Source organism: Panicum virgatum, chromosome 8N (genome assembly GCF_016808335.1).
Source record: "Panicum virgatum strain AP13 chromosome 8N, P.virgatum_v5, whole genome shotgun sequence".
NCBI lineage: Eukaryota > Viridiplantae > Streptophyta > Magnoliopsida > Poales > Poaceae > Panicum > Panicum virgatum.
Window position 1 is genome coordinate 34,587,455 of NC_053152.1, and position 70,025 is coordinate 34,657,479.

The 70,025-nt window shown below is 45.2% G+C and overlaps 6 protein-coding genes across 14 annotated transcripts in view; 2 read left to right on the forward strand and 4 right to left on the reverse strand.

The window, feature by feature from the left end:
* Window positions 1–544: 544 nt before the first annotated feature.
* Window positions 545–1,222, reverse strand: LOC120684975. The gene has a single exon (XM_039966827.1). It carries the CDS (start codon window positions 1,220–1,222, stop codon window positions 545–547), a length of 678 nt encoding a protein of 225 aa, XP_039822761.1.
* Window positions 1,223–10,777: 9,555 nt separating this feature from the next.
* LOC120686048 lies at window positions 10,778–16,504 on the reverse strand. 4 transcript variants are annotated; one of them, XM_039968207.1, is made up of 9 exons: window positions 16,244–16,504; window positions 15,940–16,140; window positions 14,507–14,573; window positions 13,963–14,330; window positions 13,361–13,497; window positions 13,148–13,268; window positions 12,279–12,595; window positions 12,017–12,168; window positions 10,778–11,139 (listed from the first exon to the last, which is right to left on the reverse strand). In XM_039968207.1, exons 3-7 carry the CDS (start codon window positions 14,552–14,554, stop codon window positions 12,472–12,474), a joined length of 798 nt encoding a protein of 265 aa, XP_039824141.1. In that variant the 5' UTR covers window positions 14,555–14,573; window positions 15,940–16,140; window positions 16,244–16,504; the 3' UTR covers window positions 10,778–11,139; window positions 12,017–12,168; window positions 12,279–12,471. The 4 variants fall into 4 exon arrangements, with proteins under 4 accessions (XP_039824141.1, XP_039824140.1, XP_039824139.1 ...); XM_039968206.1 differs by having other exon boundaries at window positions 15,524–16,140; XM_039968205.1 differs by lacking the exon at window positions 15,940–16,140 and having other exon boundaries at window positions 16,244–16,503.
* A 4,618-nt stretch (window positions 16,505–21,122) lies between these two features.
* On the reverse strand, window positions 21,123–25,444 carry LOC120684976. The gene is made up of 8 exons (XM_039966828.1): window positions 25,395–25,444; window positions 24,041–24,074; window positions 23,617–23,951; window positions 23,313–23,533; window positions 22,333–22,465; window positions 21,928–22,249; window positions 21,275–21,380; window positions 21,123–21,166 (listed from the first exon to the last, which is right to left on the reverse strand). The coding sequence occupies exons 1-8, from the start codon at window positions 25,442–25,444 to the stop codon at window positions 21,123–21,125; spliced, it is 1,245 nt and encodes a 414-aa protein (XP_039822762.1).
* Window positions 25,445–38,454: 13,010 nt separating this feature from the next.
* LOC120686773 (acetylajmalan esterase-like) lies at window positions 38,455–41,049 on the reverse strand. The gene is made up of 5 exons (XM_039968969.1): window positions 40,567–41,049; window positions 40,258–40,470; window positions 40,014–40,165; window positions 38,948–39,221; window positions 38,455–38,828 (listed from the first exon to the last, which is right to left on the reverse strand). Exons 1-5 carry the CDS (start codon window positions 40,838–40,840, stop codon window positions 38,593–38,595), a joined length of 1,149 nt encoding a protein of 382 aa, XP_039824903.1. The 5' UTR covers window positions 40,841–41,049; the 3' UTR covers window positions 38,455–38,592.
* A 2,882-nt stretch (window positions 41,050–43,931) lies between these two features.
* On the forward strand, window positions 43,932–67,146 carry LOC120686789 (disease resistance protein PIK6-NP-like). Of its 4 annotated transcripts, none has more exons than XM_039968993.1 (6): window positions 43,932–44,025; window positions 47,970–48,095; window positions 59,882–61,022; window positions 62,802–63,455; window positions 64,101–65,973; window positions 66,213–67,146. In XM_039968993.1, the coding sequence occupies exons 3-6, from the start codon at window positions 59,970–59,972 to the stop codon at window positions 66,275–66,277; spliced, it is 3,645 nt and encodes a 1,214-aa protein (XP_039824927.1). In that variant the 5' UTR covers window positions 43,932–44,025; window positions 47,970–48,095; window positions 59,882–59,969; the 3' UTR covers window positions 66,278–67,146. The 4 variants fall into 4 exon arrangements, with proteins under 4 accessions (XP_039824927.1, XP_039824925.1, XP_039824926.1 ...); XM_039968991.1 differs by lacking the exon at window positions 43,932–44,025 and adding an exon at window positions 45,406–45,717; XM_039968992.1 differs by lacking the exon at window positions 43,932–44,025 and adding an exon at window positions 45,406–45,708 and having other exon boundaries at window positions 47,901–48,095.
* A 272-nt stretch (window positions 67,147–67,418) lies between these two features.
* Window positions 67,419–70,025, forward strand: part of LOC120686791 (putative receptor-like protein kinase At4g00960) — a 2,714-nt gene continuing 107 nt past the window's right edge. Inside the window, exons 1-7 of one of the 3 annotated variants that reach the window (XM_039968996.1) lie at window positions 67,419–67,561; window positions 67,784–67,983; window positions 68,079–68,340; window positions 68,514–68,745; window positions 68,828–68,978; window positions 69,091–69,287; window positions 69,837–70,025. The exon at window positions 69,837–70,025 is cut by the window's right edge and continues 107 nt beyond it. In XM_039968996.1, coding sequence (XP_039824930.1) covers window positions 67,846–67,983; window positions 68,079–68,340; window positions 68,514–68,745; window positions 68,828–68,978; window positions 69,091–69,270 — 963 coding nt within the window. In that variant the 5' untranslated portion in view covers window positions 67,419–67,561; window positions 67,784–67,845 and the 3' untranslated portion in view covers window positions 69,271–69,287; window positions 69,837–70,025. The remainder of the gene's footprint in view (window positions 67,562–67,783; window positions 67,984–68,078; window positions 68,341–68,513; window positions 68,746–68,827; window positions 68,979–69,090; window positions 69,288–69,836) is intronic. The other 2 variants (XM_039968994.1, XM_039968995.1) reach the window with 2 other exon arrangements.

The window sequence follows — 70,025 nt, forward strand, 5'->3', positions numbered from 1 at the left end:
GACGTTATTAAGAGACAAGGACCCTGTAAGGGTAGTGGCGCCAGTAGCAGTGACCGGAAGTAAAGAACCATCACTGACAACAATGGAAGAAGGAAAAGTATATCGCGAAGAAGCTGGGTGTGAAAGAGTGCGAGTATCTGAGGTCATATGAGAGGTGGCACCTGTGTCGAAGTACCGGTTGTTAGACTGGGGCTGCTGGAGCGACATGGTGCTGAACGCTGATGCGAGCGACTGCTGGTCCCAAGTCGCTGGAAGCCCTGTCATGGGGTTGTAAAACCCAGGGGGGACTGATGCACCGAGGGAGGGGAGTTGGCCCCCCTGTAGCTGTGCGCCGTATTACGCCGTGGGAGGAGCATGCGGTAGGGGCTACTGCTAAGCCTGCTGCTGGGCCTGAAGGGCGAGCTGTTGGGCCAGCAAGGCCTGCTGCTGCTGGTGAGGCGCATGAGGGAACTGGGCCGCCGGGGGGAACTGGGCCGAGGGGCGAGGCCCGGGCTCAATGAGCCAGGGATTGTAGTAGGTGGGCCAAGGCCCGCCCGCCCGCCCCCTAGCCGCTGGAAGCCTGCGCGCTGAAGCCGCTGGCACTTGCGCCTATCTTGGAGCTGCCTCCCTTGGCGACGCAAGTCTTGCCGCCATTCCTGCCGCCTTTGCCGCGATTGCCGCGGCCGCCCTTGCTGGTGGAGCTGGACCGCCCCTTTTTCACCCCCGAAGCGGAGCCGGTGCGTCCAGAGGGTTGCTGGGAGGTTGGCGCAGAGGGGCGAGAAGACGGCCCGCCGCCTGTGCCGGCGACGAGGGTGGTGGACTGCGTCGGAGAGTTCCCCATGGTGAGTTCCTCGAGGGCGAGCTCGTCGCAGGCCTCCAGGAAGGAGGGGAAGGGGTGCCCGCGCCGAAGATGGCACCCGATGGAGGAGAACCGCTCGTTCAGTCCTCGGATCAGATTGAGGACGAGGGAGCGATTAGTGACGGGCTCGCCGAGATCGGCGAGGTCGTCCGCCGTCGTCTTGAGGCGCTTGCAGTAGTCCACAACGGAGAGGTCCCCTTGGACAAGGGTGCGCAGTTTGGTGTCGAGGATGAGAGCGCGCGCCTCCCTGTTGCCGAGAAACTGGCTCTCAATGGCAAGCCAGGTGGCGCGAGCAGTGACGCTGCTGTCGCCGCGGCGCATGACGATGTCGAGGAGGTCGCCGGAGAGGGTGCCATAGAGCCAGGGGCAGACAACGCAATCCATACGTTCCCAATCCGGCGAGTCGGGGGCACTGACGTCGCGGAGTACATGGCCCTGGAGGGAGTACTTACCCAAGGTGAGTAAGAACTATTCGCGCCACCGAGTGAAGTTGCCGGCGTTGACGTCGAGGATGACGGGGACCAGGCTGCGGATGTTCTGCACGGCAATAGCTTGGGCGTGCAGATTCAACATGGCAGTGGCTTCCTGGAACACCATGGCATCGTGGACAGAGGGGCGAATCTCTGCAGAGATGGAGGAATCTCCATCGGACCCGTCGGCGGCGTCGGCATCAGGATCAGCGGCGGCTCGCTCCTTGGCCGCCCGGGCCAGGGCTTCGCGGACACGGTTGGCAGCAGTGGCGGCGACCTCAGCTTCGGCCTGTTCGGCGCGGGAAAGGGCGGCGGTACGGGCCGCTGCCTTGGCGGCGCGCTCATCCTCCAGTCGCTTACGCTCAGCGTCATCGGCAGCAGCGACGGAGGGGTGGGCAGAGCCGGTCATGGTGGCTGCGGGCGCAGGGGATGCGCGCGCAGGGGGGCTTAGGGTTAGCGGTGCCTATGGCAACTCGCTAGGGCAGCGGAAGAAGGCCGGGAAGGTATTCCGGTCTCTTGATACCATGAAAGTGGATGTGGCGAATAGCTGATTGATTGATTAGGGGTGGAGTACATGGATTACATATATATATAGGCAAGATGCCTAACAAACACACGCACACCCCTCAACACCTAGGGCCGGCGCCTGTGCAGCTGATGCCCCTAGAACTGACGCAAGGCACAAGGCCCATGCAGCCAGCACAGCTAGAGCCCAAGTTACATAACCAACTTGCTAACACTTCAGCTTCCTCAATTACTCTCACTAAACTTCCAATAGTATGCTTATCAAGTATGCTGCATTTTAAGTTTGTAACCCACCTGGGTTGGTACTATAACCCTGAATCTGTAGGTTCTGATATTGTCCAATTATTTCGGTTGATTTAATGCTGATTTCGCATGATTATTTGCCGTCACTCTTTTGCAAATATCTGTTCACTAACTATCCTTGTTTCTATGTGGTTCACAAAACTAGAAGGCTAATTTGAAGCTGCCGCCTCAAGATTCACGACATAGGATAGAGGTAACTGTTGGAATTTTCTATGGTCAAATCGCCGAAAATACAGAACATTAGAAAACGGGAAAAGAAGGATAAAGAACTCCAAAAAGGGGCCATTTAGCGCCCTGGTCGGGGCCCAACCAGCCCATGGTTGTAACCCTAGGTTACCCAGCGCCACTTTAAAAGGGGGTCCCAGCACTTTTGCGGTGAGGTGAAAAAACTAGCAAAAGTAAACCCTAAACCCTTTTCTGCCATCCGATCTCTGGCGGCGCAGGTGTCACTTGAAGGTCACCACCAGCTCGCCGTCGCCGTTCCTAGGCTGTGTTGGTGGAAGCCAGAAGGGCGGTGCTACCCGCCACGTACAGCTACACCGACTCTAGTGAGAACAACTACTTCGCCTACATCGTCGACCAAGATGACCGGAGAATCAGCTACACCCCTGGCTCTGCTCATTTCTAGTTTAGATCTATACCTTACTTAAGTTTTAGTTGTGCTCATGATGTATTAGCTATTAGGTGCTAGATCCTGTATTAGTTAAGATCTAAGTGATGTTTAATTCCTACAGTAACATGTCATTCCAAACCATCCACCCCTACCAGCAACTAATTTGAATTACTTTGACTCAGCAAGTTGTGCTATTGGAAGGAAGAAGGTTAGCTTGTTGGCTTTTCTGCTCCTGGTGCTTGCCGGCAAGAAGAGGGAACATAGGAGAATTGAACTCCCATGTAATTCCCTCTCCCTTCTCTAATTCACTTTAAGGTTGCTTTCAATTATGTTTTAGACACGTTGCGCCTATAATAATTGTTGCAGAAATGATTCATTTTGATTAATTGGAGTCACGGTGACCTATAACATGTCTTTGGATAGCGCTGGGAGTAGTACCAGCACAACTTGAAGTACTTCAGCAAGAGTGCGTGGAACATGATAGGGATTGTCGTGTAACATTTGTAGATGGATGCCTCACATTAGACATGGAGTGCATGGAACCTTATAGCGATTGTCTGATGGATCTGAAGGTGGAAAGCAGGTAACGTTTCCTTTTCTTTTGGCGTGATCTAATCCCTTACGCCGATTGCTTTGGGGATTCCATTCACATCAACTATTTTTTGCGTTACAGTTAATCTCCAAGTTCGATCTTGTGGTACTTCTTTATTTTGTCCGTATAGAAAAAATGCACTATTTGTCATACTGAAAATTAACACTTTCTTTCCTCCGTGGTTTGGCTATAACAAAATCAGTTAGCCAGGTATGTTAATACACTGGAAAAAATTAGATCATCTCAACCCTTTTCAGGCCTTCCGGGACATACGGTTTTCTTTAATAATATTGCCTTTCCTGTAGGATGGATGGATCCAACAACATTTTCCCATACAAAGTAGAAATATAGATATAGTGAGGGTCTTTCTCGTCAATGGTGTGGATCGAGTAAGAAGATCCATGCAGTGTACGCTAGGCATCTAGGCAGACCCAGCTCACCTTGAGGAACAATTATGCCTTGTCGCCTAGGCGTCCGGGCACACCCAGCTTGCCTTGTCTCCTTTGAAACACTGGAACCAAGGTTTGCCCCTATTGTTTGGTATGTTTTTGTTAATGAGCAATATAAATAAAAAATTAGCCAGCAATGCAATAAATTTTGTATTCAATGTTCCATCAGTTACAGTTACACATATATTTATATAGGTCAGTTTACCTACCACTGGCAAATTACACTAGAAACCCCTCTAACGGCTATATTCAAAGAATATTCTTTTTAGGACACCTATTCAAAGAATATTCTAGGGGCATATGATAATTGTACACCAACACTCCGCATTACAACAAATCTGCCCCGGTCTTCGGAAAGGTGCTTCGCCATCGGTCTTTGGAATGTCGACTTCGCCTCCGTCCGGGGACGCTACTAACTTCCATCTTCGCATGCTTCATGCTTAGCTTCAGTGCGTCACGCTTGGCTTCGGCTGGTCGCCGAAGCCCCTGATGCCCAATTTTGGTTTATACTTTCAATATCATTCTGTTGACGCCTTTCAGGATCAACACACGAACGCACTCGAACGTGCGGCGCGAAGAGGCAGCTCGCTGCAGCGCCTCCTGCGTAGACCGGTCCCTTGGAGCGGTCAGACCGGTCGCCGCCGGCAGAACGGTGACGAAGCCTACGAACGTTAGCCCGGGAAGACCCGTCGGGGCAGGCGCACGTAGGGTTGTTCTAGGGTCGGCAGGCCACCTAGAACGCCCTCAATCGACGTAGAGGCGACGGAGGAACAGCAAATAGTAGATTGGAAAAGCTAGGGCAAGAGAAAAATAAAAAGATAAAAGTTGTATTGATTTGATCGATTGGATACCTAATCGGCCGTGACCCTTTATATTTATAGGGTGGGGTGGACTTATCCCGCAAGAAATCCTATTACAAGATCTAAATCTATTAAAATCTCTAGTTGTACTCGGATTCCACTTGGACCGGTCAGACCGGTCAACCCTACCGGTCAGACCGGTCGGCTGCTGCCGGACGGACTACAGCGTCTGACCGGTCAGACCGCTAGGGCGTACCGGTCAGACCGGTCGGTATTGTCGAATGCCAATTTTGGTTGTCAACATATGCCCCCCTGTTCTTTGGCAAAGCTTGCGTGCCAAAGAACACTCTTCTGAACCAAAATTGTCTAAGGGCGATAACAATTTATCGGCCGTATCTTACTTCTTCCTCAAGTTGATGATGAAACAACTTGCTTGGGCTTCCATACCTGCTTCATGGTCGCCGATCTTGTTGGTATAACCTCTGCTTGCTGTTCCATGGACTCTTTCTTGCGCATCCTTTGCAGCCTCCTCTTTTGGGTGTGAGACAAACCAGAAGGACACCACTTCGGCTGTAGATATTTTGAATCTTGTTTTATGTTCTTCTCACACTCCTTGCTGCAATCAATGTTCTTTTTGACCAGATTATCGCTAATCGGTCTTTGTGAAGCAAAGCTTGGATATATAGGAGGATAATGAATATAATATGACTACATGTGCATTCTACTATAATCCAAAGGCATATAACAAGGATACCAGCAATACCATGGAGCAATCGATCCATTAAATGAATTACCTTGGCTCAAACTCGATTGCTCGAGACGATGACGGATTTGTATCCTTGACTTTGTCCGGCCGTTACCTCTGCCTCTGGACGACTCATTTCTTCTCATATTTGGCCAAGAGTTCTTTAAAACTCGGCCTTTCTTTTTCTTTCTTGTTTCTGGAATTCTTTCCATTTTTTCCAGATCGACCGGTCAGACCGGTCTCCAGACCGGTCAAACCGGTCTGAGCAGACCTGGCGCCCTTCTTCTGTTCTTGCCCCCTGAGCATTGAATTCTTCAATGAATCTTCAGGGACCTTCTTTGCTGGAGCTTCCTGATGAGATTTCGAAGGCTCAGACCTTTCTTCACCAATGATTATATTTTTTCCCTTTGTTGATTCGGCTTGATTTGGCCGAATTAACACTTTAGGATTACTCAATTCAAGCACATCTGTGTGTGCAGGGAAAGGATTCTGATCCACCTTCATTTGTGGAACAATTATTCGGCCTTCATTAACAGCCGATTGAATCTGTCTCCGAAGCACATTACAATCATTAGTCGCATGAGAGAAAGTATTATGAAATTTGCAATAAGCTCGCCGCTTTAATTCTTCAAGCGGCGGTATGACATGCGACATCTTGATGTAACCATTCTTATTTAATTCATCAAATATCCCCTCACATTTGGATACATCAAAAGTAAATCTTTCTTGCCGATCTTTAGGAATCGGCTTAAGAGAACCGCAAGCGCAAGGTTTATCATTAGAGGACCAAACAAATTCAGCGGTATAAACATCTTTATCTTCATCGTCCGAACAATTGGAATCTCACCCGAGCACATAAACAGGACGATTAGGTTTTTCATTGGACTTTTGAGAATCTCTAGTTTCTTTAACTCGGCTTTCATTAGCCAGAGCCTTTTGTAAGACTTGACTAACATCTAGAAATTCTTGCCCCTCTAGCTTTGCTTTATGAAAATCAAGTAAACCAGCAAAAGCTAGATCAGCTAAATCTCTATCAGAAATTGTCAAACTATAACATCGGTTTCTAGTATCTCTAAATCTTCTAATATACTCAGAAACACCTTCATGTATCTTTTGCTTAACCGATGTGAGATGTGACAATTTCAATTCAGTTTCACCACTAAAGAAATAATCATGAAACTTCTGTTCTAAATCAGCAAAAGTGAAAACTGAATTGGGTGGCAATGAAATAAACCATGTAAATGCAGCACCCGATAGAGATAAAGGAAATAACCTCAATTTGTAAATATTATTAGTGCTAGCTTCGCCACATTGTATAATAAATTGACCTATATGCTCCAATGTAGTTCTACTATCATCACCAGTGAATTTAACAAATTCAGGAATTTTAAACCCTTGAGGATATGCAACATAATCATAATTCTCAGGGTATGGCCTTTGATAAGATCGGCATTTGGCTTTAGGCTCTATATCAAAAGTTTGCCGAAATATCTTAATCACCTCCTCTTTGATACTACCTGATCCAACATCATCGGCGTTAAGCCGATTTGTGATCGGTGTACTACCAAGTTGAGCAAAGTTCGGCGGTGTGGAATGTCGCAACGAACTTGCTGCCCTATATGGCACATTGGTATGAGGTGATGCATTATAATTAATTCGGCTTTGCTGATTAGCCGAATTAGTCACAATAGCATTATTAATTAGAATTGCCGAACCACGAATTGCCTTATCGGTATTAGATGTAGATGCATTATTACCGACAGACTTCATACCAAGATGTATTTCAATTCGGCTAAAGCGATCATCAAACATATCATGCATATTTTGACCAATAAATTCCAACTTATTATTCACATGAGAAGAAACAGCATCATCTATAGCATTAGCTATTTCAGAATTAAGAACGGGCTGTTCGCTCTCATCGAATTTTACCTCAAATTGTGAAGCATCGAAGCCGGCATCCGCCGTGACCTTCCCTTGTCGGTCGATGGAGAAGTGTGATATGTACTGCTTCATGGCTTCTTCCTCCAGCTTCTGGATCTCCTTCTCCTTCTCCTCTCTGATCTTCTTCTGGATGTCATCAAGAGGCTTCTGTTGTTCGGCCAAAAGTTGCTGAACAGTCGGCCTATGGATGTTGGCGGCATCAACATCACTAGGTTTAGGAATTTTACCGGCCATGGCAGCCGATTGATTCTTTTCCCCAGCGGAGTCGCCAAAAATATGTTGACGCCTTTCAGGATCAACATACGAACGCACTCGAACGTGCGGCGCGAAGAGGCAGCTCGCTGCAGCGCCTCCTGCGTAGACCGGTCAGACCGGTCCCTTGGAGCGGTCAGACCGGTCGCCGCCGGCAGAACGGTGACGAAGCCTACGAACGTTAGCCCGGGAAGACCCGTCGGAGCAGGCGCACGTAGGGTTGTTCTAGGGTCGGCAGGCCACCTAGAACGCCCTCAATCGACGTAGAGGCGACGGAGGAACAGCAAATAGTAGATTGGAAAAGCTAGGACAAGAGAAAAATAAAAAGATAAAAGTTGTATTGATTTGATCGATTGGATACCTAATCGGCCGTGACCCTTTATATTTATAGGGTGGGGTGGACTTATCCCGCAAGAAATCCTATTACAAGATCTAAATCTATTAAAATCCCTAGTTGTACTCGGATTCCACTTGGACCGGTCAGACCGGTCAACCCTACCGGTCAGACCGGTCGGCTGCTGCCGGACGGACTACAGCGTCTGACCGGTCAGACCGCTAGGGCGTACCGGTCAGACCGGTTGGTATTGTCGAATGCCAATTTTAGTTGTCAACACATTCCCTCCCTTTTCCATCCATTTGCTATTAACCAAGGTGCGCAAAGTTGGATTTACCCCTGACCCCACATATCTGCTCTCTCCTCCCCTCCACTCTCCCTCCCATGTGGACTCTACCAAGCTCCGGCGCTTCCACGCGGACTGTCCCCCAACCCTCGCACTGGGTGCCACATGTCCTCGCCCTCAGCTCCTGTCCTCAGTGTCCTCCTACTCATGCCGGCGTTGGCGCCGCTCCCCACCTCGGCCTTGGCTGCCGCCTTCTCGACCACGACCACCTGGGGCGCAGGTGAGGCCACGACGTCGACGTAGAGGCGGAGCCGCAGCGCGGCGACCTCAGCGAGCCGTCGACGTAGAGGCGAAGCCGCAGCGCGGCGACCTCAGCGAGCGGGGCCTCACACTCGGCGCGCTAGCGGGACTCCTCGTGCAACCACCGCTGCTCCTCGAGGAGCCACCACGCCTCCTCGTGCTCCTCCTAGGACGAGGAGGAGCCGGCTATGCGGGCTGGGAGGACGGCCACAACACAGCGCGGGCACGGACGGAGGCATGGGCGGTGGAAGGAGAAGACAAAGGGGAAGGTGGTTGCCGCGCCTGCGGCTGTGTTCATGGTCAGGGAGTAGGCGTTTGGGTCCGCGGATACGGAGTAACTGAGTGGGGAGAGAGTAATCGAGCGGGCCAGGGGTAATTTCATCTTTGCACACCTTAGTTAACAGCAGATGGATGGAAAAGGGGACATAATGACACTAAAGGTATAAATCAAAATTTCTATGGCACTCAAAGAAATTTCTAAATTTTTATGGCAGCGAAGAAATAGGCTAGAATTTTTATGGCACCGAGGGAATTAGCAAGATTGGTGGCAGAGGTCAAAGCTGGAGGAGCATTGAGGAGGATGACGACTTTGTCAAAAGCTAGGAGGGCGGTGTCGACTGTTGGAGCTTGGGATTAGAGTCATGATTTCATCAGCGTCGTTGGAAAATTGGGCGGGGAAGAGAGCGGAGACGAGCCGGCAGGGGTTGTAAGCGCACCTTAGGGAAGAGGAGTTGATTTCACAGAAGGCAATAATACTTCCAATCAAAACATACAAATACATGAGCAGGTTTAGCCAAACCAACCAACTAAAACTAGCCTTGTTCGGCTGGCGGATTCAGCCGGATTCAGCCAGCCACAACAGTATTTTTCTCTCACGCAAAATCAGCCCAGCCACCAGCCAGCCAACAGTATTTTCCTCTCACGCGAAATCAGCCAGCCATCCAGCCAGCCGAACAAGCCGTAGGCCTCTTCAGACTTGGACTGGCTCTACATGCTAGACAAGCTAGAATAAGCCCGTAAACCAAACCAAACCGAACCTTAGACTTGAGAGTTTAAAAATCTCTTGGGAATGGAAGTTTAGTGGAAAGAGAATGGAAGTTTTAGTGGAGAGGGACTGGGAACTTAGTGGGCAAATCATAATAAGTATTTTTAAGCTCCCACTCTTAGGTCTCCCCAAAAGCCAAAAGAGAATGGGACTAAAAATCAAACCCTATATGGCGGACTAAAAACCACCAAGTGTTTATTAGTAGTAGAGAAAGAGAGGTGTGTTGCACCTGATCACTACGAAGGCCAAAGCAAGATTTCATCAAGAAAAAAAAGGTCAAAGCAAGAGCCATACGATCACATACAAAAACCCGAACCGAAAACAGATGCACAGAACAACTATTGGATACGCAGGGTACCCTAGTCCTTATAACTCCAAATTTGAACTAAATCACAGAAATTCAAGGGCAACCCATTCTACCGAACGGGTGCAAAAGGAAAACACCATCAAGGTTTAGTCAAACAACTAGGTTATGAGCGACGGACAAAAGGAATAATAAAAAGTGAACCAAACCTAAAAAAATTGGGCGCACTAGTCTATACTATACTATATCTAAAAGCTCCAAGAATTGGAGCTCCCAAATGAATTGAGGCCCCACGTGGGACCCATGTGCTGTTTAGGTGGGCCCCATATGGGACCCGTGTGCTATTCATGTGGGACCCACATGGGACCCGCGCAATGTTAGGTGGGACCCACACACATCTAGTGGGACCCACACTTTGGAGGCCCACACCATTTGGGACCCATGCATATTTAGTGTGGCCCACTTAATGGACACACGGTACTATTAGGTGCCTCTATCATTTAAAAAAAATCATCGATGATGATTTCGTATAGAAAATATAAAATAAATTTATCTTTTCCTATATATAAAAATAATAACTTTGTACACCACGTTCATCTATGATACCTCTAATACTTTTTATAGTTTGTTTACCGTACATAAATTCAAAAAATAGAATCGAATTATTCTTTCATCACTAATTTTATACGTTAGTCTGTCGGCTATTTTTACTCACACACCTAAAAGTCAACGGATTTCTAAGAAAAAAAGTTATACTGTGCTTAGATGACCATTATGATAGCATAAAATATCTAAATTTAATATTGGATTGAATACAACAAAATATAAATTTATGTTTCATCATTTTTTTCAAGTTAATATCTTTCGAATAGACGCGCATCACGCGTCAACCTGCCTAGTTATCTACACACAACCTGCAAGAGAGGAAGCTGAGGACACCAAGCTAATCCCAAAAAAAAAAAAGGAGCGAACCAGGATACCACCCAAAAACCATAATCCATCAACAAAACATAAGATGTCCGTAAATCCCAGTGATTGTGCAATTTTACATGGCCTCTGCTGAATCACGAACAGATAGCAAGGGAAATGCCTCCTTTGATCACTTCTAAGAGCAGATACTAAAGGTTCAATAACCTATCCTATATATGATCAAAATATCAAAACACAATAAAGCTCGCAATGCTCTTACTTGTTTGCAAAAACAAAACAAAAGGTCTAACTTGAATAGAAAGCAACAAAAAAGATTAAAATCATGTTTCAATCACATCAGCTGCCGGCTTAGGGATCAGAGCCAAAAATCATCCTGTGAACCTCTTTCCTCCAGTTCTCCAACATAAGTCTGAGTCACAAACAACGCAAACATGTAGAAAATTAGCACAACACACGGCAATCTAAAACTGGGAACTTGTGATCCTGCTTCTATGTGTACTTCAACATTATTAGTCTTACACAATATATGATTAGAGTTCATTGGACATGGAAGATGGAACCCTTGCCCAATGTATTAGCATTATAATTGTAAAGAGCTTGTTTCGTCATTTTAAAATTGTCCAAAATAACAAGAAAGCCTTCACGAAGAAGTTTTGAGCTGGATCTAGAGCACTTCATTCCACGAAAAAGAATTATTCTCTTTTTGTTTCATTGGCCGACAAACTGCCCGTCACTTGAAGCCATCTTCCTTATAGAATTATATCCAGATTTCAACACTCACATGAACATGCAAACAGTAAGAAGACTGATTCCAAAGCATATCCCACCAAAAGCTCCTTCGGAAGAGACCCAACAAAATTCCCATCTAAATTCGTTTTCCTTTGTTGTGAATCCATCTAAACTTCTATTCCCTATCAAAATCCCAATGAACATAAGGAGGAAATGTCTCCTTTGCAGTTTTCTCCTGACTATGTATTAGATGTATATAGCTGTATTTGTCTTGTATAAGTCATGTAACTGCCTTGTAGATTGTTTACTCAGTGCATGCATGCAACAATTGGCAGACGAGAAGCTTTTCAACTATAGGTTCTATCACACTAGATTGTCCTAAGCATGAATCATGCACCCTGGGAATTCATCCTGTTTTCACACATCATCATATGTACTAAATTTGTTAATTTTGAGAGTCTCACTTATTTATGTTTACTCCGGAGCAGATAAAAATAGGTTTGACTCTTTACTGGTGACATACAACAGAGAATAAGACAAGATTGAAGATAGCTTACCTTGGCAATATTCAGTATTCTAGTTTCAATTCTGCCACAAGCTTCTGCACAGCTCGAAATATCTTTCCACAACATTCACCTTGAAGCTGATGCTCGAGATCCTGCTTTTTCTTGCCGTCCGATAGCTCTTTGAAAGTCAAACTGCGGGTCATCTATGAAATGACAACAAAATATCTAAGCATGTGGCAAAGCATAAACATTGTTACGTGCATAGAAAGAATTGAGCCAAGCTGTGGGGCTATGGTTATATTTCAAATAATACCTCCTCAGGAATATAAAAAATCTCATGCTCAATAAAAATCCTTATCTGATTTACAAATCCTCTTAATGTTTTTGTTGAAATTGGTACACCACGTCCTAGCCCTTGCGTCCATCCAGGCGTTGTCCAATGCAATCTCCTATCCAAATCATCCTCCAGATTAGCTGCACATAGCTTAGATACATTCAAGTCATTGTCATTCTTGTTGACTTTGATTTGGCTTTTTCTGACAATGTACAGATATATGGAGGTAGAAAGCGAGAACATTGTCAAACTTTTTCCTCACAGTCAATAATGCAGTCTCCTTCATAATGGATTTTCTGCAGAAAAGACCAAAAGAAAAATCATATGTAAAGAGAATAACAGATACACAAATCATTTTGAGAAATACCCCCCCCCCCCCCAAAAAGTACACCATATTTTGAAATGACCCCTGTCGTTTATACCTTCAATCTACCTACCAAATTAGATGACATGACACATTGACACTGCTCATGCTCACCAGGACCGAGTACTATTCCTGTATAGTATGCTGGCTTGATTGACACTTTAAAATCAATACAGTGGGGCAAATGAGCACCATTAGACCATGGGAACCATGGTTTCTGTCTAATTCAGTATATAGTGGCATCATATCTTCCAGTTTCATGATGTGGGAAGGCTTCAAACAATATACTTATAGGAGTTTTCTCACATAACATGAAAAAATTATAGGGAGGAACTCAAATGTCACTGTCAGATGACTTGAAGGTTAATTACAAGTTTCTTGATCAAATTTTACATTTTACCAGTAGACAAGTATCATGCATTTATATAACAATCAATGTAAATGGCGGGTAGCACAAACTATGTATACACCAACTTATACTTGCCCTTTTAGCCTGCCATTTCCTATCTTCCTCACAAGATTCAACACCTCCTTATTGGCTGATACTGAATTAATCAGTTGCCCAAGCCTCAACCAATCACCATTCTTTTGCTCCTCTTCCATTCCTTGTGCCAAAAAAATAATTACACAAAAGATCAATATTGGAACTAAAATTCAACTTTGGTCAACTCTTACCAACTCTGTAAATAATTTTTACCTGGATCGCATCTATCAAACTTCCATATTTTCGCACTTATCGAGCCAGACTGCCTAATAACCGCAACACAATTACATTTAAGATCTGGACAGTAGTATCCCAAACTGTGTAATTCTTCTAAACCATCGATGATATCACTAGCAAAAAAAAGTAAACATATTATTCAATGGTACTCTTTTTACATTAGTATATTTAAGCATGCAACTCGAGAAAGACCAAGATTAGCCCCTCATATATTGCTACCATTTGAATATAAAAGAAGTAGTCCATTATCATCGGAGTCTTTTGCCATCGAACTCAAAACCAGATATCTTTGACCATCAAACTATGAAAATCGGACAAACTTGCCTCTGCAGCTCGATGGTCAAAGGTATCTGGTTTTCAAGTTCGGTGGCCAAAATTGGACTCCAAAAGTTGTTCGATGGTCAAACCTAGACTTCTTCCAAATATAAATTTTAGGCTTGAGAGAGATAAATCAATTAAAACATGTATACCCTTCCTACTTTACTTTGATGACCAAACAAATCATCTATTAAAGTAGCTAATATCCCCGAAATAAAATGAACCAACTTTAAAAAGGTGACAGTAAAGAGAAACCATACTTGATCAAGGTAATGAAATCCTCGGTTAATCTTCCATTTTGATCAGCTCCAGTGTCTTTTTTAGTGTAAGCATCGAATGTTGTATTAAATGGAGTAAGTGCCAAATATGAACAGTTGATGTCCTCCTCAACTCTATTAGCAAATCCTAGAGCTTTTATCACACATGGATGATCAACTTGAGTAAGATTAGCATACAATTCAGGAGCATGCTCTTCTTCATTAAGTTTGAAAATGGTTGCATTGCAAGCCCTCAATTGATTATCCAAATTCCCCGATCTAACAGCTCCACGGTAGTAAAACAGTTTTGATGGCTCACTCATTGGCAAGGGTGTAGGATCAAAAATCATTATAGATCTTTGTCCAATTACCTAATCGAAAACATTTCAATCATAATTAATACATATATGACTTTTACTTAGTTACTAATTTGGAAGCATAAAATCAGATATTTACTATTATAATAGAAGTTACAGTAACTGCGTGATTAAATTAGTAAATAAGAATGATATCCACCAATAACCATGAAATTAAGATTAAACATCACCTCAAGTTGAGTTAATCCACCAACTGATAGAGCTTGAGAAGGATCCATTTATTAGCAGTACCAAATCCTGAACATAAGCAATAAATAAGTTACTGAAAAAGACATCATATCTTCAAAGTAATTGAAAAATACATCATATCTTCAAAGTAATTCGGTAACTATGTTATGGTCACAGGTTATATTAATGAAAGGAATAATAAGTTTTCAAACAGATCCTATGTCTAACTAAACCACTTGTAATAGTATGACACATTACAAAAAGAAAACGATTTTGCTATGTAGCTACCAAGAAATTGCACGAGCATATAGTGTTACTTAGAAGTTAGAACACAATCATCAACCGGGTGGTCACCCAAAGTGCAAGATGACAGTTTGCCCGTCCTACAGAAAAGGCAGGGGTTGGGCAACATCCCTTGGAATTGTACAGTGCCTCCTAATGCTGGAGCTGGGCCTCCTTGTCATCTCAAATATGAGTGTTCGTGTCCCCATGGCATATGGTGAGCTATAATGCTTGCTCACCCCTTGCTGTATGCAAGTTGAGCTAGCAGTAAGCCATGGGGCCGGCTTACTTGCCATCGGGCTTTATCTCAGTGGCACCCTCCTAGAATGCAAAGCTACGTTGCATTCCCCAGTTGTTCAATTTTTTTTCCATGATCTTTCATCCGCGCATCAATGCAAATCACATTCCAATCAAATTTATATGAAGGGATGTATTGGACAGACATGCATTCAATCTTCTGCTACCCCCACAGAAAGATAATGAATGCAATGAGACAAACAGGATTACTGATCAGAGATCTGGTAACCTCCGATATTTTTGACAACATGCTTCCTGCTAGCTCTATCAAAGTAACAGCAAACTGCTGCAGCATGTCGTTGACAATGCAGGGCAGGCAGCCTGTAAGGAGACCACAAGATCAACGGCATACACAAACAGAAGGCATGCACGCATGATTGAGAAATGGCAGAACATATAGACAAAAATGATGATTAGTAGACTAGTAGTTTATTACTTACCATCCTCATTGCCCCTGAATATAATGGTCAATGCAGATGCAACCTCAAACCAAATACAAAGGAGGAAAAAGAAGCTTCATTAATAATTCAGAGTTACACACTAACGATCCAAAGTTGTGAGATTAAATTGACAGCTCAGTGAATGAAGATCATCAGAGGCATATACAGCAGGCGTTGTTACAGAGGAGGGAGAGAAAATTGACTTCAACTAATTATCATTGCAGCAGCATCTTTCGTATTCATCTGCCTGACTGTAGTAGTGAATTAAAGAGGCTAGAAGTTCGTGAGCCTACCCAAACCACAAGCAGCAGCAGTAAAATAAGCTATGAAAAGGCTAATGGTGCGAGCAACCTGGCAGAAGAGCCTAGGCATGATGGATATGCACTGCATGAGTGAGAGAGAAAGGGCCAAAATACCAAAACCACATGCTAGTTGACATCCATGGCCTAATCAATCCTGTTGAAGAACTCATTTCATGGAGTAGGACCGTAGGAGCCTAGGCGCTGATGCAGCAGGAGGCAATCCATTCGGGGGTTACAATAATTAGCAACCCACTCTGCAGCCTCCACAGCTCGCAACCCCCCTGCCTCCATTATGTACCCACATCCACCCAGAAACTAGTATAAAGAAGATTCATGGTTGGTGGATACCAGTATAAAAAAAGCAATTTTTTTCACAGATTGAAAGAAAGATTGGGGGTCAAGTAGACAGAGAGCCCACCCGAAGCCAAGGAACGCTCCCGCGAGGTCGATCAACTAAAACCCTCGGCTCCTCCCGCCTTCCTCCAACGCAGCCCGACGAGCGCCGCACCCGTGGCCTCCAGCCGCAACCCCCTCCCTGCTGGTTGAGGACGACCGAGGCAGTCGGCGGCACCCGGTCGCGCCGCCCCCTCCCTGGCCCGCCCTGCCGCCCCCTCGAACTCAGGCCCGTGACCGGCGAGGAACACCCTGCCACATTGGCGCCGGCTGCGGGAGGCGGGGGTCACTGGCTGGAGCTCGACGGTACCCGCCGGTGGGCGGGCGGGCGGGCGGGCGGGCGGCGGTTTCTTGGCTCTCGCGTCCCTCCACTCCACCTCACCTTTTCCCTCTCTTCTCTTCGAAACAGGAAGCCGAAGCATCGAGGAGCGTTTGCGTTGCGCGGCCGCCTCGCCTCGTGGGAGTCGTCTCTCGCTCGTCTATGGCAGGTAGGGTCAGCCGTTGCGGGCCCCATATGTCAGTGTGAGAGGTGCGGAGTTTACGGGGTCGAGCCGGACCTGCGGTGCTTCTTCACGTGCCCCGCAGGCTTTTCCTCTCCCCCTCCCCCTGACACCGGGCCAGGCGCACTACCAACGAGGCAACGAGTTCATCCATGGCTGCGAGACGGGGTTTGCATAGGTTTATTTCAGAAAAAAAATGCATCAGCAGAAAACAAGGATTGGTATATCCGTAAAAAAAAATTCTACACCAAAAACTGCGTCCTCCATTCTAAATTATAGGTAATTTAAAATTTTATACATGCATATCTTTTGCAATACAACTAAATATCTAAATATACGATGAAATAAGTCCAATTTACCCCCTTGAATTTATCAAGAAGTCTAGAATACCCCCTCGAACTACAAAATCAGGCATCATACCCCCTTCAACTCTCGAAACCGGACAAATTAGCCCCCTTGGCTAGTTTTCATGGTGGTTTCACTGACGTGGCGGCGGGCTCCACATGTCACCCTGCGGGCCCCACGTATCAGTCTCTCCTCTTTCTCACTTCACTTCTCCTCCCCTACCTTCCACTTTCTTCCCGCAACACCGCCACCTCCCTCTCTACTTGCTGGCGGGGGCCGAAGCAGCTCTCTTTCCCTCCCCACAGTGCCGCCAACCACCTTCCTCCTCGGCGGCCTGGCGGCTCGCGCGATGCGGTGGATTGGCGGCCAGCGCGACAGCTCGTTGTGGTGCCCCGGCAGCTTGCTCGGCCGCGGGGCGTGGCACCCATGGGCGCCTCTGCTCCACTGCTCGCCTCACACCATGAGCACCGCAGCATGAGGGGGTGGCGAGCTTGATGGCCCTCTATTCCCTGCGCGCCCCTCCGCCGCGGTCCGGCTGCCGCATGTCGCGCCTCCGCTACGGCCCGACCGTCACACGTAGTGCCTCCACCCCGCCAGAGCTCGGAGCCCTCTGCCTCCCCTGTGCTCGCGCCTATGCCTCCCCTGCGCGCGCCTTCTACGCGTCCTGGCTGCCGCACGCCGCTCCTCTGCCACGCTGTGCCGCTGGAGGAGGGGCGGCAACAGCGGTGGTGGGCGGCGGCGGGGGCGGCAGGTGGAGGGGGTGGGTGGGGTTGATCTACTGCGGCCCTCCGCCAGCAAGCAGAGAGGGAGGCGGCGAAGTTGTGGGGAGAGAGAGAGGGAGGTAGGGGAGGAAAGGTGGAGAGAGAAAGAGGAGAGGATGATGTTGGGGATGCCACCTTCGGTCGTTGCCGAAGACGACCAACCAGAGGACGGGAGGAAGCTACAAGGCCTTCGGTACTAAGGCCGGCGAAGATAGAGTGGTCCGAAGGGGCCATGCCTTCGGACCGCGCGAAGCCCCGAGAACCCAAAGGCGCATGCCGTAAGGACAAGACGACGACAAAGCTCATATGAAGAGGTCTGAAGGGACAAAGCCTTCAGATGTGGCGAAGGCCGAACGATGAAGGCGAATGTCGCGGGATGCCAGACAACTCCCAACACGCCGATAAGCCAAGAAGCCGAACAGGGACTGCGGTGGTAGGCACGGAGAAGACCGTTCGGCGAAGCGGGTCCACAGGCAAAGCATTGTACAGAGGATTTTAGTCCAGCTGTAATCCACTACCGTTGTCATTGTTATAAGGTTATCAGGTTGCCCATGGAATATTCCTAGATTCTAGCAGTTAGGGGGCATTACAGAGATTCTAAGTCGACGGGTAGGTGAACTGTTGACTATAAATACCCATATATCTGTGGTTGATGGGACATTGAATGCAAGGACCAATTACGCATGCCTTAATATTCATGCCGCATTCATTGGCGCTGACTGTGAAGGAGGCTTCGACCTCCTGTCTCCGAGTTGTTGTGCTACCCCTTCGCTCCGAAGGGTAGCCCCCACCAACAGTTTTGGCACCCACCCGTGGTTTGTTCCGACACACCACATAGCAGTGAAGAAGAAGACCAATGCGAGCGCTTCGACGGAACCCCCGCTCCGACGGAGACCCTACTTCGGCGGCTAATGCCATCGTTCCAACCAACGCCGGCAACAACAATCACGAAGACAACAATGAAGACACCTTGGTCGATGACCTCGCTGACAGGGAATTTGAGGTCGAGCTCCTCGACATGGGCATCGCGACCGAAGACATCCAAGCCACGCAAAGAATCGACGCATTCCTCGCGGAGCGGTCGCGCAACGCCCGGCAAGCAGCAACCCAGGCCGACCCATCGACCGCAGCGATGACAACAAGAGCGAAGGGAAAGCAAAGGGCACTCACCACCGAAGAGTTGGAGGAGCAACTTAAGAAGCTCAAAGAGGAAGAGCTTCGCTGCAATGCATGCAATAGCAAATCCGCGAGCACATGGTGACGTTACAACAAGACCATGCCCCTCGCCCCTCGCTAGTACCCGTCGTACCGCTCGCCCACCAGCCCGTCAGGCTTCGCCCACGACCCATCATCATCGACGAAGACGTGTACTCTAATGAAGAAGGCGAGTACAGAATGATGCAGCAGCAACATCGGCGGAACCACGGAGGCCCCGGCACCTCTCTCTCCGTGGAATTCGAAGAGCTCCAGTGGCCACCGAGATTCATCCCAGCCATCCTCCCGTAGTACGACGGAGACTCCGACCCACGAGAATTCCTCCTCAGTACGAAGCCGCAGTCGAAGCAGCTGGAGGAGGCGTCGCCTGCAAGGTCAAAGCCCTCATTCTCTCCCTAAAGGGCCTCGCACAGCACTGGTACTCGAACCTTCCAAACGACCACATCCGTGCATGGAAACCATTATCTTGATAATAACTAGCCGAGCAATATGTATACTATCATTATATCTAGCAACATCAACATGGGAATTTGTGGTGCTAGCATAATGATAAAAAAAATATTGTGCATTTGTGTGTTGTACCTTAGTCGTGGTGTAGTAATATTGCTGTGGATCATATGAATAACCCGCGATGTATGCTCAATAATAGGTCTTGATGCTTCTGGTCTAGTGATCAATAATTCCAAATATTCATGATAATCCAAGCAATCAATGACCAACACTTTGCTTCTGTTTTGATCTTCGATGTGCAGCAACAAGCAATGTAGGATGCAATAGCCTGGTGCAATACCACAATTATAGATGCGGTCGGTCTGCACTATTGATGGCGAATCAAGATAGTAAATCAATTAACACAGGGCTAGGGCATAAAAATTCGGCTGCTTCAGTAACCAAAATTATTTTCCCAAGTGGAGTCACTAAAAAGTATGTTGATGCAAAATTCGGTCAACACGCCGAATGTACTAGAACGCACGGGTCGCAAATGAACTGAATCACCGTGGTGCTGTGCAGACCGGTTAGACCGGATCAACAACTCTGTCAGACCGAATTCTTAGGGTTTGGCCGATCGTTCGAGAGGGATAAATACCATGCTTATGTGATGGAGGACGACTAGATTTACGAGCAAACCAACAAAGAATAACCAACACGCTTATATTTATAGATGCATAATTGATTTGTTCGATTTGGTGTGACTCAAATATTTATAGATGCATAGTTGATTTGTTCGATTGGGTGTGTCTCAATCGGCCATAACCCTTTATATTTATAGGGTGGGAAGGTCCGTACCTATTAGAAGTAGAAACCCTTACATATCCCATATCAAAATACAACTTCTAACTTGGATTGGTATGTTTAGACCGGTCTGACCGGTCCACCAATCGGTATGACTGCCCCTGGACTGATCTGACCGGTCAGACTCAAGTGCAGATCTTTAAAGAGGCATAACTTCCTCATCCGTACTCCAAATTGGATGTTCCATATACGAATTTCGATCATCTTGATGATATCTACGCAATGGTGGAGTCCAATTGGCAATTTAATAATTTTATCCAGACCAGTCTGACCGGTTTATATGTCAGACCTGACCGGTTTGCCCAGATTGTCCAGCAAATTTGACCTGTGCGAAGTTTAGGTGTCAACAGCATGTCAACACTGCCGTGCATCTGTATTCTCAATTCTCTACCTCGCAAAAAAAAAAAGTATTCTCAATTCTCTGTTGCGTCATCATGATGTGCAGGAATAAAATACAACTGAATTAAGTCGCACTAATATAGGTAAAGAGTGAATTTGCAAGTCATCGAATAGTCTTAAAATAAATAACATTTCCAATTCATCAACAAATTCTCAAATTGAAGTCGTCGGGCTCAAATTTATGAGTAGCAACACAAAGCACGAGGATATAGTAACTCAAATGTCGTATGTTTGCTGTTAAAACACCAGCATCAAATAAAGCCTTGCAGAGTCTGGAATATTGTACACTACACTTCAGGTTATAGGGAAACAAATTAAAGATCGTGCGCGCTGACTGTCTCCATATCTGTGGAGGTTACATTCCTGCTGCTTTAAGGTTTTGGTTCTCCTGTTATATCTTCATCGTGTAGAAGCATGCCATGTAATCATTCTCACCTGCACGAAAACTAAAATTAGAGCAATACTTTTGAAGTGCTAGATCACTGCAGTTTTAACCAACATTTCTGTATCTGTCATACGGCAGTGCGGGACTGGAACACTTACCACGTGTAACCGGAGATTTGGGTATCCACCCCAGTTCCCGTATTGTCCTAGCGAGAGTTATCATGTAGTCATCTTTTCTGCTTTGTATTATTGTATATACCTCTCCCTTGTGACTACAGAAGTTCCAATTTCATCCTACCAAAAGTAAATAATCAACGTTAACAAAAAATAAAAAATGAGCTTACGGTAGAATTCAAAACGGCAAGACAACTTTAATCTCATCTTTCTTCATATAAAATTAACACGATAACGAACTAACTACCAAGTAATTTTTTTATACTGTATTAGAAGCAGTAAAAAGTTATGTATCAATAAAGTAGAAAACAATATTTTTGCAACAATATTTTTCATGTATCAATAAAGTTATGTACAGTAAAAAACACGATAAAAATCAACGTGTCTGACTGCATACGGAACCCCTGTAACAATCTAGTGATGTTGTTTGACTTGTCAACTTAAATATTAAATAAAAGGATGTTATGGTGAAGTGTTCAGGAAAAGTTGGAAACTGTAGCAGTACTAAATTATTTCTTCTTGTTGTTCACATACCAGAACTAAATGTGACACCTTTGTTTTCTACTGGAGACATTGCATAAACCAACAGAAAAAAAAACTATGAACAATATAAGTAGGAACCACAAAGATATGCTTACCTTGGAGCCCTTAAAACGACGGTATTCATCATCAAAATGAGCTACAATTTTGTTCCTGAGAAAAATCACAGAGTCAAGCAAGTGATTTTCTTTAATTGGTTTTTCCTGACCGGTATTTTCGTTCATCGGAGGAGAAAATTCTTTCATGATAGGAAGGAGGCCAAGAGAATTCTTCTTCTTCAATACTTTTCCCCTTGGTGTACTTTCAAAAGGAGTTTTCTCGTTATCCCGTTCACTATCGAGAAGAAAATATATCTCTCTTACGAATTGCATTTTGGTGCGTGCATCCCATATACCTGGTTGCCAGAGTAGGCTATCATATCTGCACAATGAGAAAAGTAAGTGAGCAAAAATATAACTTGTAACAAGAGATTTGTTTCAATCTGCCAGTGGTGTTTGACTTACGTTACTTCTCCATCTGTCAAGAACGTAGCAAGTTCAGTCAACTCTCTACTGGCTTCATAAGTCTTGTAAAGTTCGGTGAGACAGTGTCCAACTTCCTTCCAGTGCACTTTTTCTATGTTATCCCTTGTAATTTCTATCTCCAGAAATGCATGCATAACAAAGACAATTAATAAAAAGTCAGAGGTTCCAAATGTGAAACACATTAGTTATAATTTCTGGAGTTTTTGTCTATGGTGGAGCTAGTTTTTACTGTTTCTAGTCAGCAGTAATAGGATACCATCATATTGATATTTGTACCATCTTTATTACTTCTAAAATATTTTTTCAAATATCCAGCATCCAAAGCCAAACCTTTTAATTTATATCTTGCTCCTGGCATACTGAAAATATTTGTACTGGTAACATCGAGACAAATATTGTTACTCACTGGATTTCTTATCCCAAGCATCTAAACTGTTTGATATATATTTTCAAAAAAGTTAGTTCTTATTTATTGCAGGGTGCAGATATACGGTGAAAAAAGCTAGATATTCTTCAGACATCATATATGTTGAGTCTTGATTAGTTCTTAATAAAACTTACTTAATAAAATTCAATCTCATTAGTGAGTTAAAAGAAGGAAAACAACAGGTCGACCATATAGTTTGTGGATACACAAAAATGTCCATACAATTTATTGTTCCTGTATCTCATGATGATGTTAAATAATTTGTTCTAAAAAGTTTGCATGCATGTAGAACATAATGTCGACTATAGCTGGGGTTTTTCTTGAGAAATTTTCATCAATTTGCACCATTTTAGATTATGCACCGGCTTGCTAGGTGCAATGAATAACTAATAATCTAAACAGTAGCTATAGTAGTCATTAGTTATTACAAGTTTTTACAAAAAAAACTCTTAAAAATTTTGCAAATAAAATAGTGATGGATGTATGCATATAGCTAGTGATGATATAATTTCAAAAGAATGGCTATTATTACCTCGGCGAGCGCCCCTGCTGCTTCTTGAAACATACACATCTGATAACTTTGTTTTAAAATTACCCAGCATAACTCGAGCCTTGCCATTTGCCATCTTCACAAATATGTTCCTGGGTTCTAGCATCATCGGAAACAATTGAATAGGGGGAGTGTTGTTGTCACTGGATGTAGCGCCTCCCTCATATCTACTATTGACATACTGTATTGCCGTGAAAATGTCCCTGAAAAACATGTGTTAGATTCCAGAAAAGAGTAATGGTGACCAGTAATAGTTCTGAAGTGTAATGACAGTTCATTTGCACACTTAAACATCCTGAACCCAAGTGCAGAAAATCCACGGCAAATTCGCCCCTCGATGCAAAACAACTGTTCCTTTGCAAGGTTGTTAAGTGCATTGTCAACTGATGCGACCGCAATGTATGCTTTCCTGTTGTCGCTAGGGTCTGTCCAAACACCAATTGGTTTGAGTATGTTCGGGTGATCACACATGACCAATGTGTTGTGCATGTTGCAAGCATCTTGTATCGTCCTGCTCAGAGCAACATAGCGTGTCCCCTCACACGTAGCTGGCTGCAATGGTGTCCCTGGAATCTTGTTGCTTTCAATGATCAGCGTGCAGCCTTGTTCGCTTATCACGATCTTCAAAGGAAATCAATTAACATTTGTTAAAGTAAGCATGTGTATAGATGATACATGTATAAATTTGCCAACTTTGAACAATGACTTACAGGATGGTTTTCTGGGTTGCCAACAACTGGACCCCTGCAATGTACAATCAAAATATCATCAAACACATATTTACATGCAATGTGTTATGGTGCCAGCATCATTAAACATACTAGAGATATTCTACGAGACAACAACAATCACTCTACTGAACTGAAGAAATTAGATCAGGCCTTAAACAAGAGTTTTTTTTCCTTATGCTTATATATGCAATGAATGGTGCATATTTGGGGTGAAAATTCACTACTTCCTGGTAAAGCGTGAAGATAGCCATAGTAGTTTTACAAAATTCATTAAAAAATGATAAATAGGTAAATAGAATTTTCTATGTATCCATAGAATTTCAAGAGCAAACTTAACATTGCTATGAGTTATATATAACAAAAATGGTAGAAACCTAGTAAATAGGGAAAGAAAGTTTATCATTATCTATTCTGTTTTACTTCTCGATCAAAGATTAAAAAGTATTACTTCTCTATCTCCAATAACATTAAGAGATTTTTTGGACACTTTTGGGGCCATTTTGTGAGCAATAAGTAGACAATATATGTTTCTACCTCTGTTATACGTAAGCATTATTATATCATGCATGGCAACTTGCTAATGACATTTTCACGCTAGGTAATTTAGTTGTAAGGCTGAAACTCGAGTCATGTCATGTTTGTTCCCTAACAAGTGAAGTCTAACCATCTGTAGCTCAAATAGCTGTTGGTTAGCTTCAAATCAATTGTCATGTTTTTCAGTTTTTTTTTTGTGAATTACGAACTCTGATCAGGAAGAATAAGATCATATGACCCAATAAAAAGTATGCACAAGGAGTGTATGATCATACTACACCATATGTGATGGTATATATGTTGGGTACATTAGCATATATAGGGTATGTGGACATACTTATTTTTATATACTAGTATCAAGGTAAAATCTAATATATTTAAAAAATAGGGGATTCATGTATGTGACCAAAATATGAACTTATCAAACCTTTTTTTTAAGTCAGAGAGACCAAATCAACATGAAAAAGGAGCCCCAGAAAGTTGAGTAGGTACTTTTTAGCTTAGAAAGCAATACTGTCAATTTAACTTCAGAGTCAATTTGTATGGTGAGAAATGAAGAAAAGGTGCATGAAAACAATTCAGCAAAATTGATCAAAGACTGACTGAATCACTCTGAACTACTATCCCCAACTCAGTTTCTTCGAAAAATTAATTATCAAGTGAATGCCAATACCCATGCAAATATACATGTTAATTATATCAACGGTTCTTCAGAACCTGATAGGTTCAGTTCAGGCACAGCGATAAAAAACGAACAAGAGACAGAGAAGGTCAGCCAGGACCGTAGAAATCAACTGACCCTGAAGGTTCGCCAGCTGGCTCCTTCCCTGGCCTGCGACGGCCCGCCATGGCCGCAGAGCTTCTGCTGCGAGCTACACAAACCAGACAAGAGCAGAGTGTTTCGTTGGTTCCTTCAGGGAAACAGAGGTTGGTTGATGGTGCCCAAACCTTCAACAGTTGTGCCCCGGCCACCATTATATGCGTCACGGCAGATGGAATTTTCATTTGGACAGCCATCCAAACGACACGTGCCCAGGATCCATCCGCCAAACAAATTTTACTCAACGCAGCATTTCTGCATGAGGTATTGAGCCTTTTCAGATATTTGGAATATGGACGACTGGAATCCTCTAGACAACTGCTTTTAAGCATACAAACACAAATATCATGGAATGGGCTCCTTTTCGCTAAGAAAGTGTTAATCCAATTCTTGGAAATAGGCACACATGCCAATAATATTTGTACACACTTGACCGTGTGCCCTTTATGAGTATACTGCACATGACTGATCGAGCAGAGTTGTGTAGGATTTTCCCATTGTACTCATTTTACACACAACACTTTCCTATTCTAGAGGCGTCGTCTGAGCACATGTTATTGAATCATTTGAAACAATTTTTTTGAAGAAATATTTGAAACAATTCAAATGTCTGTTCAAGCGGGGCATGGAATTGCTGGTCACAGCCTTGCAGTCAAAGCATTCTGACCGGGATAATATATGGGCACAGTGTGACTCCTAGGCAGTTACTCCAACCCAAGCACAAAGTTAAAAACTACTGGCTCGGGCTCCGTTCCAAATTGTATGGCCAGTTTACAAGATGATGTTAAGACAACTGTAATATCATGCAAAAAAAAATCCAAGATTTATTTTTTGTTTGAATTGTGTGAGCCATGAAATTTATTTGCAATTTAAGGTTAAATGCTCGTTTCTAGTATTCCTTGTAAATAAAAATGGGCGCATAAAAATTCTTTAACCATGGGCTTGCACTTGTGAGCTGGATTTCATTTGGTTTTATTTTGGAGTTTATTGTGTGTGTGGTTTTGTAGTCGAATCCTAATTCCAAATACAGTCCAAATCTTTTTTGAGAAATCGGGTTGATATTTCATTCATAATTTTTGGTGATTACACCCCTACAAAGACACCATTGAAATAAAGAAACAATACACCTGTCTTTATAAGCTCCCGTCAGTCTGCAAAGGGGCCGGATCGAGTCGCTCCTGAAGATGACCCTGTGAACCGTTTGCTCCGAATCAGGTTCGAGGGGCGACCCGCTCCTCGCTAGTTTGCTGGCGCCAATGCCCCGCGGGGCTCCGCGGATCGAACCTCGTGTACGTATGTATGTCCGACAAGGCATGCTAGATCTCTAGCATTCTGAAGCTGTACACGCCTGTGCATACTGAAACTTTGCATCGAGTGTGTATCCCGTATGAGGCCGATACAGATACAAGTATCGCTGTATTGGTATCCGTGTTTTCCACCAACAAGCGATTACGACTACAGTTGCATGCCTTCACTACATTACAGTTAAGGATTGAAAGGAGCAAGAAACAGACATCAGCAAGTTATCTCCAATTTCATTCATGCGCTGCAGTGTCAAATGATCGGCATGGATGGACAGATTCAACATTTCATACAGCTCGCTACAATTGAACTATAAGTCTGACCTAAGAAGGAAAACTTGTACTTCACAACTAAAAAGTATAATAATTTAAAGCCACAAATAACAGGGTTTCGGAAGTTTCAGAGCGCAATCCTCAGAGAAGGCAGTCAATAATGATGAGGACCTTTCACAGTAACAAGAGCTCCATCAAAGACTTATATCATGAAAGACTAGGAAGGTCAGCAGTCAATAATGATTGTGAAGAACGAATATACTTTACACTTTCACGAATGTTTTCAACAACAGATTCCACAACTTTGAGCCCATCCTTGACAATGAGATTGATGACATGCCCCGCACACCGGTGGTGAAGCAACTTCCCTTCTGCTGGTATCAATTTCTTGTCCACCAGATTATGCTTCAACAAGTCCATCATTGTACCATTTGCTGCAGCATTGTCAAGTGTTATTGCAAATAATTTATCTTCTATTGACCAATCTTGAATGCAGTTTTGAATATTGTTCAAAAGCTCATTTCCAGTGTGGGGTGTTTTCACATCGATAAACTTGATTATCCTTTTTTGCAACCTCCAGTCCATATCAATGAAGTGACAAGTTACAACAATGTACCCAAGTGTTTGGTTGCTTGTCCACATATCCGTAGTCAACGAGAACCTACATCCTGCATTCTTCAATGTTTCTTTGAGTGCAACCTTCTTCTCATGAAAGGCTTTAATGCAACCATTCCTAACTGTAGTTCTGCATGGCACTTTGAACAATGGGTTGAGACTTGCCACAAAGCTTCTAAATCTATCATATTCTGTAAAGAGGAAGGGAATCTCATGTAATGATATCATCTGCATAAGCAAACTCCGTGATACATCTGGGTCATAGCTCCAATCCTTCAAACTAGTGCCACAAGGAGACCTCAATGTAGAACTCAAGTCCTGCACTATTCTGAGAGCCCTGCTCCGTTTCTTACATCTTCTCAAGTGGGTTAGAAGAGAACTTGTGCCTGCACCACGTTTGGCAGCCATCAGAGTATCACAATGTTTGCACCTGCCTTGCACAACCACCCCATCTTCAATTATTGGTTCAAATTCTTTCCAGCAAGCGGATCTGAAATTTTTGGTTGCCCTATCAATTGCTGCTTGGATTGATGGATTGATCCCCTCAGACTGGCCATGGCTATTGTCAGCCTCAACATCACACATGTCAATATGTTCATCGAAACCTATCAATAAAAGACACAACATGTTCATGTCTATCACAAATTCACAAGCCCGTTGTGCAAGCAGTTTATATTTAAGCACATAGTACTCACCATCATTAGTGCTTGTGCCAGTTGGGCTTCTGTCGACCACACGATATTCGGTCGCAAGAGTAGGGATTTCGCTGTGGGATAGTAGCAATAAAACATCGTTAGTGCAATAAAAAAAGAGCAGCACAAAAAATGGGAAAACATCGTCAGAGTATCACAAAAAAGAGCAACAAGTACGCAAACAAAGCATGCAGGATCAGCACAAAGCCCAAACCAGTAGCTAATTCTGTGTGTTTAGAAGTTTGAACATATTAGAAGTTTGAAAATTAATTTATCCAAAGCCACATCTTGAATCAACTATTTAATAAGCTATATGCCCGTAACTAATCCTTCTTTTGTAGCATCAAGTGATCATGTGTTTTCTTTTTTGTGAAACATAAACACCCATCCACCTACTTCAAGATACAACTAAAAGCATTCCAGCACCCAAAATCCAGGCATTTAGTTGTTCACTAATGCATCAAAACCTACTCTGTAACACCCAGATGAAGCATGACTTGTATATGGCTCCCTCTGTAACCCCGTTCATTAATCAGGTACTACAGCTTGTGAAGTTCTTCTACGCCCAATCTTATAGCAAACAAAAACTAAGCAGAAAATCTGCATATGTACAAAGCTTGGAGGAAGCAAGGACGCAGTTGGCTACCTGACCAAGTTAATCCATACAAAGAGAAAGAAAAGTGTGGGACACTTTGGGGCTTTTTTTGTTCCGGTAATGCTTGGGTGAAGGCTGACGATGGGGTGTGCTCGTGAGGTGGAGATCAGCAAGACAAAATCCCCCAAAACATTGCTCCACGCGGATGGATTGAAATCTTAGCAGAAGTAGCCGCAAACCAAATCGAAACAACAGGCAAAAAAGAAACTGCAAAGTGGAACAAGATTTCTCACCAAAGATCAGCATAAGGAGGGAGAGGGGTGTGATCCGGGCCTCGATGGTGCTCATCGTGGTGGCGAAGTGAGGTATTTGGGGGTGAATGGGATGAAGGCAGGACCACCCCTTCCGAGGTCGACCTCCTTCGCTGCTCCACCTGCGCCACCAGCGGGAGCTCCGCCGACTCCTCCCCGACCGCCGCCGGCTCCGGCAACAACCTCACCTCCATCCGCGCCACCAAGGCCCTCCTCACCGGCTCCGCCGCCGCCGCTGCGCGGTGATAGCGCCGCGGCCGAGGAGGTCCGACCCTAGGGGCACGGGGCACCACGGAACGATAGGTTCGTGATCCTTTTGACCCTTTTCCTTTTAGGATCGACCCGCTTCGATCCATGGGCCAAATTGAGGAGCGGGCCGACTTCACTAAAGGGTCGACCCGAACCCCTTGCAGGGTGAAGCTCCCGGTCTATCCCGTAACATTAATACCAATCCTAATAATCTCGTTTGGACCGGACCTAGCGTCGACTTGCTCCAGCTAAACTAGACTTGAGCTAACCTAACATCCTTTTCCCTTTCACGTGGAACTAGCCCAGCCAACCCAGCTTTAGGCCTGTTTTGACCAGTAATTGAGGCCCAACTAGAAGCCTGGGCCTGGCCCATTCACCGCGCCTGCAGTGCATTGCATGGCTCTGTTGATGCACGGTAATCCTATTATATATATCTTCTTGAAGGTGGAAAAGCTATCTAACTTCCACTTAAAGATGATATGAAATTTTTTTTCCACTTTAAGATCTGTGTATGTACTTACATCAGGGGCGGATACAGGAGGGGGGCTAGGGGGCTCAAGCCCCCCTAAGCTCCCATAATTACACGTAAAATACTGTAGCAAGACCTCCAAATCACCATTAAATCTTCACACAAATCAACATCTCTATTGTTTCAGCCCCCTCTTGCCTCCAATCCTGCATCCGCCACTGCTTACATCCAACGGTAATGAATTGAGCAGGCTCCTGGCTGGGAATCTGGAAGAGAAAAGAGACAGACACGTCACGGCCCCAACCAGAGGACAGTAGCGCGCACCTGATTTGCATCGAGACTGTTGGGATTACTTTGTTAATCGGACATTCAAATGACCATAGCTTTCAAACTATATATCTAATTCAAATTCCGTTTGAACCTAGGTGTTGTTCATAATTAATATTACAAAATGAGATCCAACTGACATATATTATTTATAATATTAAACGTCCAACAAATTAGATGCTACCATTTCAACATTTTAGTTATACAATTTCAACACTATTACATAAAATGTTGCAGTAGTTTATTTGAAATGTTGAAGTAGTTTATTTGAAATATTAAACTTGACTTGTACAAATGTTGAATCTATTATTTTACATTGGATGCATGCTGTATGCACTATATTTAGCAAAAGTAACGAACTACTAACGTAGAGAAAAATAAAAAGGAACAACATACATACCTACGTACCGTGTGTCACGTGTTCTCATGTAAAAAATAGATGCAACTGCTAATACAATAATACTTGCTTGTGCTGGTTTTAGGCGACGGTGGAACAAGTGGGCCGTGGTGGGCTGTGGGACGTCTAGCTTACCCACCTTCCGGAATGCATAACGCCCCTCCCTGGCCAACATGACGGCCGGATGGCCACGGGTTACATCTAGCCGCGATCGCGGAACCCTATCTTCTGGAACAATTTTTCTTTCTTACCTTACAGTATCTTACAGGGGCGGGCCCAGAGTTTCAACAATAGGTATTCAAAATTTGGAACGACAAAAAAAATTTTCACAGCCAAGGATTTATGGCACACAAGTGACCATAACATAAAATTGTTCAAAATACATATGCACTAGCACCAACATACATATCCTTAGGCCTCGTTTAGTTGCACCGGTAAAGTTTTTGAAATAGAAGCTTTACATATTTGAACTATAAAATATAGACTAATTACAAAACTAATTACAAAATTTGTTTGTAAATTACGAGACGAATCTAATGAGTCTAATTAATTCATCATTAGAGTATGTGTACTGTAGCAATTACTATAGCAATTTAGTGCCTAATAATAACCTAATTAGGCTCATTAGATTCGTTTCGTAATTTACAAGAAAACTATATTCGTTTCTTATTTCGTCTAGATTTAATACTTCATGTATGTAAAATTCTCTTTTGATGTGATAGATTTGGAATTTTGAATTTTGCAACTAAACAAGGCCTAAATGATTAACATATCAAGTGGGTATAAAACAACAAAAGATAAGAAATCTTGCAATTTGTAGATCAACTTTTCGATTCTTGCTACTTTGGAAAGAAGAGATGATGTCCTTATTTTTTAACTTACAAGAATAATTCCCTTTCAATGAATGTAGCCAATCAATCATTCAAATATTTCTGTCCCATCTTGGTTCTCAACTTGTTTCTAATAAAATTCATTGCAGAACAGATCCTCTCAACCCGAGCTGTTGTAACAGGGAGGACTAGCCCCAATTTTAGCAGTTTGTAAACAATTGGATACCAAGAACACTTATCGGTTTTAACTAACATCATAGACAAATCTGCTAGACTTCTCAAATTGGTGAAGTTTTCAACATTCCTCACATCATTGATATAGTGATTCATCATTCCTCACAATCAGTCACACTCACCGAAAGAATCACTACTTTCTACTTCACTAGTCTCAATTCCGACACGAATCACTACTTTCTACTTCACTAGTCTCAATTCCGACACTAGAAATTTAGTTTCCGAATGAAATTGGAAACCTTGCATGTGCCTGTGCCCTCTGCTCACTTGACTTGAGTGTTGCTCAGTGCTCACCGTGGCCTCCGGTCTCTTGCCCAGTTGCCCACACCCGCATAGCAGTGGACTGGCCGTCACCCGTCGACCGACCGGCGCGCCGCCACTGCCCGCACCCTGCGGCCTGCCTCCGTGCCCCGTCGCGGCTCTCCTCGATTGACTGAATCCTTTGCGGGCCGCAGCCGCATGGGCACGACACACCGCGCACTCCTTGACGCGGCGACGGCACGATGCCGCCTGGCACTGGCTCACTGGGGCCAGCCGCTTGCCTGCTCATCGTTCGATAGGGTTAGAAAGGATTGGGGATTTGGGGGAATCAGGGATATGTGTTGCGCCGAGCGCCGAGCCGCCAATGCGGAGATGCCGCACGGCACAGCCTCATCACGTTCTCACAAAGGGACTGCGAGGCAGGCAATGGCGCGAATTTGGGCCGGATGGGCCGGTGGAGGCGCGTGAGGCCTAGATAGCCGCCATCGGTTATGGGGCCAAAGTTTCAACATTGTTGATGTATTCATTCTTTTTTCTTTTTCCAATACATATGCATGCTATACACTATATATACAAAATTTTTTGCTCCAAATAATGGGTATTCAACTGAATACCCTTGAATCAAAGTGGGCCCACCCCTGGTATCTTAGATTCATGCAATCAATCTTATCTGTTGGATCTCCCCAACCCTAACCTCCTCCCTCCTCCTTCAGCTGCCTCCTTCCTTACCATTCGCTGCCGCCGCCTCCTAAGCCCCATGCTCTGCCCGCCACCTCTGCCGCCACGTTCCGCGCCGCGCCCACACGACTGCTGCCGTGCCCTGCCTGCTCCACGCCGCACCTGCGCACAGCTAGAGAAACACTTATTAGTACCGAGTGAAATCCCCCGTTTAGTATCGGCTCCGCGTCAGGTACCGCCTGGTCTGTACTAAGTGCGTGTGCACTTAGTATAGTCAGCATTTTAACCTGCTACTATAGTCAGTCAGCACTCTCCATCCAATAGAAAATGCTGATTCTGAGGCCGCCATTGATGCAGGTACTACGAAAATATCACTGGCCATGCGTGCCAGTATTGGATAAGTGTAGGGATGGAAATAGTAAGGAAACAGGAAAATGGATATCCGAGATATCCGAATCCGTTTCCATGCGTATCCGATCCATTTCCATCATAGGGGGTGGAAACTGGAAGAAAACAGGAAAACAGATATCCAAGATATCCGAATCCGTTTCTACGCGTATCTGATCTGTTTCCATCCTTAGATAAGTGGTTGAGTATATTTTCTAGTATTGCAAGATATCAAGATCAGATCCTAGATTGATTGTTTCTCCTAAGTATTTGTCTAACTCATTTGTTGGTCTTCTTTTTCTGTGCATTTTAATGTTGCCCCCAATCTGTCCATGGGTTGCTATCATCAATATTGACCATATGTGCCCTCTCAACAACTAGGACATTGATGATGTCAAAAAAAAAACAACTAGGACATTGATTTATGAGGAATATTCAACAAAGAGTTTTCTAAATGTCTTCTCTACTTTAGAAATGTATATGTATGCTTCATCCTCAAACCATTAGCTCAAGCGGAAATCAAGAAAGCAAATTTTAAACCTAGGATCAAGAATCACCGGAATGCAGATTTTTCAAATAGGAGAGATCCCAGTATTTGTTCAACTTTGCCCTCATCCCATGCACCATAGTTGCAATTATCAAGTCAGCATTTTAGGATTACCTGTCTAGCTCCTTCTTCACCTCCCAAAAGCATATGGAAGTAGCAATCTGAAGTAGGATATTTTGAGCCGGAGACTACATTAGTGGCATCGCAGAATGGTTCTAACATGTTACTTAGCTTTTTTACCACCTTCCAGTCCCTGATTGAAGATTCATATGAGTATTGTGGATCATCTTGGTTTAAAGCTTCGTATGCTCGCCAATACTTCAATGTTGTCATGATCATAAGGGAAGTAGAATTCCGCCTAGTCACAATGTCAAGAGGAGGATGTTTCCCAGCAGGTATACCTACTTGCTCCACCATTGCCTCGAACTGTTGCTTCCGAGCTTGTGAACTCTACATACTTAACACTCTCTCTAATGTTTTTGTTCACACCACTAATAGCCTTGAAACCCTCTCGAACAATTAGATTAAGGACATGAGCACACAATGATAATGAAATAATTTTCCTTTACGAATGAATTAACCCTTAGCAACAAGATTATCTTGCAAAGTTGCAACAAAGTTGTGATTTACCAATGCATTGTCCAATGTAATTTTAGAAACCTTGCTTTCTAGGTTCCAATCTTGAAGTGTTTCCAACAAGGCATTGAACATAGTTCAATCACTACCAGAATTGGCCGCTTTGCCGAGCGCCAACCAGGGGCACTCGGCAAAGGCCCAAATACATTCGGCAAAGCCTTTACCGACTGCCACCCATGGCAAAGAGCACTCGGCTTCCATTTAGACGGCAAAGAGTATTTGGCCAATAGTTCTTTGTTGGGCACTCGGCAAAATCTTTGCCAACTGCCAAAAGACCCTCAGTAAAAAATAATACTCGTCAAAATTTGAATCGAAAAAACACAAAAATAAAAATTTAGTAGGGGGAGGGCCCCACCGGAAAGTCGCGGCATTTTTGCGCGCTACGCGGCCGGTGGGATTCGAACCGGCGACCTCCCCCTCACATGTACCCCGTCTACCACTGCACCACTCTGACTTGTGGCTCGATTCCATTTTTGTTCCCACATATTATACTAAACCGAGTGTAAATTGCTTGTTTGAGGCCCTGAATGAATTCAAATCAAAAAGTTGTCCGCTAATAAGTTTCATAGCTTTTCAAGATCTATAACTTTCATTTTGGTTGTTTCCCCATCTGAGGTCATTTACAAACTTTGAATTTCAAATTTGAGAAAATTCAAACGTAGTTTTCTTTGACAAGATGATTTCAAATCAAAAAGTTATCAGCTACAAAGTTTCATAACTTTTCGAGATCTACAACTTTCATTTTGATTATTTCCCCATCCGACGTACTTTAAAAAAAATCAAATTTCAAATTTGAGAAATTCAAGCGTAGTATTCGTTAGCAAAACTAATTCAAATTTAAAAGTGTTCAATTACAAAGTTGTCCAACTTCTGAAGTTCTACAACTTTTATTTTTTCCATTTGTTCATCTGACATAGTGGTAGTAACGTTGTTTACAATTTTATATATCTCTCTTCTAGTTTCATGAAACTATATGAGAGAGATGTACATTTTGTGAACAACATTACTACTGCTTTGTCAAATGAAGAAATAATCAAAATAAAAATTGTTTATTTGAATTGATTTACTACTTCAAAATATGCTTTGAAGTTATCATTTGCTGAGTGCTTTTTGTCCAGCACTTGGCAAAGTTCTTTTTGCCAAGTGTCTTTTTTCCCAGCACTCGGCAAAGAGCTTGTTTGCCGAGTGTTAAATTTTAGGCACTCGGTGTCAAACCTGGGGCAGCGGGACTGCTTATAGGCATAAAATATTCTAGAGTAAGGGATAGCTCATAGATGTACCTTACCTCTCTTGTAACTACCCGACTAGGCGTAGAACTAGCTGCAGTACAAAGAAAATTACCCGACTGTGTTGTAGTAGGACTCCAACTGTACTTGGCTAGGATTTTCCGTGTAACCCTGTCCCCCCGGATATATAAGGGTGAGCAGGGACCCCCTCAAAACATCAATACCTAAGGCAATACAAACAACAACACATGACGTATGGTATTACGCAACTCGCGGCCCGAACCTGTCTAAATCTTTGTGTTCCTTGCACCATCGAGTTCCAGAGCAGTCGATCCCTACCTACAAACCTTACTGCTAAGGGTATCCCTGAGCAGACTTGGTGGTAAACACCGACAGCTGGCGTGCCAGGTAGGGGATTCGGCGAGTTCATCGGCGAATTCGATGGCCGGATCAAGCAATGCCGACGACGTGCCTGAGGGCACAACCCTTGTTTTCGGTTCCTGGGCTTGCACGGCTGACGGATCGGGCGGTTTCTCCAGCCACCTCGTCACGCCCAACTCGCCTAAACCGAAAATTACCCTCCAACCCACCGACATCTGCGAGATCGCAGATCTTAACAGAAAAAGCGCTCTACTCGAGCTCAGTTCGGACAATGCAGAAAACATATAGACTCCAACTCGAATTCTCGGGTCAGTCGAGTTCGATACAAATTCTGACTCCGAAAAACCTCACTTTTCCGAAACTCTCGAAAAATACGTGACTTATCTCAAGTCAATCAAACGCCCAAAGATCAACGACTCAAAACTACTCGATGGAGTAGATCGAGTTTCACGATCAATAGAGGGATGCATCAAGCTTGCAGAATCCGCCCTTGGCTCATCTAAATCACAGCAGAACCCAGAAGCATTGAACCCACCATAGGAACGCTTGGGAGATATACTCTCAGGGATCGATCGAGTAGATTCCAAACTCGCCGACTGCATTAAGATGGCTGAAGGCACTCTGCAAAACATGAAGCAGAAATCAGGAGGAGGAATCTGCGGGGGATCTAGAAAGACAAACCCCCAGCTTGTTTGGATGGGACCGTCTTCCTCCAGGAAACCTCAGAACCCTTCACCGAAACCTGCTCACAGTCGGATTCCTGAACTGACTGATACCTCTGAGTCCTTGTTTGACCAAGACTTTGATCAATCCATGAACAGCCTCGACAACTTTGAACCTTTTGATGATCTCGAAGACTGGTCAGATAATGTCGACTTGTTTATGGATGCCATGGCCCATCCACCCCATTATGCTGACGTCCTCTGGAAACTGGCCAAGCTCAAAAAGGGAAAAGCCAAAGCTCCAGAACAATCCAGCAAGTCGATCTTCGACAAACCCTGGATTAAGGAGCCCGAAGGATTGACTCCCACTCAATCATGGCTACATTGGATGAACGAGAACGCCCTCCGTATAGAGATGGGCATCCCACTTCTTGCTCACCCAAAGCACACATATTCCAAAATCGGTGGACTAACCGATTCCGACTCCGAGTACTCCTCTAACTCGGAGGACGAGCTGGATGACCTAATCCAGTACAGCAAACAAGTCGAGTCCAACTCGACTAAGAATTCCAAGTCCGATCAGGACTCCCTCCCAAACTTGGTCATATATGCAACGCCGCAAGGACGGATAGTGCACCGGAAGGAGACACTCGGCAATGTATATTTTGCTGAGTGTAAAAGAGAAAACACTCGGCAAAGACCTTGTTTGCGAGTGATGTTATTTTGCCGAGTGTTTTTTTGGTAGCACTCAGTATAGAGGCTGTTTGGCGAGTGTCCCGTAGTTTGCTGCCGGATTCCGGTAGTGAATCATCATGGGGTGACTCTACTTGAGTGTACTTTATGATATCTTTATGAAGTTTCCACTGATCATCAATGAAGTTAGAAAGTCACACACAAGTAGACCAAAGTCTGGTTTGAGGTCCACGTATAAGTAGTGAGAGAAATCCTTGATTTTGAGAAGCTCAGTATCTTCCTTAGCTATGCTTTTCCTTTCTTATATGAGTTAATGTAGTCAGATTAACTGGTTGTTCTAGACACTTCTTTGGACCATGGGTTTAAGGCAGCCACAAAATAATCTAAACTTTGGATATTCAACTAGTAGGCTAAATGACAATTCATGCATAACAATCAATTTAACTAGTTCTTGGCGAGCAACTTCTTGATTAAACCTCCAATCTTTCAAAGATTCATTAGGCAGGGACACACCAGAACTCAATTGAGGGTTGTGATAATTTTTCACACATTGAAAGTAGAGGCCCAATGAAACTCCAGGAGGTACTATCCCTATGCCTCATGATAAGGCGGTAAAATTAGGTGAAGGTGAAAAGATGAAGACAGATGATGTAAATGCTAAGCCACATGACCAAGATAACAGCAAACTGATAAATTCATGACTTGAATTCTATGACAAGGGATGTTTCTCACACTTGCTTTTATCATGAACAATACAAATATATGTAGATGGTTTTTCTGCGCGATGGCACATTAAACACATAAAGTCTAACACAAATTCCAGACTCCGCCATCTAGGAGCTCTTCCCTTACACTGGGAACACGCCATCGGGGGTCAGGCGTCTGGCCGAGCTCCCATCTCGTACTCTGGTAGAAGCTTGGATGGAATACAAGGCAAGGCGTCAGGGCTCCAACCAGGCGCAAGGGTGGTAAAGGGCCTTAATTTTTTGTCTAGATAATCTAAGAGCCGGGTCCTAAAAGGATCGGGCTCTAATCTTATTCAATTTTGAGTTAAAAAAATTAAGGGCCAAGTAGGATTGTGAAGAGAGCATTAGAGCCATGGCCCATTACCACCCCTGGACGCAACATGTCGTCGAGATTGTTAGGCAGCAAGGTGACCTCTAGATTCGGTTGTCTCATGCCTGCTGTAACGGCGCTTAGGCGTGTTGTGTTGGCGCTCACACATGCTGTAACGGCGCTTATGCGCATTGGGTACGACCTCTCTTTCTACCTTAATGAAAAGATACACAATCCTTTTGCGTATTCGATAAAACAAACACAAATTCCAGACTCAGAGAAAACATTCACATATCAAAAGTACAAGCAGCCTGAATGGAACTCTAGGAGGTACAAGCACGGATGGCACGCTCTCTGTTAGCAACTCCAAATCTCTTGCACGGCATCAGCCGGTTGGGCGAACCCTTCCATGAGGAGGGAAAGCGCGATGGCCCTGTATGCTTGCTGGGTGAGGTGGATGCCATCCCAGCTCACGCGGCGCGCTGGGTTCGCGCACACGCTCGTGCCCGGCGCGCCGCACATCAAGTTCATGTTAAAGTTGTACCCCCCTCCAGCTCCGCAGCATGCCTGGAGAAGTGAGTCTTGCTCGAACCCTGCGACCAAGGACCAAGACGTGTTACCAACTCTGATTAGGCATCTGTGGCCGCTTTGAGATCCGGGCACAGGATATCAGAGCCATGAATTCGTGGTGGATTGCTGGTTGTCTACCTACCTAGGATGGAAGCATGATCAAGCAGGTGCATGAAGGCGCCGTAGTAGTCGGCGTAGATGATGGTGACATCGGTGTTGGCCTTCCTCAGGTCATCGATGGCCGTCTGGAGTTGCTCGTTGTGGTGCTGGGCGAAGGCGTTGTAGCTCTTGAGGCACCCCCTGTCGTCGAGGTCGCCGGTGCCGGACACGGAGAAGAGGGATAGGTAGCTCGGAGAGCACCCGATGGGGAAGTTCCCCGGGATGATGATCTGGGTCGCTCCTAACTCAATCACCTCCTGCAGGTTCATTAAACAACAAAGGATTAATGGACAGGTTCATTAATTAGTCTCAAGATGGTGAGTCTGCTCAACGAACTTTGGTGAAAGTGGTCCGGAAACAACGACTAATCCCTGTTAGATTTGAAGGAACAACTAATCCCTGAACGCAAATCTAATCCGCCACCTACCAAACCTACTACTACAAGCATACCTAGCTAGTGACAGACAGAGAAGAAACTCTGATCGAGTGTTTCGAAAATTCCAGCAGTCCCCTAAGTCTCAGACACTGGAGTATATTAACTATGGAGAGCCCATACCTTGACGCCTAGCTAGTGAGTAGTGACTGGTAATAACTGGCCCAAAAATATTTGAAGTATTTCAAACACTTTTTCGGTGAATTAGTGTGAACTAGATATATTGAAAGACAGTCGAAACTGCGAGAAACTAAACCTGCTCCTCTTTGTAAAGTTCTGCGGTGAAGGTTATTAGTGTATAGAAACGCATTTAGATGAGCTCCAAGCCTCCAACGGTCTAACGGACGAATGGTGGTCGTTGGACAAATTTCAAGAGACATGACTAACCAAAAATTATCTGAGGGTTCCTTAATTATGAAATACTTACCTCCATTCTTTAATGCTTTATAGTACATTGGTTAGTTCAAAAATATTAGTGGATGGATGGAGTGCTAAAGGTTTCTGGACAAGATAAACTACACGAACTCTATTGTTCCAATAAACAAGAAGACTAAGTGTGTCGCAGAGGTCGGAACAATTTTTTTTCTTACAAACAATAAACAAGAAGATGACTTGCCTTGGTGACGTCCATTATGGTCTTGATGACCTGAGGCACGTAGGTCTTCATGGCCTCGATGGACCTTGTCCCCTGGAAGAAGCCGTAGTTGTAGTCGTTTCCCCCAATCTCCCCCACCAAGAACAGCGCTCCGGCGAGCTTCTTCGCGCAATCTGATCGTGCTCAATAAATTAGCAGATACACTTCAATTGAGCAAGAATTTTAACAAAAGAAATCTCAAGAATTTTGCAGATCCACAACTTACCTTCTTCTGAGGCGCAGGTGGCGTTGAGGTGCGACCTGAACCAGTCGAGCTGGGTGCTGAGCGGCACGCTCGCCGGCGGCATCATGACGCCGCCCTGGAGCAGGACGGCCCGGCCGAGCGCCGTGGCGCCGGCCACCGCGAAGTTGACGCCGCTGGCGAAGTCGGCGTCCTTGTCCATGTACGGGCTCACCAGAGACAAATTCAGCGCCATCGCTGCAAATAAAACAAAAAAATTTCAAGTCATCGCCTGAGTAACTAGTTGCAACTCAAGCTCATCGTTGACGCCGCCGGAAATGGGCGCATACGCACCGAAGTAGTCGATGATGAGGAGGCCGTCGGAGCACCGGCCGGTGGGCTTCCGGATGGTCTGGCCGTACGGGTAGCTGCCGATGGAGGCGAAGAACCCCACGGGGCCCTCGCGCAGCAGGTTGCCCGTGTCCGCGATCGAGTCGCCGAAGCTGTAGATCGCGTCCACGGAGCACGTGGCGGCCGCCGGCTCCACGACGAGCACCCGGAGCAGCAGGAGCAAGCTCAAAAGTGTCGGGCACGAGAGCTTGGCGTGGCAAGCTGCAGCCGCCGCCATGGAAGAAGTGGTCCCGAGCTAGGTCGTAGCTACCAATCGAGAAGAAGCTAGCTAGCACACGGTCGCATGCAACGATTTACTGGGCGCAGTTATACTCTCGGGAGGATGCACGGATCGATGGGCAATCCATTTGGTTGGGAAAATTTTGCAGTACCTCTGGTTGTGGATGTAGTCTGTTCGCAGGCCGCTTGAATTTCAGAAAATGGTTTGTGTCTTTGAGATGAGCTTGGATTGGTTGGGTGGATTACCTGGCCTGGCCGGTGGGACCTGAACAAGCTTGTTGGTGAGCATTTGGTCAACCTAACGAACTACCCACTGATGACGAGAAAAGTGTTGGGCCCTTTTCCAAGCTCAACATATATACTCAGGGCCCAAATATATATACATATAGAGGAAGACTAAGTATACACAAACCCCTCGTACAACGAGTAGATATAGTATGTAAAATAAATATAACATTATTTTTACATGGAGAATAATTGTATCCACAACACAAACAAATTAGCCTAACACACGAACAAATAATTCTTAAAATTAGCAAAAATAATGTGCAAAATATTTATGAAAAATAAATAACAATGAGTTTTTTCTACACTCGCGTGTAGCTACTCTTATCATCAGTATACCACCGTGTGTATGTCCGCATACTTATTTATCACTTTGAGTATGTTCATATACTAATTCTAAGATGCTTCAAAGGAATATATATATATATATATAAATTTTCAAAAGTATCCCTAGTTTTTAAATATATTATGTTTATACCTTAGTATTAATATGTAAAAAAGTATGTCCATATATATACTCTATGTATGGTCATATACCATACGTGTATATCATCATAGATGTTCTAGTATGATCACATACTCCATGTACATACTCTTTATTAGGTCACGAACATCATATATCATGAGATGCCCATGTAAGAGTAGCTACAAGCAAGTATAGAAAGGAAATCAAAATAAAATAAAGCAGGTAGTATACAAAAGAAAATAAAAAGAAAAAAGGGAGGAAAATTAGTATCACCAAAAAGAGGGAAAATAAAATAAAATAAAAATAGAGGAAATTCAGCATTTACTTAAAATATAAAATGAAGAAAAGATAAGAAAAGAAAAAGGTACAAAATTGTTATAAGAAAGAAAGGAAAAATAAATGTAAAATGATCAAATGAATATATAGATGAAATATTGAAATTATCAAAATCAGTTTTGTGAAAAGGAAAATAAAATGAAATGGAAAAAATAAAATGAAACAAGAAAAGTAAAAGAGAAAAGTTTTAAAAAAGAAGATACAAATATAATAGTAAATTAAAAAGGAATGAAAAGGTAATGTACAAGGTAAGAGAAAAATATATACAAATGGGCTGCAATCAAGCTGCATCAATATCTGGGCCGAAAGTTAACGGGCCACATTACTTTTCAGGTGACTGCGAGGGACGTGATATATAGCTCTCCCACGCCGGCCCACGCAGTCACACATCCTGAAAAATCGGGAAATTCTAACGGGCTACTAGCCGCGCGGATGATGGAGTGCGCGACCTGCGTGCAAGCGCGGCCTGGCCCGCCTAGCGTGTTTGGCCCGCCTAGCGTGTTTTGTTTTTTTACATGTGTTGGACCATGCCACATGGGTTGCTTTTGCTAATGCATGCCTTGGCCCATGGGCCGTAACCTAAGCAGATCAAGTTTTGGTACAACACGATCACATGTATTGAATATTTGGGCCGAGAGAGAGTCTGCTTAAAAAATATGGACAACATGTGAGGCTTTTTATTTAAAATAATAATATTATAGGAATATATTGTATATTCTAGCATATAAGAGTACTACTTTACTAATTCATATACTAATATTCTTGCGATAAATACAATAAAATAAGCTCCAAATACACGTGTTTGAACGTTACTTTTTTTTAAAAAAATATATAACTTGGTATGGAAGTCTTTAAATATGTTGGTACATAGGATATAAAGCATAAATTGATATATGGTCTCTATAAAAGTCAAGGCATGATATCTACGTAAATTGTGACTTGATATATACATAAGTAGACACGTAGCTTGTACATAAATTGCCCAAATACTATTACATATAAGTTAAGACGACGTAAGTTCTGACTTGACATATACATAAGTTGACACACAACTTGTCATAAATTGCCCAAATACTATTACATATAAGTTAAGACAACTACTATTTTGTGAGCTGACTCTTTAAAAAGTAATACACCTAACCTAGTTGTACGGTGCAAAAACACATAAGTTTGTACACTGTCTCTGCACAAGTTGATACACATAATTTGACATCTAACATATACATAAATTGTTACATGATCTATATAAGTTGTTACAAATATAATGCACAACTTGATAGTACAAATAAAATAGCCTCAAAATATATGTAAATTGGATCTTGTTTTGTAGACCTCGCTCTAAGAAACACAACAATGCAATTAGAATAAAATTTGAACCCCGTATGCGAGAGATATCATCATTTAAAAAGAATAGAAAAGCAAGTATAAATAATTAAGGAGTGTTGATGTCACCCACATGTTTTCCACTTCTCATCACGTGAGCGTCCTTAAGACTGCATCGTTTTACTGATTGGTTTGCTTATTATGCATTGCGCTTATGTAGGATTGCGAGACGGAACGGATCGCGCCGATCTGATATAGCGCGACGGGTGGCGCCTTAACCCAATCCTGAAAAATCCGTACAAAGAACATGTTTGGGGCCGTTGAGAATGCACCGTCGGGGTGGGCTCCTCACGGCGCCGTTGGCGACCACCCTTCGGCAGGGTACGTCAGCCTCTCTCTCCACGCCACGTGGATCAATACAAATCATCCACGAACCAATCAACCAACCAAGCCAATCCAATTCTTCTTCTATCTATTTTCTCTGCTTTACAGAGCGACACAGCACAGGTCAATCACATCACCACTAATGTCCTGCGATGACGATCGAGATTGCTTCGTTAGTGGTGGAGCATGGCAGCTTGACTCGATCCGTGGTAATTATCCCAGTCTCAATGGAAATATCATAAAATGTCATGAGCATTAATTTTACTGATATAATAGAGTTATTAAAAAGAGAGGATGGGAAGTATCATGTAAGGGCTGCTGCGATTTTTCTCATCACCATGTCTGCACTCCCCCTCGATCCTTCCCCTTGGGTCGAATTCTCTAACAAGGTACGATTCCTCTACGGCTCTCCTGTGATTTTCCACACTCTTGATGATGCGCGTTGTTTCTGGCTCTTTGCTTCCTTTGCTCGCTCCAAATTTAAGTTGGATGAAACAAATGTTGGTGTCATCCTGCAATATGCTCGTGGGGGTGTGGTATCGGATTTCGCTGTGGTGGAAGTAAAAAATTGGATTTTAAGTTCTCTGTCTTTTCAAGTGAGGTGGAACCTCTTATCTACAACTTAAAGCATCATCTCTGATGCTTCTTTCAAAGTGGCATTTCACCTCCGGAACGAAAGAGGCCTTTCACTTGCTGAATCTTTAATTTCAGCTTCTCTTGGCACGCAATTTCGTTGAATTAAAGTTCGTTCTAGAAAAGAAAAGCGCTCCTATACTGAGGCGGTCTCTGATTCACCACCCCTTCCTAGTGCCAATCGAATCCTTATTATCGTTAGATTATCAGATTTTTTCCCGCTGCATAAGAATTCTAATAAATTCTTTTATGTCTAAACTTTAAAAGTACTTTGTCAAGTTTCGTACTCGGTCTGTAATAATAATTTAGTATCAGACTTTGTGATGTAAAATTTATAGAATATTGTAAACTTTGGACTCGCCTTTGTGCGAATTTTATGTATGCTTTAGGTTCGATCGAAATTGGGATATTACCCAATAGACTGTCAGCTTACTCCATTTGAGGTGCGAGTTAGTCCTGATTGCCCTCATGGCAATAGTTATCGCACTTAAGCCGAATTAATTTAGATGGTTCTACCACATGGGTCCGCTGGGGACCCTGAGTCTCTGGACCTGTCAAGTGGATATGCCATTTTTTGCTTGCCATGTTGCTTGATAGATGCTTATGTTTGTTTTGTTACATTTACCACTCAACTCATGAACTCAAAATAATTAGAATTGCCAAACATCTGACTTATCCAAACAGACGATTCGGTTTATACTAGAATCTTGCTTTTCAAAAAAAAAGCAAGGTTCACAAAAGCGGAATCAAACATGCCTTAGTATATATATATATATATATAAATAGATATAGAAAATGTAAAACAGAAATTATTTTCAAGTTCCCTGGCCTTGTTTGGATAGTTCCTAGAAGTCTCTAGAATGGACTTTGACCGCTAATTAGAGGTGTCAAACAAAAGCAGTTTACAAAATCAACTCCAGAATTCTGAAGAATCTAATGAGGTCTTTGGCCGCACGATTAGAGGATAGTTACTGTAACATCACTGTAACTAATCATCAATTAATTACTGTCATTAAATTCGTCGCGAAAATTACATCCATTACTAAAAAGATTTTATAAATAAATTTTATTTAGTATTTCATGTATACAAGATATTTTTCTCGACTTTGTTCTAGGAAACTATAATGGGAACCAAACATGGCCCCTCAGTCCCGTTGACCCGAGTTCGTCGATCCACCACGGACCAATCCAGCTCCATCGCCCACCCACGATGTCCAGCGCTTGACCCGCAGATTCCTTCCCCTTCCGCAACTCCACGAGACCCCCAACGTCGCCGCGCCCACAATAACCCATGGCACGGCAACCCCTATCCACCCCGTTGACCTCAAACCGGTAGCAGACTAGCAGCTTCAATTTGAAGGGGAAGGGCATCCAAGTCTTGGTCTCGACGGCTGCGCATCGATCTGCCTATTACCCCCAATACGTCGTTCTGGCACAAGGTACCTTAGGTACTTGAGATTCTTTTTAGAGACATGGGATTTGTTGATTGAAAGTTGTTTCTCTGTTTCATGGTTCATAGATGAGAGGGTGTTGTTGATTTGAGATCTTGTTTAGCTGTGATGCTTAACTTTCATCCTTGCTTCTCTGAATCACATGGATTGCAATTTCCTGATTAGCTGTTCGCGTGTTGGTAAATAATTGAGCTAAAATGCCTAAATAGCTTGCTGAATCATTGATTTTCTGGATCTCAGAAGCTGAGCATATGAGGTTAGAGTATTCTCCAGTTGACCTAGTTACAGATCCACATCCATGACTCTTTGTTCATATGCATAACAATCTAGGCTCTTAGATTTTATTCATTATACTTCTCGCATTTAGGATGATGCAAGAAGTATCTCTGTCCATTCTATCCGTGGCATTTTGGGTAAGTAAGGGCTAGTTCCGGCTCTTTATGTAATAGCTCTAGCATGTTTCTGCAGCCCTCTCTTTGGTCCAAGGAGAGGAACTGGACCCTGTAATTTGGACCAACCCCTTTTTTTTTTCATCTTAATACAAAGATACGCAGCTCTCCTGCGTGTTCGAGAAAAAAAAGGGGCTAGTTCCGGCTCTATCTACCTTTCTCTAAGCTCTGTCCCTGCTTTTCGGTTAAAGTAACTATCACTACGAGAATATCAGAAAAACTCCACTCTATACCCGCGTTACTGATTTCCACTACGGTGAGTTCTGAGGGACTTGGATATGGATTGTGTGCTGAGTGAGGGTAATAGCTCATAAATGGCAGCTACTCCTGACAAAAATGGTGATGAAACTATCATCTCCTATAAGAATATGCACTACATCGGCATAAATCAACCTAGCTTCATGTTTTATTCTTATGATAGGGGGGCCCGTTTGTGATAGTAAAAGGTAGATCATTGTGCAGTGTGTACGTATTAGAAATACTGATTCATGAACAGTTTATTTTTTGGTAGTTTCACAATTTCACTAGTTTGTATCATCACCTTTGATTGTGCCAATTTGCTGTATGTATTTTTGGTCTGACTTATTGTACATTGAGCACAGCTCACTTCCTTCGGTGGTGAATAGTTCCAAATTCCAACATCTTTTAGTTAGTAATATTTGGATTCTTTGTCCAGTGTGATGATGCAGGTCGGTGGTAGGTCCCAACATCTTTAGTTAGTGAATCTATGAGCATTTATTTGCTATCACGCAACTCTTTGGGAAAAGGTAGCATCTGAAGTTCTGAACAATGAAACAAGCTCTTGTAACAAAATCACACAAGCAATGCAGGGCGCCAGCTAGTGCATAATGTACAAGACCATAGAGTGCTACACTTGTAAAATATATAAATTGTTATCTCCCATCTCATCTCTCTAGTTTTCCCAGCCTCTGAGGTGCCTTTTTATCGACTTTCCTACTATTTTCTATTTTGCATTTTCGACATATGGCCTGGTCTAAAACATACAGCAGCAATGTTCCCACGTTTGGGTGACATGTGGGACCCAACTGTTTTCCTTTTATGGTTGAATTTTGTTTCAGTGTGTTTTGTTTTTTTTTGGAAAAAAACATAAATCTTTTATTTCAACTTGGGTAGGTGTCCAGGCAGCAGAGACAGTAAGAGCCATGTTTAATCGGACATATGCACAGTTTGATTCGATGGTATAAATCTGTGCGATCTTTTGGGAAAAACAACATTTGTTAGATTAATTATATCCGGATATTAAATTTATATCAGCATATCCTCAGTAGATAGTGGTATAAGTATAACTGAGCATGTCGGTGCAGATCATTCACCTGTTGCAACAATTCCATCAGCCATTCTGTATAGAAACTTTACTGGTGCAAAACCTGTCTGTATTACCCCTATAATGTATTTCTTTACTAGTTAGTGGAATATAGTGACTATAGTTACCTCAAAACAAATGTTAGTTAGCATAAGATTTTGCAAAAGGATTAAACTGCAATGGTGGCTCCTGCCTAGGCTTGGTGTTTGCCATCTCAATCAAAGCTGGCCGATAGCAAACTAATCATATTAATGACTTCTTAATTAGTATGATACACTTTCACTTTGTTTAAGAACTGTGGTGTGCAATCAACTACTCTGAGTTGTGCTTCTTTTATAATGTATTCTATAATATATTACCGAACTAATTTAGGCAACCGATTGGGTTGTTTTTGAACAATCATTTAGGTTCCATTTGACAATCTGTGCAATCATTCCATCCCACTCCATTGACCTCAATACGTCCTTCTGGCGCAGCTTGAGCTTGAAGAGGAAGGGTTTCCAGTTCTTTGTCTAGATGGCCGTACATTGCATCTACCTGTCGCCCCAATATGTCGTTCTGGTGCAAGGAACATGGGATTTTCTGTAAGCAAACATGGGAAGGTACGTGAGATGGGGTCTCTGGGTTGAAAGTTTTTCCTCTGTTTTATGCTTCAGATTTGAGATGTTGTTTAGTTGTTTATGCTTAAGTTTTCATTTTGCATCTCTGAATCGCATGGATTGCAATTTCCTGATTAGCTGTTCACACCTTGGGGTATCATTCAACTAAAATGCTAAATAGCTTGCCGAATCATAGATTTTCTGCATGAGGTTAGAGTGTCCTCCAGTTGACCCAAAAGATCTACACTCATGCCTTTTTGCGCATATGTATAACAATCTATTCTAGGATTACCTTAGACTTATTCAGTATACATCTTTGTATTGCGTGATCCAAGTTGTATCTCTATCCATTGTGGCAATGAAAAGTAGATCATTGTGCAGTGTATAGGCCTTGGAAATTCGGATTTTTTAGAGTATATTAGGCATCTGTGGATATGGTTAGTTTAGGATTGATTGTAATCTCAGAATAACCTTCCTTATTTTTAGAAGAGGCTACTTGCCCTCCAAGCCATGTACTCCTATATATTCACCCTAGAGGCTCAATGCAATACATTCCACACATTCCACATAATCTTTCATGGTATCTCGAGTCTAGTTCAAACCCTAGGCATCTGGCTTCCGTTGCCCTCGCGCCGCCTCTGGGGAAATCGATCTCTCCCGGGGCCAGCGCCCTCGTAGGATGCGCGCGGATCCCTCTAATCCGCCGCGCCGTTGTGGTCATGCAGCAGCAGAGGGACATACCTCTACCCGTGGCCAATCCATGGCAGTGCCGCTCGTCGTCATCATCAGGCACCACATCGCCATGGGGCCGCCGAGGGGCCTGCCATGCCTTCGCGTTGTCGCTCCCTCCGGCACCGCATCTGGATCCGTGCTCCTTCTGCGCAACAGGCCAGACGCCCCCCCTCATACCAGCGTCGCTGCACCGCTGCCATGAACGCGAGTGCGTGGCTGTGGAAGAAGATCGTGGGGTCGCCAGGCCACCGCGCTGTTGGGGCTGTCGGGCCACCGCACTGCTAATTGACAACTAGGCCGTAGTGCCGTGGGGCTCCGCCCCTTCCCCGCTCCCCCTTCCTACCAGCGCCACTGCACTGCTGCCTTGAGCGCGAGTAGCTGCGGAGGAAGTACCCGAAGGTTCGTCTTGTTGCTGCTGTTTTCTTTTTCATTCCGATCAGAGATCGGATTGCGACGCGATGCCGTTCATCGCCGCATCGTCGTTGACACTACCGAGGATGAGGTTGTTGCCGTGCCTTCCCAGGCTGCAGCGCCGACGCTCGTGATCAAGCCAACCACTGTTGGTGTCGAGCCTTCTTCAGGAGGTGGAGCCACCCATGCTGCCGGTCCTCGTCACTCTGAGTCCGCGCCTATTGCTGCAAGCTTGCGAACACCGCCGCCGATCTTGCTGAAGGAAAACGAGACGTGCTTTTTAGCTGCACCATCTTCCATCGCCATCTGCGGCTCATCATCCTTCGTTGACGCTTCGGACCCGCGCCCTCCTCCACAGCTTTGACCATGTCCACCTCGACCTCGGCTACTTCGGCACTAACGGCTATCATCTGCATGAGCTACTCCAGTCGAAGCATTCACATCAGCATTCCGACTGCGCGGGGATATCTCCATTGTTCTCCAGTCTGTGCGTTCGTGTTGCTACCGCTACGACTGCGCGGGGGATGTTAGTATATTAGGCAACTCTGGATATGGTTCGTCTAGGATTGAGATAACTTTTCTTATCTCTAGGAGAGGCTACTTGCCCTCCAAACCATGTACTCCTATATATTCACCCACGCATTCCACAATGCTATAGGATTCTTGTCAGTTTTTCTGGTAGCTTCACAAATTCACTAGTTTTTATCATCAGTCATCGCATTTAGATTATGCCAGTCTGATGCGTGTATTTTGGGTCTGAGTTATAGTACATTCAGGACAGCTCGCATCGCTGGTGGATAGGCTCTAATCCTCTTAACATCTTTAGTGAGTTATTTGCTACCACAGAACTCTTTGGGAAAAGGGGGCATCTGAACAATGGAACTAGTTCTTGACTTGCTGCAACAAAATCACACAATCAATGCAGGGCGCCAGCTAATGCATACTGTACAGGACCATAGAGTGGTGAATAAAATATATAAATTGTTATCTCCTATTTCATCTCCCTAGTATTCCCTGTCTCTGGAGCCGCTCTTAATTTTTGTTGACTTTCATACTATTTTCTACTTTCGACATATGGTCTAAAACATACAGCTATATTGTTCCCACATTTAAATGACATGTGGGCCCAATAGTTTTGCTGACATGCACACAGACTCCTTGTATGCACGTTGAGTGCAGGGTAGGATTTTCTATCAATGTGTTTTTTTTTGTGGAAAGAACTTAAATCCATTGTTTCTACTTGGGTAGGTGTCCAGGCAACAGAGAAAGTAAGAGCTGTGTTTAGTCAGACAGATGCACTGCTTGATTCAAAAGTGTAAAATTAGTGTGATGTTTGGGACAAAAAAAGTTTGTTAGCAGCCCCGTCGATGGCCAGGAGCGGGGTGAGCAACCGCTCCGGGGCCCAAAAACGAAGGGCCCCAAAATTTTAATGGCCCAAAGTCCAATCTCCATCTATCATCGCTCGTCTGTTAAATCTTGCAGCGAGCCTTTTTCCCGTACCTGCATCGTGTGTCACGTCCCTTCCACTCTCGTTGCCCAGACGGTCGTCCGTGAACTGGCTGCGTCGGCGATCCCATCAACTGTCACAGCTGCCACCGCTGAGCTGCCTCAGCCTGGTCCCTGTCCATGTCCTGAGGCAGCAATGGCCTTGGCGTCTCACAATCGAAGAACTCTAGCACACCAGTAGCACTCGCAATGGCCTATGTCTCGACGCAGCACTCCAGCAGGACTACAGGAGTGCGATGTCATCTCGCCAATCGTGGAATCGCCATCTCGGCCAAGCCGGTAAGCCGCCAAGACCCAACTGCCAACGTGAGATGAGCCTTTTTCCTGAATTGAATATTGTTATTTTGACCATCCCTAACCGGCTAGTCCTAAACAACACTACTAATTCTTGTATATGGACATGTATTTTGCAAATCGGAGATGGCTGCGACAAGGAGTTTCGCGCAAGGGTTTAAAATCTCTTGTCATCCTCGTATGCTGGGAGATTTGGAATGAGTGTAATGCACGTATCTTCAATAGTACAGAAGCGCCTTCGTTTGCCGTGACAGAGAAGAAGGGAGAGGCTTCGGCTTGGATATTGACCGGGGCGAAGCACCTGGCGCGCCTAATTGGTAGAGCTTGTGTTTCTTCTAGAGAGTTCGAATGCGGGCTCCCTTTGTAAAGTTTTTCTTCCAGTTTTTCCAGTTTTGTAGCCTCTAGGCTTTACTCTCTCCTTATTAATACAACGGGCAGCTCTCCTGCCGGTTCCGTTTCAAAAAAAAAAATGTATTTTGCAAATGGGTTGGATTAAGTTGGTGACAATAACTCTTAAAAATGTTGTCTTGGAGAAGATTTATTATGAAGACATAATTGAAAAATTCATTTGAAAAAAATACTAGATGGATACTGCTTTTTAGTAGAACATGAGGTTAGAACTATCTTTACTTTTTTCAGCATTGATATTTGATATATTTCAAAATATTGTATGAAATAAGATACACTGTCTGAATATGTATCTTTTTTTCAAGGGGTGTGCGAAACTGTATCTTAATTATATTAAATATACTATTCCTTTTAATATTTTAGGGCCCCATTTTGGATTTCGCACCGGGCCCCCAAATTTCTAGAGGCGGCCCTGTTTGTTAGATTAACAATGTATTTTACATTAGGATATTTTCTTTATGTCAGCATATCCACACTAAATAGTGGTATAGCTGAGCATGTCGTTGCAGATTATTCACCTGTTGCAATTATTCCATCAGCCATTCTGTATAGAAATTTTACTGGTTCGAAACAATGCACAGACCTGTCTGTATACCTATGCCATGTTATCTAGTCGTCCGAGTAATCGCGATTAGTCGCGATTAGTCGGGCTTATCGGTCCATGGACCTCGATAATGGGCACCGATTAGGTTGGAGCGACTAGTTTTCTAGTCGTCCGACTAGTCGTCGCCTAATCGCGATTAGTCGCGCCGATCAGCTAGAAAAACGATCAGACATGGAATTTTCCTAGGCTATTTTGCGTTGTGGGCTTGGGCCGGTGGTGGGCTGGAGAGGTGGCCCATTAGGTTTTAGGTATATAGAGGTATATCAGCTGCCCAGCGGTCCACCGTCCTCCACCAGTCCAGCCGCCCGACGCCCGCCGCCCCGCCCAAATCGTGCTGCTGCCGGCGGCTCCGGCTTTGCTCCGCCTCCCGACCCGCCCAAATCGCGCTGCTGCCTGTGGCTCTGGCTCTGCTCTGCCTCCGCCCCGCCTCTGCTCCGCCTCCACCTCTGGCTCCGCCAGGCCTTGGGCGCCGGCGTTCCTCTGCTCCGCCTCCGGCTCCGGCTCCCCCAAGGCTGCCACCACCAGCAGCACCTGAAGATGAGCTCCTCTTCCTCCGACGGCAAGTGTTCTCCCCTCCCCTGCTCTGATCTGTGCTCTATTGTCTACTCATGCTTCTGCTCCAGGGGCAGACCCAGCCAAGCCCCATGCCCAGTGGCGGAACCAGGATTGAGTCGAACCCCGGGCCGAGTTTTAAGTATAGTCGTCCATAAACTCACAGTTCAAAAGATACATGAAAATATAAACGGAAAGATAGATAACATACAAAAAATATCATCGCAAAATAATATATTTATTCTTCTTCAACAATTGATCCAAGTCCTTCTTCAGCAATTGATCCAAGTCCAGAAGTAGAAACTACTGCAAAATGAAAAAAAATTGGGCCGAACCCCGGGCCATGGCCCGGGTGGCCCGGGGTGTGCATCCGCCCCTGCCCATGCCCCCTGGATTCGCCACTGCTCTGCTCTGTGCTTCTGCTCTGTGGTCTCCCCTCCCCTGCTCTGCTGTCTACTCATGCTCAAGCTCTACTTCCCCTCTTGCTTTAGCTTCTTTCTCTCCTCTGCTAAGTGTTATGGGACAGGGATACATAGTTTTGGACAGTTCACAAATCATATCTCACAAGTGAAAAATTGACCATCATTGTTGTCTCCATGCTTGCTTTATATTAAGTACTATATAGCATATATATCATATTGGTCCTGGTATACATAGGACGACTATACAGACGACTAGGACCGACTAGGCTCAACTAATCGGCCTGATCGACGACTAATCGCGACTAGTCGTCTGATCGGTCCCATGGCGACTAGGTCCGACTAGACGATTTGAAAACATGGTACCTCTGACATACTTCTATATTATTTAGTTGAGTATAAGATTTTGCAGAAAGAGTCAACTTCAATGCTCCGTCCTGCCTATGCTTGGTGTTTCCCATCTCAGTCATAGCTGTTTGATAGCAAACTAATTCATATTAAGGACTTCTTAATTAGTATGATATTCTTTCATTTTGTTTAGTAACCATGGTGTGCAATCAAGTGCTCCGAGTTGTGCTTCTTTTATAATATATTAATGTGTTAGATAAGTCTCACATATGTGTGTCTATGTATCTATCTATATTACTAGATAGGGTTAGGTATAGCCTCCTTGGGGTGATCTCGACCGTCGATGGGATCACACGGTGGTTTTACTGGCCTCCAGTGGCCGCCTAGTAGCATATTCCCTAGAATATGCAGCTGGAGTATATGTAAGACTGCCCTTTGGGCTTTTGGGGTTGAGAAACAAATTTCATTTGGGCTAACATAGTGAACGTAGTGAGGCAATTGATTTTGTTTTTCTTAAGCAATCATTTTGGTTCCTTTTGACAACCTGTCCAATCATTCTGTACAACATTCCCACTTGATTAATTTTCCTTCTGAAACCTTACTTGATTAGAGTATTGGGTTAGCTGCAGATCCCTTCACTAGAGGTGCCAGCTTTTAATGATTGATTAAGTAGAGGGCTCAAAGGCAAGATTCTTTTCAGTCTACAGCTAAATTGATATTTCATGATCTCAACTCATCTTACAGGTCTTTTTAGTCTTGTTTACTAATGGAGAGAATAATGGCTTGTATTCCTCCAAACCCTAGAAGGGTGGGATATATAGATCTTATACATGGGCCTCTAGATGGGCCTCTATACATGGGCTCACATATACACTAACACCCCCCGCAGTCTGAACTACCGGCGCAGCGGTGTTCAAGACTGGACAACGAGAAAGCTAACACCCCCCGCAGTCTGAACTACCGGCGCAGCGGTGTTCAAGACTGGACAAGAAGAGAGTACAAATAGAGTACAAAAGGGCAAATACTCCCCCCGCAGCCACAACTAGCCACCGGCTATGTTGAGGCTGGAGCGAAACTCCGAGAAGGTCGAGGAGGGGGTAGTCCCTTGGTGAAGATGTCAGCAAACTGGGAGGTAGTCGGGACATGGAGTACCCGAACATCGCCGATGGTGACTCTGTCGCGCACGAAGTATAGGTCGATCTCCACATGCTTCGTCCGCTGATGCTGGACGGGGTTGGTGGAGAGATACACGGCGTTGACGTTGTCGCAGTAGACGAGCGTGCTTTTGGCAAGCGGGCTGTGGAGCTCCGCCAAGAGCTGTCGTAGCCAGGACGCCTCCGCCACGCCGTTAGCGATAGCCCGATACTCCGCCTTAGCACTGGAGCGGGAGACAACCGGCTGCCGCTTGGACGACCAGGAGACCAGGTTGCTGCCCAGGAAGACGGCGTAGCCGGAAGTAGAGCGACGAGTGTCCGGGCAGCCAGCCCAGTCAGCGTCGGTGTAGACCACCATCTCAATAGAGGACGAGCGGTGAAGCACCAGGCCGAGGTCCACAGTGCCACGGACGTAGCGGAGGAGACGCTTTAGCGCAGCAAGGTGTGACTCCCGGGGATCATGCATATGGAGACAGACCTGCTAAACAGCGTAGGTGAGGTCTGGCCTGGTGAAGGTGAGGTACTGCAAAGCGCCAGGCAGACTCCGGTAGGCAGTAGGATCAGCCACCGGATCACCCAGATCAGCAGACAGCTTCGCCTGAGTGTCGACAGGAGTGGAGCAGGGCTTGCAATCAGTCATCCCAGCCCGCTTCAGAATATCGAGTGCGTACTGCCGCTGGTGAAGGAGAAGACCAGACGAGCGAGGCTCAACAGTGACGCCCAAGAAGTGGTGGAGCTGACCCAGATCCTTCATAGCAAACTCCTGCTGCAGAGTGGAGATGACACTCTGAAGTAGCTGCTGACTGGAGGCTGTGAGCACAATGTCATCGACATAGAGCAGCAGATATGCAGTCTCATCCCCACGGCGGTAGATGAAGAGAGACGTGTCGGACTTGGACTCAGTGAACCCCAATGTCAGCAAGAACGTGGCGAACCGAGAGTACCAAGCCCGAGGAGCCTGCTTCAGACCATAGAGAGACTTGTTGAGCCGGCAGACCATATCCGGACGACTCGAGTCCACAAATCCCGCTGGCTGAGAGCAGTAGACAGTCTCTGAGAGAGTGCCATGAAGAAACGCATTCTTCACGTCCAGCTGGTGCACAGGCCAGGAGCACGAGAGCGCAAGCGAGAGGACCGTACATACCATAGCGGGCTTCACCACTGGGCTGAAGGTCTCATCATAGTCCATACCAGGTCGCTGAGTGAACCCCCGGAGAACCTAGCGAGCCTTGTAGCGCTCCAGTGTGCCATCAGCCCGACGCTTATGCGTCCAGATCCACTTGCCAGTCACCACATTGCAACCAGACGGATGCGGCACGAGGTCCCACGTCTGGTTGGCAAGAAGAGCCGCGTACTCCTCTTCCATCGCACGACGACAGTGAGGATCCGCCAAGGCGTCGCGGACAGAGGAGGGTACCGGAGAGACCCGCGGCTCTCCCTCAGTGGCGGAGAGAGTCGCGGCTTGAGACGCCATCCGCCGAGTCACCATGGGATGAATATGCCGAGGACCCCGATGGATGACTAGCGGGTGGTACACCTCCGGCTCGGCTCGAGAGGGAGCCGGAGGAGTCGGCGGCGGCGACAGCTTCGGTGTAGGCGTCGCAGGAGCCTCCGGAGCAGGAGGCGGCGCCGGTGTCGACGCCGAACGACGCCGGTACAACTGCACCGACTGAGCGTACCGCGCAGGGGCAGGGGAAGGCACCGGGGCCGCGCGTGGTGCAGCGGGAGACACTGGGTCCGCGCAGGGATCACCGGAAGCGGTGCCGGTGCGCCGGGAAAACCTACAGGAAAAGGACAGACAGGTAACGGTGGCTGAACCACCGGGTCAGTCGGAAACAAAGACTCCAGCTCGGGGTCAGGAGAAGGTGTGGAGGAGGTGGATTAGGGGAAATCCGACTCGTCAAAGACGACGTGTCGGGAGATCAGAACGCGGCGAGAGGTGAGGTCAAAGCATCGGTAGCCCTTGTGGTCAGTGGAGTACCCGAGGAACGCACAACGAGTCGAGCGGGGCGCCAACTTGTGAGAAGCGGTGGTGGAGGTGTTAGGGTAACACGCACACCCGAAGACCCGAAGGTGGTCGTAGCGAGGAGGGGTACCGAAGATAGCGTGGTGTGGAGTGGGAGCAGGAGAAGCAGTGGACGGAAGGCGGTTGAGCAGGTAGGTGGCGGTGTGGAGGCTCTCCGCCCAGAAGCGCGGGGGCAGAGAGGCCTGGATCAGAAGGGTGCGCACGGCGTCGTTCGTCGTGCGAATCATTCGCTCAGCCTTGCCGTTCTGAGGAGAGGTATACGGACAAGACATACGCAGCTGAACATCCCGAGAGAGGAAGAAGGAACGGGAGGTGGAGTTATCGAACTCCCGCCCGTTGTCACACTGGATGGCCTTAACAGTGAGGCCGAACTGAGTGGACACCCAGGCAAAGAAGTGAAGGGTGGGGAAGGTCTCAGACTTGGCGCGCAAAGGGAAAGTCCAAGAGTAATGAGGAAAATCATCAACAATGACCAGGTAATATTTGTAGTCAGACATGCTGAGTACATGAGATGTCCACAGGTCACAGTGAATAAGATCAAAACATGCGCAACATGCGAAGAAGAAGAAAACAGAAGTCTAACATGACGACCTAACTGGCACGCATGACAGAGGTGCTCAGCAGGAGCCCTAGTACAAGGAACATCGGTACTACGACTAAGCTGAGCCAAAACTTCGCGGCCGGGGTGTCCAAGCCGGCGGTGCCAGGTGGGGGAAGAAGGCGTCACGGCAAAATCAGTAGACGAAGAAGAAGTCGAAGACGGAGCAGCGGAAGCAGGAAGCCGAAGAGTGTAAAGGGGCCCCGGGCTATCACATCTGAGGAGCGGACGCCGGGAAGCCAAATCCTTCACAGTAAGACCAAAAGAGTGAAATTCGATAGAACAGGAGTTGTCAGCAGTAAACTGTCGAATGGAAAGAAGGTTGTGAACCATTTGAGGAGCAACAAGAACATTAGGAAGACGAGGAACGGAACCCACGGCGGTGACAGAAAGGCAAGACCCATCACCAACCATGATAGAAGAAGGACAAAAGGGGTGTGGGGGTCGGACGGAAGAGAGGATACCAGCATCAGGAGTGGTGTTGAACGAGGCACCCGAGTCGGCGATCCACTCGGTGCTGACCGGCGGCGTCAGTCCCATGGTGCTGAAGGACTACGCTAGAGCGGCCTGGTCCCACCCCCAGACCAGGTCGGCTGCTGGTTGGGCTGAGCGGGCGGGGTCCAGTACGGCGCGGAGAGGGGAGCAGCACCGGTGAACATGGCCGCCGACTGGAGCTGAGGACGAGGCCTCCCTACCGGACCCTGGAACGGCCACATCGAGATGCGCCCTGACCATGGGTTGCCGAAAGATGGCCAGGGCGTACCTCCAGGGGCAGGGGCAGGAGCGGGAGTCGGAGCCGGAGCCGGAGGAGTCGGCGCGCTCCGACGGCCCCCACCGGTACCGGTACCCCCAGAAGCAGGGCCACCAGTGCTACCACCACCACGTCCCCCCCGACGACGACGTCCACGGCCCCCCCACCTCCGGTCTGCCCGGCGGGAGCAGCACCAAGGAGAGAGGTGGCAGGGGCGGCGGAGGAAGCCGGTGGAGCAGCGACGAGCGCGGTGGAGGGGATGAGGGCGATCCGGGCACGAGACCCCTGGTGATCTCCTCGAGGGCGAGGTTGTCCCGGACCTGCAGGAAGAAGGGGAAGGGCCTCTGGCGGGCGATCCAGCTCTTCAGGTGGTCATAAGTGCTGCTCAGGCCCCGCAGGACATTGAGAACTAAGACCCGATCGGACACCGGATCCCTGAGGTCGTGAAGAGCATCGGCCATGCCCTTCATTCGCTGGCAGTACTCACCAACGGAGACGTCCCCCTGCACGAAGGTGCGGAAGGTGGCGTCGAGCTGGAGGGCGCGGTACTCGGCGTTGCCGAGGAACTGCCCCTCGAGTGCCACTCAGGCCTGCCGCGCGGTGCCGCCGTGGGTCCTGACGAGGTCCTGAAAATCTAGGGAGATGGTCCTGAAGATCCAGGACATGGCGACGCTGTCGAGGCGCAGCCACGCCACGTCCTGCCCCTCGATCGGCGTGTCGAGGAGGACGTGGTCGTCGAGGGCGTAGCGGCGGAGGGTGAGCAGGACCTGGTCCCGCCAGCGTCCGTAGGAGGAGGACGTCGGGTCGAGGAGGACGGTGACCAAGGCTCTGATGTTCTGGACGCCGGCGGCCTGGAGGTGGAGCTGGGCGACCATGAGGTCGGTCGGGTCGTACCGGGCTCCAGATCCAGCGGGCGGGGCCTGGCGGGAGGAAGAGGCGCCGGGCTCGGGGTCGACGGGCCGGCCGGAGGAGACGTGGAGGAAGTGCTCCGCCTCGGCGACCCGGAGAGCGGAGGCGTCGGCCGCGGCTCGCTCGCGCTCCCAGGCGAGGGCAGCCGCGCGGACCCGCTCCTGGGCCGCCGAAGCCTCCGACTTGGCGGCGAGGAGGGCCGCGGCGAGAGCGACGTCGGCCTGCTGCCCACGGAGGGTGGCGGCGGCGAGTGGCGGATCCTCGGGCGCCATCTCGAGGCCAGACCGTGCGGGACAGGGTGCGGCATCGACGACGGGTTGCTTGCCCGCAGCGATAGCGGCGCGGTGGGCCGCAGCGGCGGCAGTTGGATTGGCGCCCGCGGCCTGCAGGGCGGCCGGATCGGCGCCCGCGGCCTGCAGCAGCTGTGCTGCGGCTCGCAGGGCGGCCGGATCGACGGCGGCGCGCTGCTGGGCCCCGCAGCCCCGGTGCCCGCGCCAGCAGCTGCGGCGGCGGCGGCGAGCTGCAGGGGACCCGGGCGGCAGCGGCGTCAGGTGGCTGCTGCTGCGGCCCCTGCGCCGGCGGCAGCGGCGGCCCCTGCGGCGCCCGGAGCAGAGGAGCCCCCCCCCCCCCCCCCCCCCCCCCGCGGCGCCCGGAGCAGAGGAGGCCGCGGCACCCGCGGCGGCGTCCGCGACCGGCACGCCCTTGAGGAGGAGGTGGCGGCCGGGCGCCGGCGGCCCAGCCGCCCAGATTTGCGCGAGCGGGAGCAGAGGAGGGAGAGGAAGAGGAGAGGGGAGGGAAGGAGGAGAGGGGCAGCGGCGGCACCGGCGGCCGGCCGGCCATGGCGCCGGCGGCGGCTGGTGGTGCTGGCTGCTAGAGGTGGGAGGGGAGAAAGGAACCCTAACCCTAGGCTAATGATACCATGATGGAGATAATAATGGCTTGTATTCCTCCAAACCCTAGAAGGGTGGGATATATAGATCCTATACATGGGCCTCTATACATGGGCTCACATATACACCAACATTTACCAATGTCCAAATGAGATGTTGGACTCACCTTTTATATTCCCACCTCTAGGTACTCAGACCATGTTCAGTTCTGAGCAATAACAGCGTCAGGTGGTAGCTGCTCCACAAAACAAACACACAAGGAAAGACAGAGAACAATGGCAGACCTGGTTCTTGGGGTAGCCAAGTCGCTGGTGGAGGGAACTCTGAGCAAGGCCCAGTCAGCGATCGAGGAGGAGTCAAAGCTGCGGCAGAGCACGCAGCGTGACCTGGTGTTTATTGCTGGAGAGTTTCATATGATGCAGTCCTTCCTCAGCATCACCACTGAGGAGCATGTCAGGAACAATGTTGTGAGCACATGGGTGACTCAGGTTCGTGACCTTGCCTATGACGTGGAAGACTGCATTGAATTCATTATCCACCTGGACACAAAGTCTGACTGGTGGCACCGCTTAATCCGGTGTTGCAATTTCAAGGCACAAATGCTTCCCCTGGATGAGGCAGTTGACATCATAGAGCAACTGAAGGCAAGAGTCCAGGATGTAAGCCAGAGGAATGCGCGATATAACCTCATTGCCAACCCTGGCCCCAAGTACTGCACAGAGCTGAACCAACCGGCTGCCGCTGTTGCATCGCCTGACATGCTCGCTCAAGCAAGGTACTCCACTTTAAAGCAACAAGACTTGGAAGCCCTCACAAAGCTGATTACCAAGAAGGGCCGTGACCTTCAGGTGATCTCACTGTGGGGGACAGGGGGTAATCTTGAGGCAGCATCCATTATCAGGAATGCCTTTGAGCACCCAAAAGTCTGGGCAAACTTCACGTGCCGTGCTTGGGTAAAGCTGGTGCGTCCATTCGATCACAATGAGTTCATCAGGAGCTTGCTGAATCAGTTCTATGCAAACTCCCGCCAAGAGCAGCATGGTGCAGTTGTTGGTAGAGATGTCCTAAACAGAGAGCAGGAGTTGCCTGCGGAAGACTATCTCATCCAGGAGTTCATGCATCAAGTGAACAACCATAGATACCTCATAGTTCTCGAAGATGTGTTCATTTCAGAGTGGAATGCCATTCGAGGGCATCTTGCACAACAGAGGAACGGGAGTTGTATTATTGTGTCCACACAGCAGTTTGAGGTTGCAAGCTTCTGCACAGGAGTTCCATACTTCCAGAGACTCTCAGCTGATCGGTCACTTTGTGTCTTTTTGAAGGAGGTATGTCTTTATCATGGTTAGCTATTTTTGCATATGAATTTAATTCCTCATTTCTGTTTAGTAGTCCATTAAGATGTTTAATGCACTTTTAAATACACTGCTTGATCATGCGAAAATTATGATATGGTGATTTCACTGAAAAGTCTACTACTACAATTAATAAATGAAAAATCTTGTTATATACGTCCACTAAAACACTAAAAATTTATGTGCATTTTGAAGGTGTCTTGTAATTTAGAATCAAAGAAATAAGAAACAAGTTAGTGATCTTGGGTTTATTACATCATCTAGTTAGCAATCGAGGTTTTCTGACAGTGAATATGTGATTCCTGTTTCGCTTAAAAACTTATGTTTGGAACAAAATTAGATAGAAATGAGTCTTTGTTCAATGTTTTGCAAGAATATATGTGTTGAACTACTACAAAACGGAGACTTTTTTAGTACAATGTACTGCGATAAAGAGTACTAGAGGTGTTTTGGGGGAGAGATGTGAACATGTAAACTGATGTCTGAGGTCCAAGGTTGTGGATATTCATTAATTCACCAATGTAGGTTCTGGGGATTTGATCTGCAAACTCAAATAGGTTATCTACACATAATTATTAGCCGTGCCCAATAGTAGCGCAGGGAACCCACAAGGAGAACACAGTGAAGTTGTAAAAGTCATACAAATTAATTGTCATGTACTCATGTGGTAGTGTGGACAGTTTCTATGACTGACATTGATGCCCGTTTATTGAATTTAACTACATGTTTCATGCAAGCTTACCCTAGTGAGAACAGATGAAGGAAAAGAAGGTATTCTTCTTGAGCATCACAGCATACAATGTGGTCATCTGGATCGAGTGGCTGCGTTGGATTTAATTGGGATGCAAAGAAGGTTTTGGTTAACCTAGGAATGGTGTTTGGCATCTCCCAATGATCCCCCTTGGCTAATGTCCATGGCATTAATTAGATGTCCACGTAGGATATAATCTGCCACAGCAAGTAATTGTGTAACACCCCATTCTAAAATCTGCTAATGGCCTAGGTCCTCACGTGGAACGGACCCGCATATGCATAGCACTGCTCTTACACTTTAGTCCTCACTTCGTGTAAAAGGGTTAGCCTGGGAGTGCTATGTTTGGAGCGATAAGGATTATAATCTGGCCCTTATCCCCCTAAACTTCCAAGGTGGTACCAAGCCACGACAACCAGAACCATAACTGGTCCACATGGGCCAACTACTACTACTATGTGAGATATTGGGTTGGGCTATTACAAATTGACAGTGAAGAGAGAACTAGAGTCGTCAAAATAAGCAAACTAGACTCAAAATTAAAAAGACTAGAAACAATCATTAATCCATTGGAGTCTAGGTAGTGCCCTCAGTGTATGTTCTCGCATTATCAATTGCTAGCAGAAAACTCTACATCGGCATTGGAAGGGTTATTTCTTAGCAGGTGTCATTGGAAGGGTTATTTCTTAGCAGGTGTTGTCACATTCTCACCTATTGGAAATATTTATATAACTATGCATTGGAAATGGCCTTAAGAGTAGCTAAGTAGGGGTGTACAGAAGTTATTCAAGGAGCTCATGTACCTTCCTTTTCCTTTATTCCTTGCATGATGCATCTTTGTTGCACTCTTGTTCCCTAACTGATGCTGTGGTTTGATAAATAGGATTTAGACCATGACTTTAAGAATCTTGTTGACATTTGAGCTTGATTTAAAGTTTTGTGAAATTCTAAAGTTTTAAGCATCCTCATCCAAACACCTCTTATCTGCCTTGAACTTGCAGGGTCCTCAAACAGATGGAGCTATGACTGACGCTACCAATAGGGCAATAATTAGCAAAAATGAGATTCTCACCTTGAAAAGGAAAGTGGTCCGTGCCAGGATGGACCACTTTCCCCTTGTTGCACGCAAATTGGAAATGCATGAACTTACTAATTATCCATCCAAAGCACGGTTCGACGCTTTGCAAGTGATGTCAGTCTGGGGAGTAGCTGGTGTTGGCAAATCTGCTCTTGTTAGAAGTTTTTACTACCACAGAATGCTTTACAATCACCAATTGTTTGATAAATATGGATGGGTGGATGTATCCCATCCATTAAATTTGGAAGACCTCTGCAGGAACTTACTTTTAGAATTTTATTCACATTCTCTTGATGAAAATGAAGCTACATACTGTATGATGAGTATTAGAGATCCGATAAAAGAGTGCTGTAAGCTTCTAAAAGATCATCCGTGCCTTGTCATCATCGATGATCTTCAGTCCACAGAAGAATGGGACTCGCTCCAAGCTGCCTTGGTATCTAGACCTTCAAAAAGCATCATTGTTGTCATTTCAAATGAAGAAAGGATTGCCTTACACTGTGCAGACAGAAAGGATCTTGTTTTTAACGTCAAAGCTCTACATATTGATGCAGCATTTGATCTCTTCAAAAAGGAGGTATGCGTACAAAGAGAGACTTTTCACTACTACAGATGATTTAATCTAATTTCTATCATAATTTTTGGAACAGACCTCATGCATTTTCCTTTAATCACTGATAATAAGAAACAGCATAAGAGCATTCTTATCAAACCTATTATGTGATAAAATGAGATCACCTATCCTTCCCGCCTGTAAGAAAAAAAAATTTATTCGCAACGGGCTCGATTAATTATATCAATAAAAAATTTGGTAAGTCCCAGAAAGAATGGTGGCAGCTGAATCAGGCTCATCTATCAATATTTGACTAGGGGAAGGGCCACCGAACTGAGAAGTGCCTACTTATGCAGAGCCTAAAAGGCTGTTCCATTGATGTCATGGTAATAATTTTATGAATTAAAATTATCCACAAAAGAGATGAATTGTGCCAGTGCCATGCAAACTTTGGTGCACAAGTAAAATTACTCGTAACTTGTTTAAAAACTACCAAGAGCAAAGCAAAAATTGAAGAACTATACAAAGCTACACTCCTATTGCAAAGAACATTGAAAACTACTATTGGGAACTCTGTTGATGCAAAGCCTCTTAGTTTTCTGTTGGTCTTGCCTTATATTTTGTAACTGAACATCAAAATCCAATGTAATTGGTGCTTTTGAACTGCAGGTACACAGGAAGAATTCAATGTTCCATACATATGTTTTTGATAATGACGTGGAGCTACAACAGCTTATTTTGAAATGTGGTGGTCTTCCCAAAGTAATAGTTGCTATAGCTGACTTGCTGGCCCCACAGACACATGGATGGGCACGCAGTACCAGCTCTATGAATGCTGGATTTATGCAAAACCTGGAGGCCAATCCAGAATTCGCTTGCCTACGGGGTTTGTTTAGCTGGATGCGATCCTACTTTCGCGCATGCCCAGATCTTCTCAGGCCATGTATATTCTATCTATCAATCTTCCCTGGATACCACAGCATTCGACGGCGGCGTTTGGTGATGCGGTGGGTTGCAGAGGGTTACTCCAAGGACAGTGACAGTTGTACCGCGGAGGAGAATGGTGAGAAGCTCTTCTCCAAGCTCGTCGAGATGAGCATGGTCCAGCCACCTCCACAGGAAATAATCACACACATGAGAATGGTTTTATGTCATGTAAGTGGTTTCTTCCATGAATACATCATCTCAAGACCGAAAGATGAAAATATTGTCTTTGCGCTGGAGGTCTTTGCGCTGAAGAAGCTTTGCCACCCAACCACCCAACGCACAGGGCGTCACCTGGTCATAGAAGAAAGCTGGCAGAGAGACAACATCGTATTCGAGAGAATTGATTTCTCACGGTTACGCTCCCTCACGGTGTTTGGAGAGTGGGAGTCATACATGATCTCTAAAGGTATGAAGGTGCTTCGGGTGCTAGATCTAGAGAATGCGTCAGGAGTGACTGATAAAGATCTCGAGCAAATGTTGAAGCTGCTGCCCCGTCTCAAGTTCCTATCCCTGAGAGGAAGCAGTCAGATCTTCCGTCTTCCATGTTCTTTGGGTGATCTAAAGCAGCTTGAGACTCTAGATGTAAGGAACACCTCCATAGTTACGTTGCCGTCTTCTATCACCAAGCTGATGAAACTGCAGTACATCCGTGCCGGCTCCACCACACCAGCACCATGTTCATTGGTATCTTGGTTGCCTGACTGCTGCAAGGCTTGTCGATTTGTAGGTGTTGAGGTGACCAGAGGGACTCAGAAATTGATGTTGCTGCACACATTCGGTGTTGTTAACGTTGGTATTGTAAGGGGAAAAGCCATCCTGAAAGATATCAGGAAGCTCACCCATTTACGCAAGCTCGGAGTGTCTGGTGTCAGTAAGAAAAACTACAATGTGTTCTGTTCTGCCATCTCAGGTAAACCCCGTTTGGAATCCTTGTCAGTGTGGCTCAGCAGGGTCAATCAGGAATATTTGGATGACATCTCTACGCCTCCAGAGAACCTTCAGAGTCTTAAGCTGTATGGGCTCGAAAAGAAGCTACCAAATTGGATCAAACAGCTTCCCAAGCTCAGAAAACTGAATTTAGAAATAACTATATCAGAGGAAGTTGGCATATCTAGTATCCTTGGGGATCTAAAAGAACTATGTATTCTACGTCTTCGTGTCAAGCTACTTCAAGACAGTATGCTCAATTTTTGTGTCATGAAAGATGCAACAGAGGAGCGATCTTACGAAAACGTTAAGATCCTCGAGATTGCTTCCTGCTCCAGGTTACTTAATGTGAATTTTGGATCAGTAGCAATGCGAAATCTTGAACTGCTCAAGGTTGGCTGCTGTAATACTGGATGTGGGCTGCAGTTTACTGGGTTAAATCATCTCGCCAAACTCAAGGAAGTCTGGATTATTGGTTCACATGTTGACACACTCAAGAATCACATTGAGGACCAATTTGCTGAGAGTACAAGCAAACCTGCTTTGAAGCTGGAGGAAGTCAATCTATCCCCCTGTGCATCGGCTGAACGAAATGACCAGGGTTGTTCATTTCCCTTCCTTTCTAAAGGTTGATTAAGTGAATACTGAAGCATCTACTTTGAATTTTTTCGTATGTTATGCGCCTTCATTTTTAAGAAATAGATGTCCAGGGAGTGTTGAGTACACTATATTTTGTCTGGGGTGGAATTTGTTTTCCCGACTCTGTAACTTATCATGTTATTTATGAAGAATGGATCATTGTAAGAAACATCATGTAAAACTGGAGGGATAAGTTCTGAATCCACTATTTTGTCCTCAATGTACTAGGTGATGCTATATGCTTTTCTTTATTGGAGTGCTGTTGGGGGTCTCCAATATTTGAGGCTTACTAGACCAGACATCTCTGTTCGCCATCAACAAGGTCTGTCAGTACCTCTTGAAGCCAACCACAGTGCACTGGGAAGCTGGGAAGAGAATTTTGCAATATATTAAGGGCACGGTCAATATTGGGTGCATATCAGAAAGTCTCCCTCTACATTGCTCAATGTCTTTACTGACGCTGATTGGGCTGGCAGTGCAGATGGTCGGCTATGCTCTTTTCTTTGGTCCAAATTTAATTTCATGGAGTTCTAGGAAGCAAGCCAGGATATCACGGTCATCGACTGAAGCTGAATATAAAGCATTGGCTAATGGTACAGCCGAGGCAATTTGGATACAGTCTTTTCTTCGTCAGCTTGATATTCCTCAACCAAGACCACCAGTATTATGGTGTGATAACTTTGGTGCCACATATCTCACTGCTGATCCAGTGTTTCATGCACGAACAAAGCATATTGAGGTTGATTTTCATTTTGTCAGAGAGAAGATAGCACAAGGTGCGCTCCTGTCTGTTTTGTTTCATCTGCAGATCAGATAGCAGATGCTTTCACCAAGACATCGACAAAATTAATGTAGAACAACTCAAGACCAATCTCAACTTGATCTCTGTGAGGCAAGATTGAGGGGGAATGATAACGTGCAGGTTAATGACAGATTATAGTAGGCTGCATTAACAGGGAATTCATATCCTAGTGCTAGAAGACGGAAGGTGAACCACCACCATTATCATTACTACTGTTGTAACTCATGTTATATTAGCACTATATAAAGAGAAGAGACTGTAGTGGATGGTTTACGGCAAAACATTTAGCTTTTACATGTAGTAAGCAGACTTTGTAAAAGATAAAGAATTAGTTTTGTGGCAACGAAGCACTTATCGTAACTGAACTAAATTACAAGTTCAAATTCCTCAAATTTTGCGCTCGGAGGTTAGCTAATAGGAACACGTCGTTTAATTTGTAAATGCCCTTATTTGTGTAAATTAAATCCCCACCGTTCACACATCGGTCATGTCTAACATGGTATAAACTATAAAGCTGGCGTTGGGCTCAATATAAATGGGGCGTCCAGACAAGTACACATCGCAATTAAAGTTTGATTGTACTCATGCGCGTGACCACATGCATTCAGACTCTCATCGGGCGCCATCTTAGGCTTGAGTCAAGTCAACTTGTCTTTGTTCACGCGGTTGGTCCCTATCCTCTGCGTGCTTCTTTATATTTACTCCGTCAAGGGAGGCATCCATCTCAGAATCTCAAGCCCCCTGCAGGTTGGATCCTTCAAGTGTTCTTCTCCAGGTTAGTGCTTCTAAGAACCTGGTTACCTGGATATATTGAAATGGTTTCAATCACAGCAATTATGTTTGTGGGTATTCAGTCTTATGTGTATTCAGTCCCATTTGCTCCCTTATAATCTAGGAAATGAAGCATCGTTCCTTTTGAATGGGTTTAGAACAATCAGGTTCTTGCTATACGTAAGTTTAGTTGAGCAAACTTTCCTTCATGTTTAATTTGGTGCAGTAGAAGCCTGGAAAGTCTGAATTCGGAGGAACACAGATCTGTAACTATTTAAATCATCAGAAATGGCAAGCCTCAAGGCCCAGCAGAGTATCACAAATACGTTACCAAATAAACTACCAGCAAAGTTCCTGAAGCAAATTACGAATGATCTATCTCCAGATCGGAAACTTGGTCATTCTGTATTTGGAACAGTTTATATGGTATGACTAAGCACTAGCATTTGATCTAAGATTCCACTCGAAACCATTGCTATGCTACTAGAGATCCAAAATTTAACAAATGAGATGTTAAACAGGGAATTCTTCCCGAAGGGGAAATCATTGCTGTTAAGAAGCTCGCTGAAAACTCGCCGGTGGCACCAGGCAAATCATTTGACACTGAGGTTACAAATCTTATGGCACTTCAACATGAAAATATAGTGGAGTTGGTTGGCTACTGCCATGAAGCACAAAAGGATGTGGTGTATCACAATGGAAGATATGTCATTGTAGACATCATCGAAAGTTTTCTGTGGTATAAATATTTACCTAAAGGAACTCTTGACAAGTATATTTATGGTATGTAGTTCACTATCCAGCGCAAGTATTGTTTTCTCTGTTTCTTTTAGTGTTTATTATTCGGACGTAGAAAATATATACAGCTGTAGAAAAGTCATTTTCATTTTATATATATAGTTTTTGGAGACTATTATCCTAGACCACTTACATGATGCTGTGGTTTACTTTTTCAGCTGGTACTAGTATAAGTAACTGGGACACACGATTCAAAATAATTAAGGGGGTCTGCAAGGGCCTACAGTTCCTTCATAACAAACCGGATGGGGCTCTTATTCATATGAATATTCTGCCTACCTCTATATGGTTGGATGATAACTGGGTGCCGAAGATTGCAGATTTTGGTCTGGCGAGACTCTTTGGTCAAGAGCAGACACGAATGAATACAATAAATGTTATTGGACAATAGTAAGCTGAGTTTAAAAAATATACCTGTTCCTTTCATTTTTTGTTGAATAAATTGTACTTGACCCTCATAAAACTCGTGCAGTGGGTACATGGCTCCAGAGTATCTCTATAGAGGTGAAATCTCCACCATGTCAGATATATATAGTTTAGGCATGCTTATTATTGAGACCACGACTGGAGAGAAGAACTGTCCCAATTCTGAAGACAGATCTGCAAGGAAATTCGTTGAGCATGTAAGACATTACTTGATTACTTAAAGGCTGAAACATCCATCTTAGGATCATATATCATGCATTTCAGGTCATATATTATCTCCAAAGGATAATAATTCAATTTTGGACATAGGTACATCAAAATTGGAACACAGATGACCAAATAACAACCATGTACCCATCATTAGATGCAAATGGCCTCCAGCAGGTAAAACTATGCATTGACATTGGACTAAACTGCGTGGAGGTTGATCGGAACAAGAGGCTGTCCATAGTGGACATTGTAAAAAGGCTCAATGGGGAACGCGTGTAGTCTAAATTGCAAGCAAGGTATGAAGACTCAGGTCACTGATCCTCTCTGTTTAAGTGGAGCTTCTGTATTGTTTAAGTTAACCACACAGAACTGGTTTACCAGAGGACTCAAAAATGGATGAGTGCCATAGCATTAATTATGTACTCCGTATATACTTCCAGTTTTATGGATATAGACCTTATTATTTGAAGATATCTTTAACAAACAAGCACATACCAACATTCATACACTCAAAAAAAAAACTGCTGGGACTATACTTGGATGCACTCCAAAAGAGCTGAGCAAAATGCACTGGTTCATACAAAGAAAACACTTACTATATTTCAGATGCCACATTCAAACTCCCCCTTTTAGAATTATCAAAACTAAAGAGCCCTGTTGCTGATCTATCAGCACAATAATACTACCAATTTGTTTAGTATATATTGCATAGGGATCAATTTATAGATCGAACAATTATTCAAGTAATATATTCACAGCTTGCTCCCATCTGACTTTGTATTTTACTGTATCAGCCACCATCTGCAGAACAATTGAGTTTATGTTACTTCTCTGAGGTGCTTAAGATGCCCTCTTATGTTTCAGGTCTCCCATAGCTAGCATGCATGAAGCTTGATCATTTCAAGGAGAAAATTGGTGTCCAATATTAAATAAAGCAGACTCAAGTACCTTTAGGGTACCATACTTTCTTCAGAAACTATAATCCTTTCAATATAACAGCATTATTAAACTATTAAATTTCATTTTTCTGTGTG

Coding starts and splice junctions, on each gene's coding strand:
- LOC120684975 (XM_039966827.1), bottom strand. CDS start 1,222: ATGGATTGCGTTGTCTGCCCCTGGCTCTATGGCACCCTCTCCGGCGAC.
- LOC120686048 (XM_039968207.1), bottom strand. CDS start 14,554: ATGGATCCTTCTCAAGCTCTATCAGTTGGTGGATTAACTCAACTTGAG. Junction 14,331..14,506: donor GTGGATTAACTCAACTTGAG/GTGATGTTTAAT, acceptor GTTTTCGATTAG/GTAATTGGACAAAGATCTAT. Junction 12,596..13,147: donor GGAAATGGCAGGCTAAAAGG/GCAAGTATAAGT, acceptor TCTTTTCTGCAG/AAAATCCATTATGAAGGAGA.
- LOC120684976 (XM_039966828.1), bottom strand. CDS start 25,444: ATGGCGGGCCGTCGCAGGCCAGGGAAGGAGCCAGCTGGCGAACCTTCA. Junction 23,534..23,616: donor CTTGGGTTCAGGATGTTTAA/GTGTGCAAATGA, acceptor CATGTTTTTCAG/GGACATTTTCACGGCAATAC. Junction 22,466..23,312: donor CAGCAGGGGCGCTCGCCGAG/GTAATAATAGCC, acceptor TTCTGGAGATAG/AAATTACAAGGGATAACATA.
- LOC120686773 (XM_039968969.1), bottom strand. CDS start 40,840: ATGGCGGCGGCTGCAGCTTGCCACGCCAAGCTCTCGTGCCCGACACTT. Junction 40,471..40,566: donor CCTCATCATCGACTACTTCG/GTGCGTATGCGC, acceptor TTTTATTTGCAG/CGATGGCGCTGAATTTGTCT. Junction 40,166..40,257: donor CACCTGCGCCTCAGAAGAAG/GTAAGTTGTGGA, acceptor GAGCACGATCAG/ATTGCGCGAAGAAGCTCGCC.
- LOC120686789 (XM_039968993.1), top strand. CDS start 59,970: ATGGCAGACCTGGTTCTTGGGGTAGCCAAGTCGCTGGTGGAGGGAACT. Junction 61,023..62,801: donor TTTGTGTCTTTTTGAAGGAG/GTATGTCTTTAT, acceptor TTGAACTTGCAG/GGTCCTCAAACAGATGGAGC. Junction 65,974..66,212: donor ATTTCCCTTCCTTTCTAAAG/GTTGATTAAGTG, acceptor TCAATGTACTAG/GTGATGCTATATGCTTTTCT.